The sequence below is a fragment of the Schistocerca serialis genome, chromosome 4 (assembly GCF_023864345.2).
Source record: "Schistocerca serialis cubense isolate TAMUIC-IGC-003099 chromosome 4, iqSchSeri2.2, whole genome shotgun sequence".
In the NCBI taxonomy this organism is placed as follows: Eukaryota; Metazoa; Arthropoda; class Insecta; order Orthoptera; family Acrididae; genus Schistocerca; species Schistocerca serialis.
Window position 1 is genome coordinate 5,360,966 of NC_064641.1, and position 72,089 is coordinate 5,433,054.

The 72,089-nt window shown below is 39.4% G+C and overlaps 1 protein-coding gene across 10 annotated transcripts; it reads right to left on the bottom strand.

Moving 5' to 3' along the window:
• Positions 1–3,691: 3,691 nt before the first annotated feature.
• LOC126475305 (zinc finger X-chromosomal protein-like) lies at positions 3,692–26,027 on the bottom strand. Of its 10 annotated transcripts, none has more exons than XR_007586694.1 (3): positions 17,927–18,927; positions 6,328–9,465; positions 3,692–4,222 (listed from the first exon to the last, which is right to left on the bottom strand). XR_007586694.1 is itself a non-coding variant. In XM_050103075.1 (2 exons), the coding sequence occupies exons 1-2, from the start codon at positions 25,401–25,403 to the stop codon at positions 3,801–3,803; spliced, it is 450 nt and encodes a 149-aa protein (XP_049959032.1). In that variant the 5' UTR covers positions 25,404–26,027; the 3' UTR covers positions 3,692–3,800. The 10 variants fall into 10 exon arrangements, 3 of the variants coding, with proteins under 3 accessions (XP_049959032.1, XP_049959035.1, XP_049959034.1); XR_007586698.1 differs by lacking the exon at positions 17,927–18,927 and adding an exon at positions 9,889–12,926; XR_007586693.1 differs by lacking the exon at positions 17,927–18,927 and having other exon boundaries at positions 6,328–6,481; positions 6,596–12,926.
• Between the last annotated feature and the right edge of the window lie 46,062 nt (positions 26,028–72,089).

Below are 72,089 nucleotides of genomic sequence, written 5' to 3' on the forward strand. Positions count from 1 at the left end.
CAAACTCAAGAAGAATTGCACGATTAATGGGAGTGACACAGCAAGCCATTTCAAAATGTCTCGAGGCTATGAGCATGACTCAGAAAGAAGGAACTTGGGTCCCGTGTGAGCTGAAACCAAGAGACATTGAATGGCGTTTGTGTGTTTGTGAATAGTTGCTTCAGAGGCAAAAAGAAGGGATTTCTGCATCACATTGTGACTGGGGACGAAAAATGGGTTCATTAAGATAATCCTAAACGCAAAAAATCATGAGGATATCCCGGTCTTGCTTCCATGTCAACGGCCAAACTGAATATTCACGGCTCCAAGATCATACTCTGCATTTGGTGGGACCATCTCGACGACGTGTACTATGAGGTGTTAAAACCAAGTGAAACATTCACAGGTGCTCGTTATCGAACACAATTAATGCATCTGAGCAGAGCATTAAAAGACGAATGGCTGCAATACAGCGAGAGGCATGATAAAGTGATTTTGCAGCACGACAATGCTCAACCCCACGTTGCAAAAGAGGTCAAAACGTACTTGGAAACGTTAAAATTGGAAGTCCTACCCCACCCGCCATATTCTCCAGACATTGCTCCCTCTGATTATTACCTGTTAAGATCAATGGCGCATGGCCTGGCTGACCAACACTTCCGATCTCATGAAGAAGTCACAAATTGGATCAATTCGTGGATCGCTTTGAAAGATGAACAATTTTTTCAACGCGGGATTCGTACACTGCCCGAAAGATGGGAGGAAATATGGCCAGCAATGAAAAATACTTTGAATGATACATGTGTAACCAATTTGTTTCATTAAAGCCTCAAATGTTGGAGAAAAAATGGTGGAACCAAAGTTGTGCACCTCGTAGTAACCTTTAAGGCTGACAAAGGCATCACAATAGAGGGAAAGGTTTCTGAAACCAAGATACCTGGACAACGATTACTTCTGCAAATGGTTTTCAAGTGCAAGAAGATAAAATAGATGACCCTTGACAACCATAAACTATACACGCAAACAGACAATTACAGATGTACGTCACATAACAATCTTGGTTAAAAGATGGTATCTACTGTTAGTTCTCTCTATCAGTTTCTCTGTTTGTGCAAGAGTGTAGTTGTCTGTTCTCACATTTTCTGAATGGTACCATTAAACCAATGTGGATCTTCATCATCTTTTATTACTTTACTTGGTATGCATTAATGTAAGACTGATTTATCATTTCCGAGCTCTAACCAACTCCCAGTTCCTATCATGACTGCTTCCTAGGAGAAAAATGAGTTCTGAGACTATGCCATGAATCCTCTGGTAGTTAACAACAAATATTATATGATTTTTACTCTTCAAATTAGCCATTAGTTTGTTGAAGTACCTGGTTTACCTGAAGTTACTTTTTCCACTGGAGATCTTAGCTTCTTTCGCCTAACTTTTAAAAAATACGTCTACAGTCCACATGTGCTCTGCCGGCTGACGCAATTTCCAGTGCCTATTGCACACTTGACCTATCCAAGGTGACTTTACAATTCTCCACAGAGTAATTCAAGTTGAGGAGTCTTCTGCTGAGCTCATCACAGAAGCAAGTCTCTGGTTTAGACACTCCACTCGACTCTAGAACATGAACAATCCTGCTGAAAACTGACAGCTGAGCTGAGACCTACGAGTGAGTTAGTTATCTTATTGCTTCCACTAGCCTGCAGAAAATAGTCTCAGATTCCTAATGTCTCCCAGTATCTGCAAAGATAATCCATTTGTAATTGTCAGTATCACCATCTCATCAACTGACATCAACTGTGCCATCATGAGTGATAACCTGCAGCCTACTGCAAATGTACTCTAACCAAATCTCAGGATGGCCTCCTCCATATGGTGGACTATTTCTCCCAGGGTACACACCAAATGCCCATTTCACTTGTTCTCCTCTTATGATGCCATCATGATCCTGATGCATAAACTGATTACAGCCCCCCTCCCTCTTCTCCTCTGTGGTGGATTGAACCTTGACAGAGGAGAGACTACTATTAGAGCTGGGAAGTCAGGTCCACTCACTGTCTCGTTATCTGTGGAAGACACCACCTCAAATCCATCCACGGTAAATAAAACTGCTATCCTATGTCTCTCAGTATCTGCAAAGATAATGTATTTGTAATATGTCAGTATCACCATCTCATCATGCTTTGAGATGAAGATGAATGATGACATTCATGTGATTGCTATTTAATTTGAGCTTACAAATAAAGTTCTAACTTATTTGGATTATTTATTAGTTGGCAAATGTTGAACATTTCCACTTCTCACATTTATGTGGCCAGGTCTTTATGTTAATATGGGACACACAGCTGTCAGATAAGTAGGTATCAGCCATCCTAAGTCCAAGCAAATATTCAACCATTTCTTTATGGCTATCTGTTGCAATACAAAGACGTCTTCTGTTATGTTGTTGAGCAGTGTTTCACAGCTTCTTTCAAACTCCTTTGCCCATTTTGCAATGATTCATAACAGTACAGCTGTTGTGCATTTCATGTAACAACCATGAAAACAAGGTCAGAGAAATTAGGGTTCATACACAGGGATGCAGACGGTCATTTTTCCCTTGCTCCATTTGTGAGTGGAACAGGAAAAGAAATGACTAGCAGTGATGCAAGGTGCACTCTGCAACACACTGTATGGTGGCTCGTGGAGTATGTAACAGATGTAGATGCGTAAACGCCTGCTGAATCCCTAGAAAATTTAACTTGCATATTTTCCAAGTTGGACTTAAAACACTGTGCGTATTCTCTTTTTCTGATTTAAAAGTTTGTGTCTATCATCAACACAAACCTCATTAACCTTATTCTATGTGCTTCTTATACACTGAAATAGTATAAATTGTAACATAAATGCAATCACAGAACTCTTTATAACAAACTAAGTTCGTAATTTGTGATGCATCAATGAGATGAACATTTTCTACAAGTTTTGTCAATCACGATGTATTCCCATTTTCAAATGCAACTATTCATGATGGCAGACACCTCATACAACAACAATGTAACGAGTTTCACTTCAAAATGGGAACAAATTCCTAAAATGTGCCTGCTATGCATGAAAAAACTAACTGGTGTAGTATTATGTACACCATTAATAACACAGTTGCAGGCTTAAAAAAACATTGATTATGATGAATGAAATTATTTTTTTTTGGAAGCTTTAGATTTTCACCTACATACAGTGTCACTATTTGTGACACTGGTAGAAAATGACTGTTTGTTTGATATGCCACAATCTATGAACTGGGTTTGTTATAAAGACTTCCATGATTGCATCTAATTATATTACTCCACTGTAACTGAAACACTTAGAATGAGGTTTATGCTGAGGTCAGTCTCAAAAATTGTTACATCAGGAAAAGAGAGTATACATAATAATTTCTACTTAGAAAATACGCAAGTTAAATTTTCAAGAAATTGCAGGAGGCTTGTGATGTCACAGCTGTATTGTTCTGCATCATTACAAAATGGGTGATGGGAGTTCAAAAATGACTGGGGAACACCTACTCAATAGCACAACATACGATATCTTTGTACTGCAACTGATATGGTCATGCCAATGCTATCACATCATTGAAAATAGTGTTTAGCACTCTAAGGTACTAATTTGAGGAATGGAAATAAATGAGTCATACACAGCCAACATTTCACTGTAAAAACTTCAATACTTTAATGTGATTTCTTTGCACAAGTTGTGTGTATTGAACAATACATCAATTTTCCCACATTTATGGCCTTTCTGCTCTTTCAAATCAATGTGTGTGTGTGAGTGTGTGTGTTACAATTTATTCATTTAAACTTCCTATGGCACATACACATATGTCGCAAAAGATTGCATTCTCGTTTTGCAGCATATGGGCACTCAGGGCAATAGTATGCTGTCTCCACTTTACTGTCTCTGGGAGTTTGAGAATCTTTGGCAGTTCTAGACACTGAACCCTGTGATAACCTTGGCAAATTTGTGGGAAGAACACAAGGCACCTGTGACACTGGAATGAGTGTGTGTGATTCAGTCGAGTGTACATATGGTATGTGAGACATATGAGGTTGGCTAGAAATACCAGTAGTCTCTGTACAAACAGGTTGTGGCTGGTTACTTAATCCAGTGGATGTAGTATACAAAAGTTGTGGCAAAGAGGAGTTGCTTGGCAAGTCAGCAGACTGTCCAAGTGGAGGCTGTAGCACAGTAAAGTACCACAGCTTTCCAGCACCTGAAAAATACAGAAAAGATTAACAGAGCATCATGTATACTGTCTTTCAAAATCAGTAACCTTTTTATAATTACTTTGAAGCAAATTACTGCCTCATGGACTGAGAACATGTCCCTAACAATGCAAGAGTTTGGCGATAATATAACAACTAGTATTATTCTATAAAAGCAATACACGAATTGTGTCAGGAAATCCAAACTATAAACATGTTTTACATATAATTATATATTAATAATACATAGAAACTCACATTACACAATTCAAAATCATGCTTTATAAGCCTTAATCTTATATAATAGTCAAAAAGCACACTTCACACTGTCTTTTTGCTTAGATTTAGGTGCTACCTCATTATGTTCATCACTCACCCGATTTACAGTTGGTTGACAGCTGAACATGCACCTGATACATTTCATTATAGCCATTCTGGCGAAAAGTTACTTTGAGGAGGACTAGATCAGATAACACACTTCCAGGGCCCTGAGATTATGTCAGCCCTATGAACCAAAGTCAAAGCACCCCATCATATTGAGCCAGATGGTGACAAGTACCAGCATGAAGATACAAATCAGCACGAGCTGTCTTCCTATAAATGGCATGTCCCAACATTAAACTTCCTCCTGAACAAAACATCAAGGAAAGGATGGAGATCATCTTTTCCCACCTCTACGCAAATATTCAAATGGATTAAATTCAAATGTTATAGAAAGCTATTGCAAAACATTGCCTTTGTACCAGAAATCCTATAGGATGTAACAACACACACATTTTGGTGCCACTTCCAGCTAATAAGATAGTGTTATTGGGGAATTAGATAGTGTTACTGGGGAATTAAATTAGCAAGTAACTCTATAAAAAGAGGAGGTGGTTTTTGATTTTTTTATGCTTGGAATTCTGTTCTCTCCCCCTAACCAAACAACAAAATGACATTGTTAATGCCATTTGCTCACCCATTGGAGACTAACACTCATATTGATAAATTCTGATGTTTGTCATCTGTGGTTGCGTAGTGTCACTAGTTGTTTAGTGTGTGTGTGTGTGTATGTGTGTGTGTGTGTGTGTGTGTGTGTGTGTGAGAGAGAGAGAGAGAGAGAGAGAGAGAGAGAGAGAGAGAGAGAGTGTTTTGTCTTTCTGCATATGCTGTATTATCATTGTTGGTCAGTAAAGCCCCACCTATCACGGGTTTAAATATACCTGCAGTATGTTCTCCTGCTTTGAAAATGAAGGGATGTTCACCTGTTGGAATACTGGTGGTTGTCAGAGATGTTTCCTGCCTACAGTCCTGTAAAGTATGTATATATAGTCTCCTTTCCTACTGTAAAAATCAAAATTTTAAGGCTCATCAACAAGAATCTTTATCTTAAGTGCTTCAAATATACTGACATAGTATAAGTTATCCAAAAATATAAGAAATGCAATCATGGATCTTTTTATAGTAAAATCAAGTTTGTCATTTGTGACATATCAAACCGCAAGCGTATTTAATAGTGATGCCAGTCACGAAAAGCAATACACTTCATAAGTGCAAGACCAAAATCGCCCAATTACCAGAGAAAGGTGCGGCCAAAAAGTATAAGCTTTTGCAATGATAATACAATATTAATCAGCCCTCTCAGGTACTAAGCTGAAGATGGGAAACACCCCAAATAGCACCACAGTAATAATTCGATCAACCCTTCATTACGTAAACTTCAGAAATTTTAATGTAATTTCTTTGCATGATTTATGCAAACTTAGCAGTATGTAAATTTTATCACATTTCTGACTTTTTTTTTCTTTCTTTCAAAACAATACGAAGAGTGCCGCACGCATATGTGACAGTTTACTCATTTTAACTTCCTATGGCACATACACATGCCAGCTAAAATATCTCTTTTCATTTTGTAGCATGTGGACACTCAGGACAAGGGTACCTGGTCTCTTTGTTACATTGCATTCTAATTTCTCTTCCCCAGGTTCCAGACTGTTTGTATGTTCTGAACAATGAACACTGCGATAACCGTGGCAGCTTTGTGGAAAGAGCACAAGGCATTGTGACTTTGGACTGAGTGTATATGATTCTGTCGACTGAACGTATGATACTTGAAACGCAGGAGATTGCTTACAGTCTCCAGCAGTCTCTATACAAGCAGGCTGTGGCTGCCTACAATGCAGTGGACTTTATGTACAAAGGTTGTGTCAAAGAAGAGTCACTAGGCATTTCAGCAGGCTGTCCGTGGGAAGTCTGCAGCGTGGCAGAGTTGCATAACTTTCCAGCATCTGAAAAACGAGGAAAACATTAACAGGGCATCATGTACACCATCTTTGAAAATCAGTAACCTCTTTTACAGACAGTATGGTATGCAAGTGAAGTCAGAGCTGCAAGAAACTTACATGCCTAGCGCACCACGAAGAGCTGCCGCCGGATGGTGAGTGGCAGCTCTCCAACCTCGGCACACAGACTGTGTATGGGGCTGGTCATGTAAGCATCTGCTCCCCGAGACACGTGGCAAAGGCACTTTATGATATTTCGTGCCTTCTGAGTTCTGGCTTTCAGGTCTCTCAGATGTGGGAACCATGACAGTTTGAAGTAAAAAATGATGTCTAGAAACTTCACTGAGTTTTCCAAATGTAGAATGATGTCCTTCATACGCAAGTCAGGTAAATTAAAAGTATGAAAGGAACTTATCTGCAGAAAACTGAGAATACGTCTTCGCAATCCACTCCTCTAACCTCCGCACTGTAAGTTGCAACTGATGAGTCACCGTTGCAATTCTGGACGAGGAACAGAAAAAAGCAAAATCGCCCACAAATAAAGGGAACTGTACAGGATTCCTTACTGTAGACCTGATGTATGGCCATGGCAAAGAGGGTAACACTTAAAACACTGCCTTGAGGAATATCACTGTCTTACTCAAAACAATCCAACAGCAAGTCTCTAATTCGGGACATAAAAAAAGGACTTAAACAGAAAGGACCATATGAAGATGGGGAGGAAGCCTCCAAAGCCCCATTGACTGAGTTGCATGAGAATACTGTGTCTCCGAGTAGTGTCCTTAATGATAAAAAGAATATACCGAGACAGTGATGTTTACACACGAAAGGCCTCTAGTAGGATCAGTTTGTCAACAATGACCGAAGTCGCCGGAATCCTCACTGAGAGCAGCTAAGGAGTTGCCTGGTCTCTATCGACCAGACCAAACAACAATTAACCACTTGCTCCAAAGACTTTCCTACACAGTTCGTCAAGGTGACACTCCAGTAACTACTGGGACATGTGCAGTTCTTCCCTTGCTTGAGGAGAGATATCAGAATTGCCTCTCTCCACAAGTTGGGGAAGTTGTCCATCTGCCAAATAAGATTAAAACATTTGAGGAGGATTCCCTTTGATGCTGCCGGGAAATGTCTAAGCTTGCAGTACCGCTACTGGTTGTGACCAGGTGCAGTATCAAGAGTCTCAGACAGCGCCAATTCAAGCTCCTACATGGAGAAAGAGTGGTTGCAAGACACAGAACGTGGGATCTGAAGTCCAACTTGCCCCTCTCTGCAGTTGCACGGCAGCAGCGGAACACCAGATCCTTGTTGACATTGGCTTTAGTTGTTGCAAAATGCTCTGCCATCATCTGAGCAACGTCTCTGAGCACTGTTTCGAGACACCCCTATTTCAGCACTGCTGCTATTGGTTAACAACTATGTTCACCGGAAATCTTCTGGATGACTTCAAATACTTTTGTAGAACAAGTAGGTCAATTGATACAGACCAGGCACCCTTGCCATGAACTTTTCTTGCTCTCCTTAACAACACATTGAGCCTTGGCTCTCACGAAAGATCATATCAGAATCTAGGAGTGTAGAGGGATAGTGTCAAATAGCATGGCAAAACTTTTATTTGAGTCTAGATCCTCGCAATTCTAAGTGAAACATTTTCTTACTTCAGGCCATTAAGTCTAAAATCTTTTGTTTCCTCGTTAAAAACAAACAAAATGTCAACCTGATTCAACTAGCTGAGAGAAGAAAAATGTAGTCCCAATCCCACCCCCAACAACACTCATACTGGATTATGAAAGTGCTGAACGTACTAATTCACAGTTCATTTTATGTAAATCCTTCTCAGAGTGAACAAGTTACACTGAAAATAATTTAGACCATAAGTTAATGTGATCAATGTTTATGTAGCATCAAGTATTATTTGAATCAATTTATCAACAAACACATGTTACACAAATAAAATAACATACTTAACACCAGTTATAAGCGTATTTCGTTGCTATCATAAACGCACCACTTAAAAAATTATGCAATGTATGTTTGCTAAATAAACCAGTCCAGTCCGTCTGGCATTTTCTATCCACCAACTCAACCACATGCAAAATGAATGAGTCATTACATCCCAGATTTTAATTTTTAACTTCATGCCATGGAAAGAAGAAAAGAAATCAAACCAAACAGGAATGCTGTTTAACTTCTTGCTCTAAAAAGATGGAATTAAGTGCCTAAATTATTATTAAAAAAACTGAATAAATGTACATAATGTACTTGACTTTAATAACCATCCAAAACAGAACATCAGGCACATTTACTTTTAAGACTCCAACAACAAAAGATAGTTCAAGCATACAAGATTTCAATTATTTTAATTTTTATTTAGTACTATAGAACATACACAATTCTGTGCTTTTCATTCCTAATTATGAAGTCGTTCTACCAAGAAGTAATGGAATATCAATTAACATAATCAAACATTATTTTAGAGTCTATTTCTGATGAACACTTAAGGTTTATCCTTATCATGAATCACACTAAATAATATACAAATAAAATCAGATCTGCCTTTCCAGGAGCTTAATATTAACAGTATTTTTGTAACTGTGACAGAAAAAAGAAACTGAATGTCGTAAACAAAACTAGAAACAGTACGCAATAAAATTTGAAAATGATGTCACATCACAACTTATAATTTAGTGAGTGTTCTAAGGCTAATTTTGTGTATAAGCTGGTTTGAACATGGGCCTACAGTCAAAGGACAGTATGCTTAGCAATTACGTGCTGCTGCAGATTACTTTTTTGTTTAGACCGATGTGGGCAATACGGACAGCTAAACTGCGGCTTTTTATCACACTCTAATTTCACATGTCTATTGAGAGTTTTCTTCTGCATGTAAGATTTTCCACACTTTGTGCATTCAAATCTGCGAGTATATGGAGACTTAGATCCTGCAGTTTGTGTCCATGGATCACGAAAACACATTTGAGACAGCAGGAGGTCTGAAATATACATATACAAAGTAAGTAGATTTTCTGGCACAATTAAGAAATAATTCAGTTCTCTATGCTATAAATATTTTGCCAGCAGTTATGAAAATTTTTACACTTCACAGCTTGTCACCTTTTTATGCATCAACATTGAAAATTAGCTAGCTCAATTACCTCAAATAAGTGTGACAAACAAATCTGTTCTGTAAAATTCTCTCTGGAACAGGAGATACATTGTGTAAAGGGGCATGTTCGTTACATGACTAAATTATAACATCATCTTCTCCATCCAGTTCTCTTTTAAAGTGTTACTACAGATATGTACTCAAAAGCTGGCTTTTTATACTATATAATTTTTAGTTGCAATATGTTTCCTAACCTTGCTGACACACACAATTACTGTACAATCTAGAGCTTACTGTAACCACTTCTCACCTATCCTCACACTGTTATCATCTTCTGATAATATGATATTCTGTCACAATTATCACACTCAACATCGTACGAAATGCATTTTTAATGGAAAAGCACATATTAAAGATTGCTTAATCTTCCTCAAGAAACAAATTTTGCTCTGGGTATGAAATGCTTTATCTTCAACAATCAAGTGAACATTAACTCTGACATGTCTGTAACAAAGTGGACAAATCTTTTCAATAAGCTATGAAAATGCATATAACATTTTAAAATTAGATTTATTAATTATATGACTGCACGCCATTATTTCACCATAAACTTACAGAATCATCACTCACATACTTTATGACAATCTTAACAGGCTTGGGGAGTGGTGAAAGTATCACAAAAGATTTCATACACATTCTAAGAGTAAAATGTCCACACAAATATTTCTTAATAGGACTCAGCAGTTTATGAAAAGGTAAATACTCTCTATGAAACATTCTGAACAATTAAACTTATGTACCAGATCTTGACTGAAATGTGTATCCTTGCCTTTTGTGAGCCACGTTCTCCGAGAATGTTCATACAGACAGAAAATGCATGACCTCTGTACACTGTACAAATCATCTAGGCATCACATTTTCAGAGAAAATTATACCAGTACAAAACAAAGATTGATTCACTAGGATAGTCAGCAAATGTGGGCTGCGGCTCCTGGAATCTCATTAACAAATAGCATAAATCATGTATGAATACAGAAGGGGAAGAAATAAATACAGACATGAAGGTCAACTGACACAAGATCAAAAAACTGTAACATTCTTAACAAGCATTTTGTTTTCCCGAGTGGCACCATAATTCCAGACACAGATCCAACACAATACACTGCAATACAACAGGTAACTGATCTGAATTTGAGGAAGTAAAGGAATGAGATAAGCAAGATAGCTTTATTTCCTCAAAAAATTAAACACTCAAATGGTTGAAACGGCCTTTCCATCTCAGCAGTTAAAAAATGCATTAATGTTGAGGTTAAACTAATTGGATATAGCAATCAACTGTAGCATCAAAAATGCAGCAAATGCACTGAAAAGGAACAGTCAGACAAATTCATAAAAAAGGTCAAAGGAAAAAATATCAAATTACAGACCAATATCACTGAGTCCTACATGCTGGCACTGCTTAGTGCCTTTTTTTTCTTAAATAAAAAAAAAATAGATTTCAAAAAAAGATCACAATACCACAACAGCTGTCACAGAATTTCTGCACAAAGTCTATAGCTATGCATATGAAGAAAAGAATATTGTGGGCATATTTATAGACCTCTCAAAGGCTTTTGGTCTGGACAAGCAAGCACTTCTCCTGCAGAAACTGGAGGTATGCAATAGCACATAAATATCTCTTGAACTTCTGTCTACATACTCAGAATGCCATAAACACAAATATAAATTACCAAGGTGGCAAACCAAAAATTAACATTCAGTGACAACAAACGGCAACGTAAGGCATGCCACAGGGGTCAATATTGGGACTATTTCTTTTTCTTGTATATGTAAACGATTTTTGTACAAGTTTCCTATTGCCATATAATTACTAAACACTGATGACAGCTCTCTGCTGTTTTATGGTGACAATGATCATGAGTGACTAAATATTTTAGTGACCTAGGCCTAAAAGTGAGTACCACAACATCACAGTTCCTGGAGTTCAAAGCAGGTAGATATGTACAAAATATTTGTGGAATTTCATGTACTGACAATCAAGACTGTAAATTTCTTGGTCTGCACTCAGATGGCAATCTTTGATAGAAAAACCATATTAACTTTGTATGCATAAAAATAAGTGTACTGTAACTGCTTAGCCAAAAGTCTGACATTGTATGTAATAAAAACCTGAAAACGGTGTACTAAAGGACAATTTTCTGATTTGTTAAGTTCACTAATCTAGTTACAGAATAGAGATGTGGGGTTAGGCTGATACATGGTCTGGGATACAGGGACACCTGTTGCATTGTTCTTATCAAAAATAAATATCTCACTGTATACTCGAGTGTGTGGGTGTGTCTGTGTGTTTTGACAGGGTGATAGATCCAAATGTTATGATGTACATAATCGTAACACAAGAAATGAGCATAGTTAATACAGACAAGGAATAAAGTTTAAAGCAACAGAACACAGTGTACATATCTGTGGTTTCAATGTGGTACAACAAACTGCCAGAATCCATAAGAGCACATACTGAGGATCCATTTAAAACAAAATTAAAATCTTTTCTTGCATATAAATGTCTGTAGTCACTGAAAGAACTCTAAGCTGCAGTGTGTATTAACAATCGTAACTAGTTATGTCGTGTATTAACATTTATACACAAATGTGATACATACTATTTCTTTGTAAACAACATGATATTTGCAAAAGTCATCATTACACACAAAAATAAAAATAAGCACCAAGTTCAGAAGGCACAGCACACAGTTTCAGTTTGTTAGGAAAGAACCACTGGCAGACAGAAGATGTGAGGCACTGCAAGACTCATCTCTGGATATTACTATACTGTGTAGACCCTGTGAAAGACAGGTGTCCAGGTCCGGTCTCAGACCAGCACATAGTTTCAATCTGTTGGGAAGCTTTGAAATTCTACTTGTTTACTCACCCATTCAGTTCACCAGCATTTTGCAAATTACCTTCAAAGTGTATTATATATAAGACACATCTTATCAACTAACTCAGTACTATTATGATGAGAAACTTATGAGCTGACCTGCCACATCATGATGGATGACATTACAATCTGAGTATAGAATAAAAGTGTCAAATGTCACTCGGGACACCTAAACTCCAAATTAAGAAACACTGATGAAGAAACAACAAATGCACCAAACTGATGCAGAAAACATGAGATTACAAATAATTTAATAATTTTCTTCTGCCAAAATCAGCTCTCTAACTTCACAAATGGTGTACAAGTTGTATAAATGAAAATGTATTGGGGGGAGGGACTATGAGTGACTTTTGTTTGCTAAGTATTCAGTGATGACTTTTGTTTGCTAAATATTCAGTGATGACTCTCAAATTTAAGGTGTTGATAACATTTGTATTAAAAGATAGAGAGAGAGAGAGAGAGAGAGAGAGAGAGAGAGAGAGAGAGAGAGAGAGAACCCACACATAGCTTGACCAAGCAAGTCCCATTTCCCTTAAACAGCACCATAATACAGCACAATACTGCCCTCACATACTAATGCTTTCCGTGACCACATTATAGCCACTTTACTTTTGAAACTACATCTTTTATATCTCTTGAAAATAAAGACGGATACAGCAACTTATTCCAAATATTATTCTGAAATGAGTTACAGGCCATTTAAACAGTTTCATCACTGCCACATATACATATAACTGACTTTTTATTTCAAATGATTCCACAGTTTGACAATATATGGCACGTAAGCACTTGTTTTTTTCCCCAATTATCATGAACGGGTATTAGGTTACATGTGACATTAGAAGTATAACCTGTTTATACTAACAGGGCTTAATTGTACCTCAATCAAGTGAAACTGAAATATGTGACTGTTGCGCATTGCTATACCAGTTTACTTAGATGGAAAGGAATGTTGGAGTTTACAGTTTTGTCAACATGATCACTGGTCAACTGGATTACTTGAGCCTGAACATAGCGAGAGGTGGCTTGGGAAAGAAATCAAACGTGGAGGGAAAAAAACATATCATACAAAACTTAAATATTGATTACTGGATACTTTTAATTCCTCTTATGTGAAATTTGAGATGCACTAGATATTCATGTGCTTGCAAACAAATCTTCAGGCAGAAAGCTGGTTATGACATGGACCTTGGAACAGGGTTTCGCTCACTCTCTCTAGAAACTGATTCCCATGTACTCAATTGATTTAGAGATTTCAGATGGGATGGAGAGAGCAAGCCTGTTGCCACAGTCAATGGAATAGCTTGGCACATTATATGACTGGTGCATTGTCAGACCTGCTATTGGAAATCCGCATATGTGAAGACAGGACGGACATGACGCATGATATCATATTTTATTGCACCACTATCAGGTTGAGGAAGCACTGTGTTTTTACACTACACAATGTCAAGGACGTACCACAAATAGCTCAACACACAGAAAAATGTAATGGCTCAAGTCAAATACAAGGGGCAACAATGTGTTGTTGGTAGGGGTTGCCACTGAATACTATAGATTGTCATAGCCGATAACATGGGCCACAGTGCAGTTATTCGCTCAGCAATTCAATACCAGACAACAGTAATTGGTGAGAAACCGTACCATCCAGAACCACATAGCTGTGGGTGTTCCAACAGATGCTTAACATTTACAAACCTTGGCACAACAACTAAGTAAGTTTCAGAAATTCTACAGGGCACATAGATTGGAATGGGCAAAGGAAAACAGCCACTGGAGGCATGAAGCATAGAAAAGACCATGTAGACAGTGGAATTGTGGTACAGGTTCATAAATGTCAAGTACAAAGTGCTTAGAAACCACACGAGCTGATGCACCTTGACTGCCAGGCAGGTTCACCTTTCAGGCAGATGACGAGGGAATTTTTGTGAGAGTAGTGATTACACAGGAGTAAAAGTGGGCTTGATACATCTGCTAATGTATTTCACTGACAAATGACACAGCACTTTGCTATCTGATCTGCAAAAACATTTGTCTACTTACAGAACCATTTTGGTGACTTACACTTTTAGCAAGCGAGTGCTCCGTTCTAACATTCCACAATTGTGAGAGATTAGTTTTAGAAACCCTCCATGGATATGAGGGTGCTTGTGTGTCCCCTCACTTTAACAGACCTTACTTCTGTTGAGAATATTCTAGAATGCCATCATGTGATATGTCTGTGACTTGTAGACGGCAGTTGAATGGTTTTGGAATCAAGATGGCTACCCATGGCTGTCAGTCTTTCACAGAGTCCGCAACATAATATGTCGTGGATCCATTAAGACAAAAGGTAGGGGTAGTTAACAGCTATGTCTAATTTAATTGCTCGTGAGTGTTTATGTTCCACAGATCTGATAGCATCCGCTATAGAGTATTTCATCAAAACAGATGAAAATTTGTGCCAGACTGGGACTAAAAACCGTTATTTCCCAGATGTCAAGAGCAGTCCCCTTAACCATTTCGGCTATCCAAGCACACTTTCAGGAACAGCCCAAATCTCCATTTGTCTCGGGTCTACTCTCCCTTGTGCTCACACTATGTTACCACGATTCCCGCTCAGGGTGAGACACTGTTTTCTCTCGTCATTGTCTTGCCACTGCAAAATAGTGCAGCCAGCAACAGACCTGGCACATTCATCTGTTCTTAAATATTCTACAGCTTATTTGGAAATATAACTACAATTTGCAAGTTCAATCTTATCAAATCCAACTGTCAATCAGCAATGCAGTGTCTCAGACACTGCGCTGCGGTACCGTGTTTTTGCCTGCAACCATCAGAGCTTAACAACTGACAGCCTGCAAGAGCTCCATTAGCTGTCAGGGATCTTCTGTTGCTGCCTCTGCTATACCAGAATAACAAAGTAATTGACAGTTAGTTGTTTACTGCCAGCTACCACAGCAACAACAAATCGGAGCACAAGTTTGGTTGCAGCATCTGTTCTGTGCACAGTTGTCATATTGTTCTGCTAACTGCCACCTAGCAGTAAGTCGCAGACAATGATCACCGTACATAATTGTTGTGATTTATTCTTACAACATTTGTTTCTCGTGCGGTATGTTTATTTTCCAGAATGCAGTGCGCAAGCTGTGAAATGGCTTAGGAAAGTGATAAGGCTGCTGTGATCCTGCAAAGTGAACTCAATAGTGGACATTTAGAGGGAATGTATGAACCTACTCAATGCATATTCACACAGCCGCTGCTACCAAAACCACACTGCAACTGTGTGTAACGGAAAATCAACATCTCCCCCTTCCTTGCTCAACTGCCAATCTCTTTGTTATTCTGATTCAGGTATATTGGTAAAAGTGCAGCGGTGCATCATGCCTCTTTGTGTCTGGAGGACATTCTACGAAAGGAATGGGATGTTCTGGAGAACATAATATGCTGCTACATCCACAATGTTTAGGACAATGATAGGTTCCAGCAGACGATCAACAACTGGAAGCCCTGTTGCAAGAGCAAAAATGCAAAAACAAACTTGTACTCTAGTTACAGGGATCACTTGTTTGAAATCTTTAAAACAAATTGTGTTCATTAATATGGCATGTTTTGACTGACTTGTTAGAAAAGGACATATTGCACTGATTAATTTCGGATTAAAATCACAAAGGGATGGAATGGCTGGTCAGTCTGGCATCAGAAGCTGCAATTCCTATTTCTGCCAATAGCACATTTAGAATAGAAAGCAGAGGAGATGCTGAATTGCACACAGGCACAACAAAAAGACTGGTATAAATATGAGCTTTTGGCCAAAAGACCACCTACTAATGTAGAAAACATACATACACTCATCAAGCCACAACTCACACACATATGACCACCGTCTCTGGTCACCAAGGCTGGATAGCAAAACACTATAAGTTGTCAGAAGTAGGGGTTTATAGTTAGTCCACTGATATATATTGTGTCAGTTTCAGTTTAGAGATGATGGAAGGTACAGAATGATTAAATGCAGGTCTGCAACTGAAAAAAATAATGAAATTAAGAAACGGAAACAGAGAGAGAATGGTGGGGGGACACTTGAAAAGTCTGAATGCTATGCCTACGGACCAGGAAAAAGGAGATGTAAGACAATAGATGAGAAAGTAAGTTCCCATTTCCATGGTTCACTAATTAGTACTGGGTAAGAAGACACAAATGGTTCTCATTGTATAATAAAGTCTCACAGGTATTTTGAATCATACTGAAGAGTATGCTCGCCAAACTGATTCTTGGTGGTCCCAAGATAAACCCTTCTTCTGCATTCATTGATGCATTGGTCCAATTCAGTGAAGTTGTTGCTCTGTAAATAGCCATGCAGTGAACACAGTTTGTTGCTCTGTAAATAACCATGCAGTGAACACATTCAACTGGTGAACAACATGGATGGTTTCACATGTGTTTAAATATTCCAGTATTTATCAGCTTTGGGGTTGGAGTAAGAGGCAGTTTTCCCAGTTGTAATGATTCTGGGATAGGAACTGTGGAGTAGGGATAATGGTGTGGGAATGTTGAGATAAACAAAGTTTATTGTGAAGGATCAGAAAATGAAGAAAGAGGATAGTGGGGGATGTGGAAAGGATACTGAGGAGAGAGGATCACATCTGAGAGTTTAACTTGAAAAAAGTTATATCCCGTGTGCAGTATACGAGGTATTCAAGGCCTGGGCTGTGCTGCGTGACATAGCAGGCCCTACAAGGGTTAGAGGGTCAAAGGAGGAGACTGCCCAGGAGATTTATTTGTGGTTAAGATCTGTATGGTATCTGCGCAAGAAGGAAGGTGAGAGATATAGACATTCACAATTTTGGTGTTGGAGTGAATAGGTTTACCACAGATGACTAGACTGTAGAGTAGGGAGTAGTTGACACGTCTTGAATGTCATACTAACAAAGACCATATAAAATGTACATTATTTTTTGTATTAAAGCCACATGATGTTAATAGTAGCCCTTTGTATAGCACGAACAAAAACAAACTCATGTTGCCACATAGCTCTCATTTTATTAAATAAATAGTCAATCATTTCAAAATATATTTTAATCAAATACTCTGTAAGATATATAACAGTCAAATGTTATAAAGATACAAATTACCATAAATTAAAGTTATAAGTGGTTTCATCTCATTGTTTTAACTTACTGTTTTACTCTGATTTTCCTGAACTAACTTCATTTTTTGAGATGTTGTTTTTCATAGAAATCTGTCTCTCCTATCGCAATATACTTCATCATATCTTCATATTTAGCTTACTTGACAAGTAAAAGCATAGTACAGTATACAGTAATTCCTCCCAAAATCCGAGATGCACTATTTTTCTTGCTCTTGCAGTATATATTTCTTTCAAGGGTACAAGCACAGATAAAACAGTTGTTTGTTGACCATTTCTTACCTTAAAAATGTATTTCCCATCACAAGTGCACTGCTCAACTTTATACCGTGAAATTTTAATAGCATTTGGATTAGTCTTCATAGGTGTGAAATAGTCTTTATAGTTCTTGAACATGTTCACATCACTAGAACAACCGTAAAAAATTTAGATGATTTCATGACTACAGAATACCATTTCTCGCGAATATAAAATCTGCTGTGAACTGTTTGTCACTTCAACAATATCAGAATTATGATCACAAGGTAGAATTAAGTGACCTCATTCAGGAAAATAAAGTATTAATTTTTTAAAACAATCAATCTATGGAGGCACAGCCAGTTTAAGACCCAACTGACACCAACCATTGTTTGGGATGCTTGGGGGAGCCAAGCAGAGATGGGTGCTAGAGGAATTGCAACTGAAAGATTTCTATACAGTTTGTATTACAATTATTAGTGGCCGTTTGGGGCATCGACCAAGAGTAAGATTTGTGTACAGCTTGAATCACAATTAGTAGTGAAAACTGACTTAGCTGAAAGTGTATGAGGGAGAAACAAGTGGGGGGGAAGGGGGACAAATGATAAGTTTCTTGTGCGGAAAAACATTTTCAAAGAGGTCCTGTATGCAAGGGTATACGGTTAATGTACAGTAACTCTGTTTTTATTTGGTGAAGCAAAAAATAACAAAAAAATCAGATTCTAAAAAGCACAAAAAGAGTGAAAGGAGGACACAAAATTTATCTGACATCTGGTAGTTCATCCTCCATTATGAATCCCCTCCGCCACCAAATTGTTCAACTGTGTATGTGAAAAAATTATGCAGATTTCATTTAATGATTATGTTACAAGTTATGAAAGTGCACATCATAACCATAATTTCTTAAGAAGTCGTCGTTTTTTAAGATACAACTGCACAAGCAAAAAGATCTTACACATTCTTTCCAATTACAATCACTTTTCCAGAACACCTGTATCAAAATATTGCAGCAATACAAGAAATGGCAGAGGATACCACAATTTTAATGTTTCATATGTTTTTTAAGAAAGTGTCTCTTCACATCATGTTTCTGTTTTGATTTGTACGAACATAAGGAACAACTGAATAGTGGTTCTTTTCCACATTCTAATCTAAGATGTCGACTGAGAGAACCTTTATGCTGATACCAATTTCCACACTGACAACACTGGAAATGGAGAAAAGCTTGACGAGACTTCAAAATGTTTAATTCTGTAGAACGGAATGGTAGTTGTTCCAAATGATGTATGGTATCTGGAAAGAATAAAAACCAAATATTTGTTTTAACTGAAAACACAGTTAATACACTTTTATTTATTTAATTTGGTCCATCATCTGAATACATAAGGTTTCAATCTATAATAGCCTTATAATTGAATGCCGAAACTTTTCAGTTGGACAGCTATGCTTGAAGTAACATATATTCAGGACCACAATGGAGTGTAATTTACACATTCAAAAAAACTACACATTTAACTTTTGTCACACTAAATGTAAGCAAAATTACAACAAACATCAATACATACTGCTAAATACTTTTCTGTCATTCGTACAATAAACCATTTTTATCATCACATTACTACACCCTGAGAAATTTAGCATGTCTTTACTGTCGTAGATGTAATAAAAAGATCTTAAAAAATTGTGATCTGTTTAAAAAATAATGAATATTTGAGCCAATCTGTCTTTTACTTCATTCTCTCTTGTCGAAGAATTTCAAGATGTATTTTTTAAAATTTGGTTTTACACATGATATTCACAAGTGAGGACACAAACATGTTCACAGGGACGATAAATGTAGGGTGAATTCTAAATCTTTCTTGGGTAGTGGTAGGGCGAACAGAACAAAATTTGCGTGCTGTAAATTAGCATGAAAAATTACTGTAGATAAGACACATCAAAAACACATATTTATTATAAATGTTAGCAACACAACAATGACAGTAATACTAAACAGCTCTAGTGACTGTTAACTGTTATCAACAAATAATGGGAGTTGTTAAATTTTCACCAAAAATTTGAAGACTTTTTCTCACATATTATTTATTAAATATGCAACATGAGATATAAAAAACATTAATCACCTAAATTCCTCATATACAAGTAGTTAACTATGAAACATTCTCTATAACAATCAATTACAATTTATAATGAAATGACGAGAAGCAATCACTCACCTTGTAGAAAGTGCATCAATTAGCCTATATGTACATACACAAGAATTTGAAAATTATGGTTCAGGTTTCAAGCTTTTACTCTTTTGCAGTCACAGGATTGGGAGAATGTGTGCATGCATTTTTTTCTGTTTAGGACCAGAAATTTCAAGATGGGTCAAGATTCATCAATGCTTTTTTATATATTTACCTACTTGCCTGGACTTCCTTTGTGATGCGAATAGCTGTCTGTCTCCAAGCCATTATTTTATCTTCTGTTCACGATATTTTAATGACAATGAACAAGTAGATTGTACAGCATTCTTTGTACAGCTATGAGTTCTCACTGAAGCTGTGTAGACTGTCTGTGCAACACTAAGTTATCTGATGATGGAAAAAGAAGCCGAAAGCCAGTTCATAATGAACTAGTAAATATTATTGTGGAACATCAATATGTTGCATTCAAGTTATTAACTTGTGATAAATGTTGATTGCCCACTTGTCAGATGACTGTGGAAAATGTAAACACTAACCTCCAAAAATGTCGCCTCTCTCAAAAACAAAAGATTTCAACCCAATGGTAAATGAAGTATTTAGTTTTTCCATTTCATGCATAGCACCTGAAAATGGTTACTAAGTCCAACATAACCATCAACAAATGAATTTAAAATGTATTAAGCAACATATGAAACCTTGTACATTCAACATAACAAAAATTTTAAACAATGAAAACTGTAAATGAAATGTATCAATTTAAGAAAAAAATAGTAACATGTAATAACGAAAACAATAATGAGATTCTCCTATGCTGAATAAAATGATAATTACTTGTTAGTCTTAGATACAGTAGAGATAGAAATTGAAACACACAGTTTTGATAATGCTTAATGAAAAAAAAAAAAAAAAAAAAGACAGAGATAATAAATTACAAAACATCAGTACTCACATATCCACCAATGTTATATGAGACTGTATATTGTTGTAGCAACTACAAAAAATGTAAGTATGGTAAATGAGCGTATCTTAAGTTATCTACACAGAGTTTACAACCGAAAGTTACATTTTCTGACGACAGTGAGAGAGAGAGAGAGAGAGAGAGAGAGAGAGAGAGAGAGAGACAAATTTACGTACTCTTCTGGAAGCATATGCAGATTTTCAGCTCATACATTAAGTAATCACCTTTTCACCTAACGAAGGAAGTTGTTTTCCACATAATGCTTACTGAATGTATAAACCAATTAGTTGATCTTTTTATTATTTACTGATAACATTCACAGCACAAACATTGTTAAATTTCATGATTAACTTCTTACTAATTTAACTGTTAAAAATCCAAGTGCTGTATTTACGTCCTTACAGGAGACTGTCCACATACAAAACATTTACCTGATTAAACCTGCAATACTAAATATCAATGTAGCTTAATTATACTAACAATTATGGCATTCTTTACTAAATAAGACCCTTCAGAAAATAAACAGTCCTAATACATTTTAGCAAGATTTTCCTACTTACAGATGTCAGAACCACAAATAAAATATTTTTTCCGTGTTTGACCTGAACACAATTTGAAGCCAGGTATTAGAAAATACTTAATATGTGGAATATCCACTTTATTACTTAATTCATACCAATGTTAGGTCCTTTATATCAGGGGACCAGTAGGGGATATTTCCACACACATCCAGCAGCACTGGAAGTGATGCTACTGCTTTATCTCTGTACCTGCTTTACTGATGATGCTTCATGGAGAGCAATAAATTACAGGTGAAACAGACCTGATGAACCACAGATTTCATGAATAGAGAACAGATGCTGCACACGAAGTGGAGTAACTTGTTTTAAACAATTTCATTAGTGAAAGTGCGTCTGTGCTAACAACAGGCTACCACATAATTACAGCACCCCTTTTTAATATAGATCAACATTTTGTAACATATTTTCAATAACTGACCAGTATAAAAGAGATGATGATGATGATGATGATGATGATGATATTTAATTCTATTTACAGCCCACAGAACCAAGAACAGGACAATAATTCTTGAAAACGAAAACTTCAACAATAAAACAACAAATCTGAGTAGTCAAACCACATTAAAAAATAATCGCTACACAACATATACATGACGTGTATGACATATTTACCACATTAGTGTTTTTCATATCTTAGTAATTTTCACTGTTTTACTCTTGTTAAATAAGACTCAAAACAAGCAAACAAAAAACTTAAGGAAGTTCGCTGACGATAACAGGACTGCACTTAGCATCAGTACACAAATATCATGAAACAAGTGTGATATATGAGTAAATTACAAAAACTTCAAAGAAAATAAAATAAAAGTATTTGTCTAAAATGTACAAAAACTTAAACACACATGCAACACTAGAAGCACCATAAACTGGAGTACCATTCTCTAGTGTATGACACTACCCAGTTAAACATGAACATAACTAATCTGGTACACAGTGTTAATCTGCAGGAAGTACCACATTAGTTTTAAGTGAACTGCGTAATGGGTATATATCACTAGTTTCTTTTAACTAGTTGAGCTACTGTAAAACAGAACTGAACAGTTCGTTTCACCAACTAAGATATTAAGAATATCAAAACTAATATATATGTATAAAAATGTTTTTAGTATAAATATGCAGGCATTATGGTGGTTCTCAATTTGAATAACTGGGGCATCAGACCAAACTTTTTTTTAAACTAAATATGAGTTACGAACAAAAAGCAAGCATTTTCAGAATGGATTGCCCAGTTGCCTGAGACAAGTGGGTTCTGTGAACACACAGTCAGTCATAGCTTGTGCTACTCTAGAGGGTAATTGGAAGGCAGCAACAAATCAACAACTTGCTTCCAGCAGCTAGATATCTGTGCCACACAATCAAACAGTTTGCTTTTTGTCAAAAGTTTTCATTTAGTTATATAGAATAATGTAGCATAATTCCCAAAATGATTTTATTCAAAATGTTCTACAGTAGTTCAACTGCTTAAGAAAACTGATGATATATGCCAGTACACAACAGGGAGAATGGCTTATGAAGTATTTCCTAAGAGATTAACACACTGTACCACATCAGACTTGAAGTCAGAATCTTGCTTTTTATTGGCATGCCCTTACTGAGTCATTTCATGGAACTGGGTGTACTGCCGGTTGTCTGCATCTTCCCAAATCAGGCATTTCCAGCAGCTGTAAACGAATGCAAAGAAGCCAAGTTACGACGTCGAAATATTGTGTTGGGAAGAGGCAGATCACCAGCAGTACACCTGATTCCATGAGATGACACTGAATCATTGGAAAGTCTAAGAAATTAGAATGCTCTTACTAACTGAGCTATGAAGGTATGAATCATGACCCACGCTCACAGCTTCAGTTCTTCCATTACCTCTCTCTTCCTTTTCAAGTTTCTAACAAGCTCTAACACTTTGCGGGACATTCACTTCTGGAAGGAAGGACCTCTTTTACCAGGAGTGCTAATCTTGAAAGGCATGCAGGAGACCTGCGAAGTTCAGAATGATGGAGAGAAGTCCTGGCAAAGTTGAAGGATGGGTTTTGAGTGATACCTGGATAGTTGTGCTCAGATCTACATCTGCTTATATACTCTGCAAGCCACCATATGGTGATTGGCGGAGGGTACCTTGTACCACTAATAGTCATTTCCTTACCTGTTCCACTCGCATACAGAGCACGGGAAAAACTGAATGTCTATATGTCTCTGTAAGAGCCTTAATTTCTCTTATCTTATATTTGTGGCCCTTACATGAAATGTATGTAGGTGGCAGTACAACTGTTCTGCAGTGAGCTTCAAATTCTGGTTCTCTAAATTTTCCCAATAATGTTTCATGAAAAGATCTTCGTCTTCCCTCCAGGAATTCCCTTTGAGTTCACAAAGTATCTCCATACTACTTGTGTGCTGATCAAATTTACTGGTAACAATTGTAGTGGCTCGCTTCAGAATTCCATTGGTATGCCCAGAAACCACAAAAAGAAACTTCCCAGTTTCAAGTAACTGTCTGTCACACAGTTTTAATCTCCTGGGAAGAGCCAAAACAATGCACATGCCACTGCCGTAACAAAGATTCATTCTGTAACTGAAGGGGTATTTTTGCAAACATGAGACCTACAAATTAATGACCATTAGTGATGCTACACAACAAAATTCAAAGAACTGCAGAAATTCATTAATTAAACCAAACAATAAACTGACAGTCTATTCCAATTGCATTCACAGGTAAGAGATATGTAGTGGCCCTCCTTACGTCTATAGTTTATGTACGATATGTGTACATAATATGCAATAAAATACTTACTATCTTGTCCACAAAAAATTAAAGATTATTCCAAGTGCATTACATATGGATCAAATGTAGATTTCAGATCAATTATCTTACATAAACATTTGCTAGTTTCATCAACTAACAGTCAAACCGTCACCTTTGAATAAAACCAAGACCTAGAGCTGTACCACTGACCAGTATCCCCACGACCAATATCTACAACTGAAACATACAAACAAAAATATTCCAGATGCAATCTACATAATATATGTAATAACACTTCAAACAATAAACCAATGGCTCAGTTTTTTCACTAGACCCAATCAACTCGGAATCATGACAGCTTTCCCGCAAAACTGGGTTCACAATTTGGCTGGTGCCATAACGTTAAGCAATGAAAATGTTTGTACAACACATCTACTGAAACAAGTTAGAGAGCACAGTTTTATATCCTTGCTAAAGGTACCATCCTTAAGCAACAAACTCAGAAACCTGGATAACAATTGTACAATGAAAAGTTTCAACAATCACAAGCTGATTTAAGCTTCGCATGAACTCATTTAGATTTGGAGTAATTTTAAGGACGTGTACTTGAGTAAATGTTTCATTCAATGTAATTATCGCCGCCCACTCTCGGTGGTCATCATTTGGAATAAATGCAGCAAGTTTCATTCATTTTCCTCGTTAAATTTCGATACGATAATCACATGTCCCAAAACATTGTGCTTGTTACAAGTTAAAATTTCGATACGATACTCACATGTTCCAAAACAAATTGTGCAGTTGTGTGTACAACTGTAGCTGCTTCTATTAAATTTCTACTTACATCACACATTTTTATTGGCATTTACCATCAAAACACTCTTATCTCGTATTATTATTCCATAACTGCTAGCATCCCTACTGAACACTCTTACACCGGGATTTTTTTCTTTCATCATGCTTCCAAACTACACAATTGTTTCAAACAATTCACTCTAAACAATCATAAAAACATCAACAACAAATACCACTTACCATGTGATGTTAGGTTCTCACAGTACATGTCAGATTGTAGACAATGGATATCGAGTGGTACATCAAGACTTAGCAAAAAGAGTTTTCATTTTATTTATCGGCTACTCACTATGACACTAAAAGACTCACTCTTGTCCACCGCTTTATTTAGATGTTACACAAGTGTAAGCAAATTCAAATACACATTACTATACAAGATGAAACAACCAACACTTCGTTTCTGAAAGAAAATGGTCTCATCAAGTCTTTTACGTTCATCACGCAATAATAAAAAAATCATTTAATTGAGACGGCCGTAAGAACTCTAACGAAAATTTCGAAAAGAGAATGAACACATTAGTAGACTCTGAACTTACTATAAAAACTGTCAAACCAGCAACAAACAAAATAAAGTAAATAAATGGGTTCACTACAAAGACGTTGTAACAAATTACAATGACTATTCTTAATATAATGCATCAACAACACTATAAATAATTTTGTGCAAAACTGCAGCAAATAAAATTTATGTATGTTTCGCCGGTTAGTCCTTCAAAGATAAACATGAGCAGCTTTGGAGTTCTATATATTTTATTCATTCAAACAAAAACAAAACTCCTTGATTCAAAACTACATAACAGTATAAACAAACGGCTACAAACAAACAAAGTTAAGAAACATCTGACAGTATACACGCTGCCAACCTATCAATACAAAAATACGCAGCTTACGAGTAGTACCAATCTACCTCCTTGATAGTACCGGATGAAGAGAAATTTATTAACAGTAACGTAGCAAAACTGATAATCGTGGGGTGAGATAGCTTGTGGGAAGGTGAACAACATGTGTCAGATTGCTTGATTGTAGCCTAATTTAAATTTACAAAAAATAAATACGGATTAGTAACTCTTAAAATGCTCTCTTCGGAAATACTTATAAGGGCCCGTCCACACGCAACGATGTCTGCGCACATCACATCTGCGCAGACAGATCGTTGCGTGTGGACAGAAGATCTGCACCAACCTGAGGTGTGTGCAAAACTGGAAGTTGGAGTTGGAGGTTTGAGCGAAACCTCTCAAATCTGTGGGTTCAAACCACATGTGCGCAGACAAGTTGGAGCGTGTGGACAGGAGATCGCCGCAAATCTGGCGCTAAACCAGTCTAGTGTTTGTATTTGTGCGCACAGGGCATTAAAATGGCTGATAGTCTTCAGTGTTCTCGAGAGTTTGTAAGTGAATTCATTGAAATATATAGAAACCACCCATGTTTGTGGAAGATTAAAGTAAAGAATATAGTGACAGAGACCAAAAGACAGCAGCATACAATGCTCTAATTGAAAAATTGCGGGTATTATTTCACTCAACTCTTGTTTCGATATTGCAGTTGAAAATTCCAAATCCCTGTAGCTTCTTCCTGTTGCTAGGAATCTTAATGTTACCGCCAGCCGTTCATGAGGAGAAATTGCCCTTCTCTATACAAGTATTTTTTCTCATAATATGATGGGTTACAAGCTTTAAGAGAGAATTATGAATTCCGACATCCATCCGCAAATAATTTCGCCAGTCGTTAGGTTTGCCCTGCAACTCTCGCAGTAAATTTACGTGAGAAAACTGCTTTCGCTTTAGCAGCCACTGTCTACACCATTCTGACCGCTTTCTCTGTTTCCTGCGGTTGGTCTGGATGTTTTTTGCAACACAAGTTGCGAACACAGACCACAACAGAACTTCCTCCATTTCTATGTTTCAAAATAACTGAATTAAGTTTTTGACGTTTACGGGGAGCGTAGTCGCTTGCCACTGATATTTCTTTTCTATACCGACAGATGGCGGGCGAGTAGTAGATTGGGGTTTGTGTCGTGTGAACACACAACATTTGCAGCGATCTTTTGCATGTACAGACATCTGCGCCGATGTCTGCGCAGACAGATCGTTGCGTCTGGACCGGGCTTAACAGCAAGCGAAAACACACCTGACAACTCTGTATAACAGACGGCACAACATGACATACAGGTAGTCACTATATTAGAGGGGACGTTGTGCTGATAAACAATAAGTGTCAAGAAAAAAAATTGGCTATGTTGCTCCGTTTCTGAGTTATTTAAGATTGAAGTTAGCCAATCGGATTTCTGCGCCCCGACAAATTCAAGCACTTGCACGCTCTAAAATGTGATTAGATTAGATTAGATTAGATTAATACTAGTTCCATGGATCATGAATACGATATTTCGTAATGATGTGGAACGAGTCGAATTTTCCAATACATGACATAATTAGGTTAATTTAACAACATACTTAACTTAATATAACAACTTTATTTTTTGTGTTTTTTGTTTTTCTTTATTTTTTATTTTTTTTTTATATTTTTTTTCCTTAATTTATATCTAAAAATTCCTCTATGGAATAGAAGGAGTTGTCATTCAGAAATTCTTTTAATTTCTTCTTAAATACTTGTTGGTTATCTGTCAGACTTTTGATACTATTTGGTAAGTGACCAAAGACTTTAGTGCCAGTATAATTCACCCCTTTCTGTGCCAAAGTTAGATTTAATCTTGAATAGTGAAGATCGTCCTTTCTCCTGGTATTGTAGTTATGCGCACTGCTATTACTTTTGAATTGGGTTTGGATGTTAATAACAAATTTCATAATAGAGTATATATACTGAGAAGCTACTGTGAATATCCCTAGATCCTTAAATAAATGTCTGCAGGATGATCTTGGGTGGACTCCAGCTATTATTCTGATTACACACTTTTGTGCAATAAATACTTTATTCCTCAGTGATGAATTACCCCAAAATATGATGCCATATGAAAGCAATGAGTGAAAATAGGCGTAGTAAGCTAATTTACTAAGATGTTTGTCACCAAAATTTGCAATGACCCTTATTGCATAAGTAGCTGAACTCAAACGTTTCAGCAGATCATCAATGTGTTTCTTCCAATTTAATCTCTCGTCAGTGGACATACCTAAAAATTTGGAATATTCTACCTTAGCTATATGCTTCTGATTAAGGTCTATATTTATTATTGGCATCATACCATTCACTGTACGGAACTGTATGTACTGTGTCTTATCAAAATTCAGTGAGAGTCCGTTTACAAGGAACCACTTAGTAATTTTCTGAAACACAGTATTGACAATTTCATCAGTTAATTCTTGTTTGTCAGGTGTGATTACTATACTTGTATCATCAGCAAAGAGAACTAACTTTGCCTCTTCATGAATATAGAATGGCAAGTCATTAATATATAATAACACACAGGCCGTGAGTTACCACTTGTTTAAATGCTTGTAACCTCCCCCCTCACTTATCGACCTTAATGACAGTGAAAAATTAAACCGCGTGTACCTAATGGAAATTTGGGAAAAGCAATCGTCATCGAAGTTAACCTGTCGGTAAAGAGGGAGGAAAGGGTTACATCTTAATGAAAGGAAAAATGCAAATGAAACTGGTGGAAAAGGGATAAAGTTAATAAAGAAAGTAAATGTGCGGCCGTTACGTTAACAATTAACTAGCGGTAATTAGATATTTGAGATTTGGGGGAAATCACGGTCGCCAGTCCTAAGGACAATTACTATAGTAACTGAAAAAGAAAGGTTATTGCCCATATAATTAACACTAGAAGCGTGGCAACTGAAGGTTGACACGTGTAGTGTGAAAACTGAAAGTTTGTCAGAAGTAATAAATTTCGCTACACTCTGACTTAATTTAGCAAAAGAATTAATAAAACCGGAAAATCGAAAGTTAATTTAGTGACTGAAGTTAATAGTGAGCTTTCTTTCTGAAGCACATCGAAATCCAGTAAAATACGGTTAGTCTTGGACTACCTCAACAATCATTTCAAAAGCAACTTGACTCTACGCAATTTAGAAACAAGAGATTTAACTTTGAACTTGAATTAAATGATTCTGAACTATTAACAATAGTAAAATTTAGTACGTACCAAGCTGAGCTGCAGTCACAGGTAAGCTAAAATATGCTAACAAAACTCGCACTCTAAATTTGTGCTCGTGTAACCTAAATATTGTAGCCAGCTACTGAACTTTGAAATTAAAGCAGTGAAATCTAATTATATTATTTTAATGCTGGCGTTTGAATTTCAACGACACTCGGGTTCATTTCGGAAAAGGAAGGGACCCTGCTTGGCAATGCAATTGGGACAATGAGCAACAAAGGTTCATGCTAAGTTGCTGTAATTTTGCGAGGCAAATGGAACAATTTGAAAAGCTGAGGTCTGCCATACAGTTCTGAAACTTTACGTGCTTTTAGTCTTCCTTGTTGGTTGATTGAAGGTTTGAAGCCGTCGATCGAGGAGGTGGCGACAGTCACTCATTGTCGGCCGTCGCTGTTGCAGAAGCTGGATGTTGGCGCGCCTTCTTCTCGACACGGTCACCAGACGAAACGGGCTCTTGATGTGCGCCAGCTAATGCTTCCCGTCCGCGACACCATGTCAGAAAGTATCATCGCGAGTCGAGCGCAATTACATGCTGCCAAACCCCGAAAGCGCGGCAACTCGCGGGAGCGTCACACAACACCTGCTCCACTCGCTACTCCCGCCAGACTCTCCCTGCCCGCGCCCCACGCGGCAGAGTTAACACTACCAAAGATCCTACACACTTTGATTCTTCACACGACCTATCGATGTAATCGTTCGATAGCAGTTTTCCCTAGGCAAGACCCAGCGTAAAAATACAAATAATATTTACGAAACAAACCAATTATACATCGACATAAGTGCATAAATATATATATACAAACAGTAAAACAATTACAATATATAAAGAGACAGAAATGTCATATCTTGAGGTAGCAAAACAAGGAAAAAAATAATAGTACAATAGATGAAAATAGGAGGATATGCATTTCCGGCGTTACATGCTCATTACCAGCTGAGAAGTGCCTCTTTGGGAAGTGACAAATTTAAGATACGTGAGCAAAAGCCACGTTTCTCCGGATTGATGAGACTAAACGAAGAACAAGTTGGGCGACAATGTCTCTGGCAAGTTGCTTGAATTTGCGGTCGTGGCGACCTGATTGGCTAACGTCAATGCTAAAGGACTATGAAACGGCGGAACGTATCGCATTTTTCTTAACAATTACTGCACACCACAACTTCCCCTGCAACACACTTACAAGCTTTTCAGACTGTTTCTGCCCACCCTCACCCTGCATGTTGCGATGTGTCGTCTATTGTATAGGGTTGTTAGGTGTGGTGTGTTTGCTTGCTGTATTATGTATCTCTGAAGAGAACATTAACAGTTACTAATCCATATTTAACTTTTATAAATTTAAATTAGGCTACAATCATACAGTCTCACTCACGAAGTTCACCCTACCCACTTTTTCCCAGAAAAACAGGTGATAGTGGCAGCGAACTGTCGAGTTGTTATCGGTGTACCAAGCTGAGGACTGCTTGCGGAATGTACGAAGCAATCGGAACGCACACACAAAAAAAAGAAAACCAGAAGCTATGCAGAGAGTTGATGCTAAGTTTGGTAGAGTACTGACAAAGATGCATAGAAAGGAGAAAAGGTTGGTGGTCTTAGCTTGCTTCTTAATTATGAGCATCCTTTTAACATGGCAGCAGCTAGTTATAATTTCAGTGAGGCTAGCGATTAGATTAGATTAGATTTACTTTCATTCCAATTGATCCGTAGTCAGGAGGTCCTCCAGGATGTGGAACATGTCAGAAAAACAACAATACATGACAAATATTTACAACTAAAACAAATAAGCTAATGTACCATTCCAGAGGTCCCAACGTAATTTGAATCGCGCGCCAAAAACAAGACAACCAATCAGAGACTGTGCTCGACATCTATTGAGCTGCCCAGAGAGCATCCCAGAGTGCCCCAGAGAGCATCCCAGAGTGCCCCAGAGAGCTAAAACACCAAGAAGAATCGCTTCTCGGCTTTTGGCAAGATCAATGTGTAGTATTTTTGGCCCTTAAAATGGCCGTTTATTGAGAACTGCTTTCAATGATTATATAAAGTACAATCACCCACAATGCGACAATCTTCCAAAGAAGAAGGACCACTAGCCTTCACCCATAAGTGAATACTGGAATCAGAATTTATCTTACAACGTCTACAACAAGACAAAGACAAACTCCCGTGCGGTAAAAAGTAGGAACCCTCACTAGCAATAATAATCTCAGAAACAGGTATAGCACGGTAAGCTAAGATTTCCCGGGTTTCAAAGGATTCCAAACCGGCTCTTCCTGCATTGTTACAAGCAACGAACGCTACAGTTAGCCATCCGTTACCCAAACTGGAAGAAGAAGAAACTTTCATTAAAGAAAAATTTAACCTCGCACCACAAAATAAAGTAGGTCCATGAATAAGAACAAATTGAGTAGTTTTACCAACTCCTCTTATTTCGTTCTTTTTGCCCTTCGCAGAAGATATCGAAGCACCAAGTGTGCCGTCCACATTGACAAGTGATTTGTAAACCGGCATTCGCCGGCGACGACGAAAACAACGTTTACGCATCATTGTAAGAAGCAGTGCCTCAGTGGCTATTCACTCAAACCGAGTGAATGCGCTAGACAGAACAGTGTGCTATTTATAGCATCAGTCCTGGCACACGCAGCGGATGTGGACTCTTATCAGCTTACGCAATCGCACCGGAAGTGAATTTTCAAGCAACACGCTCCTAGTAATACTAGGTAGCGTGTTGCTCCAACGTAATTTGAATCGCGCGCCAAACACAAGACAACCAATCATTTTTTAATGAACACTGTATGAAAGTAATTTTACAAATACTAATGCACTGAATTTAAAATAAAAAAGTTTTTTATTTATTTATAAGGTAATAAACATGTAATACAACTACTATAATACTTATTTACAATGAACACATTACTGCACTGAAATTGCGCAGAAGTTATATTCAGTTGGTTTTACTGAGAAATTCATCAATGGAGTAGGAGGAGTTGGCCACCAATAAATCCTTTAGGCTTCTCAAAACTGAATTTTAATTGATTGTTAAGCTTTTTATGACTGCTGGCAAGTTATTGAAAATGTGTATTCCTGAATAATGCACACCTTTTTGTACAAGACTAAGTGACTTTAAATCCTTGTGAAGATTATTCTTATTTCTAACATTGATTCCATGAATTGAGCTGTTGGTTTGAAAAAGTGATATATTTTTAATGACAAATTTTATTAAAGAATAAATATATTGGGAAGCAGTAGTTAGTATCCCTAGTTCCCTAAACAGGCTTCTGCAGAATGTTCTTGAGTTCACACCACATATAACTCTTACTGCACGTTTTTGTGCCCGGAAAACTTTAGCTTGGCTTGATGAATTACCCCAAAACATAATCCCATATGACATTATGGAATGAAAGTAAGCATAGTATGCCAGCTTTTTCATTTTTATATCCCCTATGTCTGACGAAATTCGCATTGCAAACAGAGATTTGTTAAGACGCTTCAGCAGTTCTGTGGTGTGCTCCTCCCAGTTGAATTTATTATCAAGCTGTAATCCCAAGAATTTAACACTGTCCACTTCTTCTATCTTCTTGTCATCGTATGTTAGGCATATACTCGTGGGACACCCCTTACAAGTTCTGAACTGCATGTTGTGTGTTTTTTCAAAGTTTAGTGACAAAGAACTGGCTAGGAACCAGTGATTAATGTCCACAAATATTTTATTGGCTGATCTTTCTAAGACTAAGCTTGATTTGCTATTTATTGCAATGTTTGTATCATCGGCAAACAAAACAGACTTGGCATCTGGCAATGTTACTGATGAAAGGTCATTGATATACACAAAAAAAGTAAGGGCCCCAAAATGGAACCTTGTGGAACCCCACATGTAATTAGTTCCCAGTTGGATGATGCCTGATAGCTTGATACATGTCTCTTTCCTAATAACACCCTTTGTTTCCTGCCAGAGATATAAGATTTGAACCGTTTTGCAGCATTTCCTGTTACACTATAATACTCTAATTTACTTAAAAGGGTATTGTGATTTACACAGTCAAATGCATTTGACAGATCACAAAATATACCAGTTGCCTGCAATTTTTTGTCTAATGAATTAAGCACATTTTCACTGTAAGTGTAGATAGCCTTCTCAATATCAGAACCTTTTAGAAATCCAAACTGTGACTTTGACAGTATGTTATTTGAGATAAGATGGTTATAAAGACGACTGTACATTACTTTTTCGAAAATTTTTGAGAATGCTGGCAACAGTGAAATTGGACGGAAATTTGATGCTATTTCTTTATCTCCCTTCTTAAACAGTGGCTTAACTTCAGCATATTTCAGCCATTCAGGAAATATTCCACTGATAAATGACTGGTTACACAGATAGCTTAATATGTTACTTAGCTCAGAATCACATTCTTTAATTAACTTTGTTGATATTTCATCATACCCACTAGATGTTTTTGATTTTAAAGATTTTATGGTGGACATTATTTCTGTTGGGGTAGTGAGGGTCAAATTCATACTATGGAAGTTGCTTGAAATTTCTGGTCTGAGGTATTCCATAGCAGCATCTACCGAACCTGACAACCCAATCTTTTCAGTAACAGTTATAAAATGTTTATTAAAAAGTTCTGCAACACTATACACATCTGTCACCAATGTATCATTTACTCTTAATGCTATTTGTTCCTCTTCATGTCTGATTCTACCGGTCTCCTCCTTCACTATATCCCATATTGTCTTTATTTTGTTATCTGATATGACTATCTTTTCCTTATAATATATTTGCTTTGACATCCATATTACAGTCTTTAATATTTTGTAGTATTTTTTGTAACGTGCTATAGCAACAGCATCGGAACTGTTTCGGATTGACAGATACAGTTTTCTTTTTGTTTTACAAGATACCCCTATTCCTCGAGTAATCCATGGCTTCTTTTGTAGACTTTGCTCTAACCTTGGTAAGTTTTGGGGGAAAACAGTGTTCGAATAAGGTAAGCACTTTATTAGCAAAAGTGTTATATTTTTCATTCATGCCATGAGCACTGTAAACATCAGTCCAGAGAATGTCTCTGAAGAGTGTCCTAAAATAATCAATTTTTGGTTTATTGATTACCCTCTTGAGCTCAGATTTAACAGATTTTATATCCTGTTCAGTATTAACATTTAACAGAAGCAACTGAATGTCATGGTCTGAGAGGCCATTTACTATTGGTTTTGTAATATAATTTTGTTCATTGGACTTTTCTATAAAGATATTATCAATGGCTGTTTGTGAGCAAGTGACTACCCCAGTGGGGAACTTTACAGTGGGAATTAAGTTGAATGATAGTGTTACTAACTCAAATAAGTTCTTATTGGGAGAGTCTTTAAGGAAATCTACATTGAAATCACCAGCAACCACTATTTCTTTGTTTTTGGTTGTTAAATGGGCCAGTCCAGCTTCAAGGTGGTTTACAAACAGATTGGGGTTACCTGCAGGTGCTCGATATACACTTAATTCTAATTCTGTTGCACATGCTTCCATATGCTGTTCTAGGCAAAATTTATGAATGTCTGTGTTCTTAAATTTATGACAGTTCCTAATGAATGTGGCAACTCCTCCTTTCTCCATTTCTGATCTACAAAAGTGAGATGCTAACCTAAACCCTGTAATACTTAAAAGTTCTATACCAGTGGTCACATGATGTTCAGAGAGGCAGATTATGTCAGCTGGGTTTGAAGACTCTAATTCATCTATGCAGATAGTTAATTCATTAATTTTATTTCTCAGTCCTCGAACATTTTGATGCAATAAAGATAGCTGACATTTCACATTGACTGAGTTAAAATTTGCTAGAGTTATAATATCTGCGGACTGCTGAAAATTCTTAACCAACAGCTGTTTATGCTGATGTAATAAGCTGGAATTACGTTTCTTGATTTCTTTCTCAAACTGAAGGTTTGTCTCAGTTCTAACCTCTCTTAAAATTAGCTTTCATTCTGTCCTCCCTACCCTAAAAAAGGGTCTTTTCTGAACCCTATAACCACTGGTATTTTACCACTCATGACAGTGCCTCCCCCCCCTTTAACTTTCCTGCTATTTCCTCAGCCAATTTACCCTTCCCCTTCCTGTGGAGGTGAAGGCCATACCTAGTATAATCCCACCTACTGAGAGAATCAACAGGAACCACACCAATGTGTGACCCTGCACCCGACATAAGCAGCCATTCCAGCTCCAAATTAACTCTCTTGACAGAAGAGCTCAAATGAGGTCGGTCATGGCGCCCAAGAACAGATACAAACTCAACACTAGTATGCTGATGCAATCTTCGACAGGTCACACTCTATACTGTACCTAGGATCTGTGTCAATACTATTACCTGCCCCACCCACTATAACCACGGTGTCTTCCTTAGTGAAATCTTTGCAAAGTGATCCTAAATCCTCTGTCACCTGCTCCAGACCAGCACTAGGTTTAAAAAAATTGGTGACCTGGTATTCTGATCCTAGTTCATCCTGTAAAAGTTGGCCAACACCTCTTTCAGCGAAACAACGCTGTTAAACAGTAAAAAATGGAAAAAGCGCAAGAAAACAGTGAAGAATGGCGTATTGTGCGTAATATGTAACAGAACGTATCACTTTAGTTGTGGCGGTTTTGACCTTTCCGTGAAAGATAACTGCTTCGTAATGAGTAACTGGAAATGTAAAAAGTATTACTTCGTAACAATAGCGAAAAATGTGAACACTAAAACTTGTGAATGTAAATGTAAACTACCTTCTTTAGCTCAATATTTAATCAGTGAAAATGAATATCTCAAGAGAGAAGAAGGCCTAAGTGATGTACAGATCAGAGTAGACGACTTGGAACAGTCAAGTGCCGACAAAGTGACCAAATAAAATAAAAACACATTAATTATGGCACGTAGCGAAACCTTTTGTTAAACTGACACGTACCAAATTATTACGAAATATCGTACTCATGATTTGTGGGCCAAGTATTAATCTAACCTAACCGACTAAACAACCAGGAAAACAAAGTAAATTAGAACAATGCAATCTGTTGCAAGTGTATTCAGACAACAAACAAGTGAATATTGTGATTCAAACATAAAAACAGCGACAAATAGAGAACATTTTAATCCAAGTGTTAAAACAGAAACTAATAGTGTGAAGTAAACAATCACCAGTACAATGCATCATTCTCGCCGAATCGCTTGGGCTAACGTATTGGAGAAGCTGTAGAAAGCTCCACTAAGTGGACTGTTGTAAGTACATATACCACTAAGGCTGATGTATACGAGAATCCAAATGTTATTGATAATCCTTATAAATGTGCTTACCCCTCGAAAGAAAATTGGCAACAAGAAAAAGTGAAGACTTAGCCTACCAGAACGTCTCAAACGAACATAATACCAAAATGACAGTAAGTGTCTGGTAAGTTTTCACAGTCAAGGCGATACGATAGTGAATTATTACCAACCGCGTTACATTCTGTACACACCATTTTGTTTCCACTTAGTACAGTACATTGCGTCCGTTTGATACAACAGCAGAGAGCGTACTAACTATGGCTCCAGAAGACAGCATATGCATTGTACGCCAGCAATAGTATTGTTCAGCGTCCCCACAGAGACCCCCCCCTCCCCCCCACTTGATGTGTGAAGCAAGTGTGGAGCCACCGCTATCACTGTAATGAATGACTGCTGATAGTTATGTGGGTTCGTAATCACTGAGGGTCGTGGGAGGTGTCGTGGTCAACCAAACACCGAGGTGGGAGCTGGCGCCTCGTCATCCACTGTCGTCGGCCATTGAGTGGATGACGCCAGTCTTTCAGAAAACATGGGCGGCGACGACGTAACTGGTGTGGAGTCGGTGGAGAAATCTCCCACGGTCCACACCGACTTCAAAGGGTTGATGGCCGCTGTTGTCACTTTGCTGTTGACCTCGATTCGGAAGGTGTTGTCGTTGCAGCTGATGACTCGATATGGGTGTGTGAGTGCAGGTCAGATCGTGTCGTCACACAGCTTGACGTCGTCGCAAGCACGTTGTGCATGCAGGTAGGCGGTGCTTTGTGGGGCCGTGGTGGTGGAATGGCCATGTACCCTTTCTTCTCGATTTAGTAGTTCCGGTAATAGTTGCTAGTCGTCCTCCGTGGGTGCTGTGAAAACGTCAGCTGGTAGTTGCAGTGTCTCTCCACATAGCAACGCGGCAAGTAACGCCTGTAAATTGTCTTTTGCAGTGATGTGCAACCCTAGCAAGACTCAAGGGAGCACATCTGCTCATTCACCGCCATGTCACATGAGTGCTGCTTTCATTTTTCTGTGCCACCTCTCGATCAGACCATTATTCTGCAGGTAGCACACTGCCATATGCCAGCGGTCGATGCTCCACGTGTTGCATAATGCTTCAAACAGGAAGGCCTCAAACTGTTGTCCTTGGTCCGTCGTTATCGTGAGTTGGTAGTCGAACCAGGTGATTTGTGTACGCACAAACGCTGTGGCTGTGGCTTCCGCCATCATATCAGTCACTGGTGTCGCCTCAACCCATTGTGTCACACAGTCAGTTATGGAGAGGATGCATTTTCCTCCCGGCGATTCCAGTGAAAGGCCAACGAGGTCCATATGAATGTGACAGAATCTTCCTCACAGAACTGTGAAGAGTCCTAGTGGCGATTTGTTGACAGCCATTGCATGTGCATGTTCATACATTGTAGTTGCTTTTAACGTTTGACCATATGAAGCAGTCAGTGACATGGTTCGTTGTGGGCTGAATCCCTTGTGATATTCGCTATATTTGGCTTCATTAAAACAGCAAATAGTTAATACTTTCAGCCAGAAGGCAAATACTTGTTTATAAAGAATGATTAATTTATAATAAGGCGTCGCATTGCAACGGTGGAATTTCCTAAATAATGTAATTCGCCGTCTTTGGGCGCCAACATAAACAGTAGAATATGGATGGATATGCGATCCTTCACTATTTTGTTCGCTGGAGAACAAATGAAGCCTTAAGTGCTAAACACTTGTACTGCTTCTCTTAAGTAAGACGGACACAGATTTGGGCGGTCTGATCTAATTTTTTATTAAATAAATAAAAACGTGTTCCGTCTAAGTTTAAGTGAAGTGTAAAAAAAGAAGAACTGTTATAATTTATCGTGACGACGCACGGGCGACTCAAAAGGACAATGGCTATATAAAAGAGCGGTCAATGGACATGAAACGGACATAAAAATCTACCGTCTTTGTAGTACTAAAATTAATGTAGATATATGTTTTAGTTATAATAAATATTTGTTCTGGAAATACTGAATCATTTAGCAGTGCTCATTCCTATCATCTCCTCGGTATTATTTTCATTTTAATTATGCATTTTGCTAATATTACAGACGCCAAGATCAGCAGTCCAATGTGCGTGTTACATTGACAAAAAGAAAACTGTTTTATCGTCTTCTTGCATCAGCTTTAATATTGAATTTCCCTTTTGTGTGATGTTACAGTTGTTTTTGCGCCCTTAAGAACTTTCTGGTCCCTTAGGAAATTGTTTTGTCATAACAATAACTTCACGACCGGGTACGATCGTATTTACAACCATGAAGTAATTAGAAAGACGACAATGCAATTTCTTAATCACACATAACTGCAAGTAAAGACTATTCACATTTCATAATGCAATATTTTAAGACAATGGTCAATCCACAATTCTTACGCCAATTGTGACTGATAAAACAGTAAGCGAAATCTCAAATTCCAACTTTTCCATTGAATAACAACATCACTTTTATTTTGTTACATCACACCTTGTATGGGAGAGATTGTGCAATGACTGAAAAGTGGCTTCGCAAAAGGATGCTGGAACCAGTGGCTGTAGTTTTCCAAGTGAAGTATCACAGAGCAGAGCTGCATCTATCTCTGGTACCTAACATTGTTCAGTATTCAAACTGGTCGACACATCAGAAGCGACCACGGTAGTCGACGGGTCCAGTGTCTGTTCCCGTGCCATTGGAGACAGTCTAGCTGAAGTGATATGGCACTAACCCGTGAAAGGTTCTTGTTGTTGTTGTCTTCAGTCCTGAGACTGGTTTGATGCAGCTCACCATGCTACTCTATCCTGTACAAGCTTCTTCATCTCCCAATACTTACTGCAACCTACATCCTTCTGAATCTGCTTAGTGTATTCATCTCTTGGTCTCCCTCTACGATTTTTACCCTCCACGCTGCCCTCCAATGCTAAATTTGTGATCCCCTCATGCTTCAGAACATGTCCTACCAACCGGTCCCTTCTTCTTGTCAAGATGTGCCACAAACTCCTCTTCTCCCCAATTCTATTCAATACCTCCTCATTAGTTATGTCATCTACCCATCTAATCTTCAGCATTCTTCCGTAGCACCACATTTCGAATGCTTCTATTCTCTTCTTGTCTAAACTATTTATTGTCCATGTTTCACTTCCATACATGGCTACACTCCATACAAATACTTTCAGAAACGACTTCCTGGCACTTAAATCCATACTCCTCCTTTCAAGACGCTATCCATTCCGTTCAACTACTCTTCCAAGTCCTTTGCTGTCTCTGGCAGAATACAATATCATCGGCGAACCTCAACATTTTTATTTCTCCTCCATGAATTTTAATACCTACTCCGAATTTTTCTTTTGTTTCCTTTACTGCTTGCTCAATATATAGATTGAATAACATCAGGGAGAGGCTACAACCCTGTCTCACTCCCTTCCCAACTACTGCTTCCCTTTCATGCCCCTCGACTCTTATAACTGCCATCTGGTTTCTGTACAAATTGTAAATAGCCTTTCGCTCCCTGTATTTTACTCCTGCCATCTTTAGAATTTGAAAGAGAGTATTCCAGTCAACATTATCGAAAGCTTTCTCTAAGTCTACAAATGCTAGAAACGTAGGTTTGCCTTTCCTTAACTTATTTTCTAAGATAAGTCGTAGGGTCAGTATTGCCTCACGTGTTCCAACATTTCTGCGGAATCCAAACTGATCTCCCCCGAGGACGGCCTCTACCAGATTTTCCATTCGTCTCTAAAGAATTCGCGTTAGTATTTTGCAGCAGTGACTTATTAAACTGATAGTTCGGTAATTTTCACATCTGTCAACACCTGCTTTCTTTGGGATTGGGATTATTATATTCTTCTTGAAGTCTGAGGGTATTTCACCTGTCTCATACATCTTGCTCACCAGATGGTAGAGTTTTCTCAGGACTGGCTCTCCCAAGGCTATCAGTAGTTCTAATGGAACGTTGTCTACTCCCGGGGCCTTGTTTCGACTCAGGTCTTTCAGTGCTCTGTCTAACTCTTCACGCAGCATCATATCTCCCGTTTCATCTTCATCTACATCCTCTTCAATTTCCATAATATTGTCCTCAAGTACATCGCCCTTGTATAGACCCTCTATATACTCCTTCCACCTTTCTGCTTTCCCTTCTTTGCTTAGAACTGGGTTTCCATCTGAGCTCTTGATATTCATACAAGTGGCTCTCTTTTCTCCAAAGGTCTCTTTAATTTTCCTGTAGGCAGTATCTATCTTACCCCTAGTGAGATAAACCTCTACCTCCTTACATTTGTCCTCTAGCCATCCCTCTTTAGCCATTTTGCACTTCCTGTCAATCTCATTTTTGAGACGTTTGTATTCCTTTTTGCCTGCTTCATTTACTGCGATTTTATATTTTCTCCTTTCATCAACTAAATTCAATATTTCTTCTGTTACCCAAGGATTTCTACTAGCCCTTGTGTTTTTACCTACTTGATCCTCTGCCGCCTTCACTACTTCATCCCTCAGAGCTACCCATTCTTCTTCTACTGTATTTCTTTCCCACATTCCTGTCAATTGTTGCCTTATGCTCTTCCTGAAATTCTGTACAACCTCTCGTTTAGTCAGTTTATCCAGGTCCCACCTTTTTGCAGTTTCTTCAGTTTTAATCTACAGTTCATAACCAATATATCGTGGTCAGAGTCCACATCTACCCCTGGAAATATCTTACAATTTAAAACCTGGTTCCTAAATCTCTGTCTAACCACTATATAATCTATCTGATACCTTCTAGTATCTCCAGGCTATGATTAAGTTATGCTCTGTGCAAAATTCTACCAGACGACTTCCTCTTTCATTTCTCTCATCCAATCCATATTCACCCACTATATTTCCTTCTCTCCCTTCTCCTACTCTCGAATTCCAGTCACCAACGACTATTAAATTTTCGTCTCTTTTATCTCATCATACATTTCTTCAATTTCTTCATCATCTGCAGAGCCAGTTGGCATGTAAACTTGTACTACAGTAGTAGGCATGGGCTTCGTGTCTATCTTAGCCACAATAATGCGTTCACTATGCTGTTTGTAGTAGTTTATCCGCACTCGTATTTTTTATTCATTATTAAAGCTACTCCTGCATTACCCCTATTTGATTTTGTATTTATAACCCTGTATTCACCTGACCAACGGTCTTGTACCTCCTGCCACCGAACTTCACTAATTCCCTCAATATCTAACTTTAACCTATCCATTTCCCTTTTTAAATTTTCTAACCTACCTGCCCGATTAAGGGATCTGACATTCCACGCTCTGATCCGTAGAACGCCAGTTTTCTTTCTCCTGATAACGACGTCCTCCTGAGTAGTCCCCGCCCGGAGATCCGAATGGGGGACTATTTTACCTCCGGAATATTTTACCCAAGAGGACGCCATCATCATTTAACCATACAGTAAAGCTGCATGCCCTCGGGAAAAATTACAGCTGTTGTTTCCCCTTGCTTTCAGCCGTTCACAGTACCAGCACAGCAAGGCCGTTTTGGTTAGTGTTACAAGGCCAGATCAGTCAATCATCTAGACTGTTGCCCCTGCAACTACTGAAAAGGCTGCTGCCCCTCTTCAGGAACCACACGTTTGTCTGGCCTCTCGACAGATACCCCTCCGTTGTGATTGCACCTACGGTACGGCCATCTGTATCGCTGAGGCACGCAAGCCTCCCCACCAACGGCAAGGTCCATGGTTCATGGGGGTAGGTAGTCTGCCAGAATGTTATCCGTTCCCCTTAAGTAGCAGATGTCCATAGTAAATTGAGACATATATAGTCCAAGTATCTAAACTGTCTTGCAGTAGTTCATGTTGATGGATGTCGAATTGCATCCATGACTGGTTTATGGTCTGTGAAAATCACAATTGCTCGCCTGTCAATATCTTCATTGAAATTGTGGATGGCTTTGTAGAGTGTTAAAAGTTCTCGGTCAAATCTGGAATACTACATATGGGCTTTTGAGAGATTTTTGAAAAAAAAAAAACAAGAGAATTTGCACCTGCTCGTCGATGGTTTGTTGGAGTACTGCCGCCAGCTGCAGTGACTCGGTTCTAGGAGCTTCAGTCCAGAACCGCGCGAATTCTAAGGTCGCAGGTTCGATTCCTGCCTCGGGCATGGATGTGTGTGATGTCCTTAGGTTGGTTAGGTTTAAGTAGTTCTAAGTTCTAGGGGACTGATGACCTCAGATCTTAAGTCACATAGTGCTCAGAGCCATTTGAACCATTTGTTACCTTGCTGGCATCGGTAGTGACTGTAAGAAGAGCGCATGACACTGGATGGGCTAAAGCCACTGCTAAAAACTGAAAATGTAAAAGCCACTTGCTTGTCTTCAGTCCACGTGATCTGGCGATGTCGATGTTTGTTTAGTCCATTTAATGCATCAGTGAGGGGAGCCTGTATGTCCACTGCATGTGGGATGCTTCTTCAATAAAGGTTTAAGATGCCAAGGTATTGCCAAATGTTTGTGATCCTGAAAGATTTTATGCAATGGCCAACAAGATGACCGTTGGACATATTCCTGAAGTGGAGAAGGTGTATCCTAGAAATGTGACTTGTTTCTGTCGAACCTGTAGTTTGTTCTTGGTGATTTTGATCCCTGCTTCATGTAGGGAGCCGAGAACTTGTTTGAGATGTCTACCATGCGCTTCATTGTCTTTGGAGAACACTAATATATCGCCTATGTAGGTATAGCACACTGCTGATAAAATGTTTACAGGTCTCTGCGGCGTTTTTGAGCCCATATGGCATTACCAAGAACTCGAACAAACTGAAAGGCGTGATGATGGCAGTTTTTTGAATATTATCCAGGTGCATGGGAATCTGGTAATATGCTTTCTTGCATACAGTGATGGAAAACACAGTAGCCCCTGCTAGTTTGTGGGTAAGGTCTTGAATCGTCGGCAGAGGGTAGAAATCGTGCACAGTTAGTGCATTCAATGTATGATAATCACTGCATGCGTGGACCGATCCGTCTTTCTCTGGAACCACTTTTATTTGCGAGGCCCGTAGGTTGTCAGATTGTCAAAGCACACCACATGAAATCATTTGATCAACTGCTTCTATTGAAGAGTTGAGTTTTTGAGGTTCTATGCGCCTTGTGTCATACCACAGGTCCCAGTGTAATGACAACCCTATGGACCAATCCATTCCTTTCCATATAGCACACGAATACTCTACTGAGGGACACCGGTGCAGGCTGTGGTTGCATGCGGGGCATAGTGCAAAGTACGTACCTGTGTCGACTTGTCTGCCCAGGTTGGCTATGGGAGTGGTTCTGGTGTGGCCGACGAGGAAGCTGTGGATCCGACAGATTGACGTGTGCATTACTGTTTTAATGCCCGATTGTGGTGCAGGTCATGTTGAGCTCCTGTGTAAGTTGCTGAAATTGTTGGCGCAATGAGCGGTTTTCTTCATGTGAATACAGGAGCTGTAAATTGTTTGTAGTCAGCTAGCATCAGTGGTACATTCTGAAGTTGTAGTATCAGTATCTGAGGTCCTGAAGATGGTGTGTGTGTTGTTGCGATACAATGCAGATCTTTGCAAGTCGGGGGAAAGTCTGAAGTGTTGCAAGAAGTCCTCCCTGAGAACTGGTTGCATGACATCAGCTATGTAGAAAGTTCACGCACGTTGTACTCCATCAGCGAAAGTCGCTGTTCCGGTTGCATTGCCACATACCCATATAGGAACGCCACTGGTGTCCAGGCAGTGCAGAAGTTATGAGGTGGATCACACTGAGGCAAGGTGCTGGAGGAGTAAACTGACATCAGACCCTGTGCAAGTCAGGAAGCAGAGTCGTCTGTGATGTCTGTGACGAAACTGCGTCCACTTCCTGTCGGGGTGATAGTGGCCAGAAGGCGATTTATTGTGGCGTGGCGAGCTGGTGCACTTAGTCCTGCCGGCCAGCAGCATTTGGCTGCTGGAGCAGAGATAAGTATTTTTGTGCCTTATCACCAAATGTATGGTGATACCGGCAAGCAGCGTTGGCGTTGTCCGATTTGGCCACGATTGTGACGGATGAATGTCGATAGTGCTGTTGTGGTTCAGACGTCATGTTGTAGTGAGATGTGGTGCACCAATGTTGCAGTGTGGCGTGTTGTTGTGGGGTGGTCCATCGTCGTGGCGGTTGTCCTGACACATGAGGGCACATATTCTGTCGGCCAGTGGCAGACTGTCTTCCGTCAGTTGCTGCTCATGGACTGTCAGTGTTGTCTGGACTGCAGTCAACATCTTTGCATGCCAGATAGTCCACAACATGCGATCGTTGATGACCACTACGTCTGCCAAGTGCCGGATGCGTCGCCACAGCTCTGACGGAATGTCGTCATCAAGGCACTCCTCCTATAGCTTTAGATGTGGTTGTTGTTCCAGTGGGCGTGAAAGTCTTCTCAGAATCGCTCGTTTCTCCATCTCACATTTGTTGGAGGGTGGTGGTCACAGGATGACATCACTAGCTAGTTTGGCATGCTCGTCCAAGTGACATAGCACAGCAATGAATTTTTCTGAATCGTCTGTAATGTCTCGATGTGCGAAAAAACATTCAGCTGAAGTAAACCATAATATCGTGTCATCCATGTGGAACAGCGGGAGCTTAATGATCAACCTGGTGATGGGCATGGCGTGCTGACAGCTTGTGTGCACATTGCATGTTGTGGTGTGTGCAGTTGCTATGCTTTCTGCCGAATGGCAACTGTGGTGGTAATGACAACACGGCACTGTGATTGTTTGCCTGTTGCTGTTGGTCTGTCTCGAAACCGAATGCCTCTGAGGCGAGTCCATGGAAGCTTGGTGTTGGGTCCTGCCCAGTTGCCGCTTATAGGGTGTCTAAAAGATGCTGCGTTCTTGGAATGCTATACTACAATTCAAGCAAATACCATTAATAGTTTTTTTTTCAATAAAGAAGATAGATAATACTTAACTTTGAATTTACAATGGTGTCCAAAGTGATGGGCAACATGCAAACAAGTAATGTTCTTTGCCACAGACAGTGCCCATCTAAACAATTGACACGGACTACTAGTAACTGCAATCGTAGCACTCTCTACTACGCCAGGTCATGTGCTGGGCTAATACTGTCCAGTTGAGTCTGGCAGGGGTGGTGCTTATGTTCTCTTCTTGCAGAGGACGCTCCTGTCGTGGCGCAGTCCATGTGAGTGGGCTATTGGCTGATGTCACCCTCATCGTCTCCGTGCTGGCACTTGTAGATACGGTGGAACACTTGGGATGCAGGACAATCCGCACGGTTGACTGGTGAAATTATGCCGTTGAAGTCGGCACTAGTGGTAGTATCCGTCAGAAGGAGGCCAGTTGACTATGTGGGGGTAGAAGACCATTGCTGTTGTTGTGTGGTCCGCATTGGCGACATGGTGGTCGGTCGAGGTGCGGTTTCTCACATGAAATTTTCAATACAGTGAGGGAACTGATTTGGGGCATACATGTAGCACTGATGTAGTGTTCCTATTGTCGGACCTATAGAGTAACTATTGTTGCAAGTCGTCAGTATCGAAATACAGGATACACTCGTAATTTGAAGTTAATCAAAATTTTCACTCTTTTCATTTTGTCAGTTGTCACTGTAGCTTCTCACATCCATGGAGATCGCAAAGGTGTACGACGAATATTCGGAGCGGACGTGGATGCTTATGATGACAGATGCATTTCACGATTCAAGGTCACCAATGTGATAAGTTATCACAGTTCCTACGATACGATAGTGAATTATTACCAATCTCTTAGTACAATACGTAGCATCCGTTTCGTACGAAAGCACAGAGCATACTAACTATGAAACTTCCTGGCCGGACCGAGACTCGAACTAGCAACTTTTGTGACTCCAGAAGAGAGCATATACATCGTCCATCAAGGATATTATTGTTCAGAGTCCCCACGAGTGTTATAGGCACTGGTAAAGAACGATATGTTTTGTGGAGAGAAGAAGGCCTGGCTCCATTTGAGCAGAGTAAAAACTCGCACAAAACAGCCGAAAATGTAACTACTTTCTTGGAAAAGCGTTTCCCAGACCACAAGAACTTTGTAGTTGAGAAAGTAAGCACGAGGTGTTGACTATGAACTAAAGGATAAATTAATGAATCCTTCTGCGTGGCCTAAAAACGTAGTAATAAGGCTGTTTTTATTCTAGGGGAAGCACAGCTCTCCAATTAAATAATTATTCCAGAAGAAAATGCAAACATCCAGAACAAAACTGAACATTCCAACCTTGTATGTGGATCAAGTGAAACAAGATATTTTGTGCATCGCTGAACACTGGCTAGCTGAGCAGGAAGAGGATTATTATAGACAAGTGGAGTAGCTTGAAATAATAAGTGCTTGGTATGGCAAAACAGCTACTTCTGGTGGGATATCTGTCTATGCTGACAAAAGTCTTTGTGTCTGGGAAGTTGACCTAAACAAGTTTTGTAATGATCTGGATTTTAGTTGGTTTCATTAAAACTGTGTGATGTACTCGTAAATATTGCTGTCTTGTCCATGTGCCACGCACCTATGGCGACTTTGATAATGTTCTCACCTGAATAGACAGCTGTTTGTGCTACCTAATGCGTTTGAATTCAAAAATTAGTTCTATGATGACTTTAACATCCATTTCGGAGAAGGCAGCACTAACGAGAAAACGTTCGAGTACTTGAAGAGTAGCTATGGATTGTAGTATGTGGATAACCATGAACCAACTACACACATAAAAAAAAGTTTTGCATCACCACAGTTCCGAGAATTCCAGAACCTGTACAGAAAATTGGATTATAGATCGATATAAACATCATTTCCGCCCGTTTTATTGCTCATGAAAACCACACATTGCATGTTGTACCACCATACAGCGAGACCTTCAGAGGTGGTGCTCCAGATTGTTGTACACACCAGTAACTCTAATACCCAGTAGCACATCCTCTTGCATTGATGCATGCTTGCATTCGTCGTGATATACTACCCACAAGTTTCTCAGGGCACTGTTGGTCCAGATTGTCCCAGTCAACGGAGATTCGGCATAGATCCCTCACAGTGGTTGATGCGTCGCGTTGTCCATAAACAGCACTTTTCAATCTATCCCAGGCATATTCGATAGGGTTCATGTCTGGAGAACACGCTGGCCACTCTAGTCGAGCGATGTCGTTATCCTGAAGGAAGTCATTCACAAGATGTCCACGATGTGGACGTGAATTGTCGTCCATGAAGACGAGAGCCGCGCCAATATGCGACAGATATGGTTGCAGTATCGGTCGGAGGATGGCATTCACGTATCGTACAGCCGTTATAGGGCCTTCCATGACCACCAGCGGCGTACGTCGGCCCCACATAATGCCACCCCAAAACAGCAGGGAACCTCCACCTTGCTGCATTCGCTGGACAGTGTGTGTAAGGCGTTAAGATGACCGGGTTGCCTCCAAACACGTCTCCGACGATTGTCTGGTTGAAGGCATACGTGACACTCATCAGTGAAGAGAACATGATGGCAATCCTGAGCGGTCCATTCGACATGTTGTTGGTTCCATCTGTACCGTGCAGCATAGTGTCGGGGTTTCAAAGATGGACCTCGCCACGGACGTCGCGAGCGAAGTTGCGCATTATGCAGCACATTGCGCACAGTTTGAGTCGTAACACGACGTCCTGTGGCTGCACGAAAAGCGTTATTCGACATGGCTCCTCCGAGTCATAATCCGTAGGCAGCGGTCATCCACTGCGGTAGTAGCCCTTGGGCGGCCTGGGCGAGGTATGTCATCGACAGTTCCTGTCTCTCTGTATCTTCTCCACGTCCGAACAGCATCGCTTTGGTTCACTCTGAGACACCTGGACACTTCCCTTGTTGAGAGCGCTTCCTGGCGCAAAATAATAATGCGGACGCGATCGTACAGAGATATTGACCGTCTAGGCATGGTTAAACCACAGACAACACGAGCTGTGTACCTCCTTCCTGGTGGAATGACTGGAACTGATCGGTTGTCGGACCCCCTGTGTAATAGACGCTGGTTGCTTAGATCTTTGGGCAGGCTTAGTAACATCTCCGAACAGTCAGACTGACTGTGCCAGTTGATGCGTCGCGTTGTCCATAAACAGCCCTTTTCAATCTACCCCAGGCATATTCGATAGGGTTCATGTCTGGAGAACACGCTGGCCACTCTAGTCGAGCGATGTCGTTATCCTGAAGGAAGTCATTCGTAAGATGTCCACATCCACAATCAACGTCTATTTTCAGGAGTTCTGGGAATTGGGGTGATGCAAACCTTTTTTGATATGTGTATTAATAGTAAAAGAAATGAGAAATAACTACGTAAGGCTTTGGAATGAATCTCCTGCTGCCAAAACGAAGAATAACAGCATGGTTGGTTGGCTGTAATTGCTTTCCTGATGTTCGTTCTTTTTTTTAAACAAAGTGTGTTACCATATTTGCCAGAAATTCAAAGTCGATAGAGGATATCAGAGTGAAATTATAGAAACTGACAAGGGGAGGCCGCCAATTGTGAAATTCAGATTCGATTCATACTGCGCATAAGAAAAGCTCATGGCCAGAGGTGTAATGTGGCAAAGCACCAAGATGCACTTCTCAACCGTTGTTAAAAGAAACCGTTGTGGTGAAACACTCTCTACGGTTAATAACTTGCTTCAGTGTCGTGGCGCAGCGGTAAGCGCTCGGGTTCGTAATGCGAAGGTCGCCGGATTGAATCCCGCGGCATGCAACTATTTTTATTATTAGTTTTTTGTAATTCATATATATATATATATATAAACTATTAATGAATTGCTTTTGCATGTTGGTGAAGGCGGATCGCTCTCCAATTGTACCGCCTCCATTTTTCCGTTTGTTTAACAGGGTGTACCAAAGCTCTCACGCCCGCACCGATTTTCGACGATGTTATAAGTTGCGCTAGGGACCGCAGCTACCTCCTTTCGAAGTTAGCAGGCAACTACGCTGTTATGTGGCTGCTCGTTTCGGCCCATTCAACAGATGTCGATCAAGTGAAACGAGCGAGTAACGGAGTTTATATTTCATACCTGCCACAGCAAATTTGTGTTCGTGGGGTCTCTATTCTAATTCGAACGTTTGACTTAAGCTATACGTATTCGTTTCGGAATATCGTTTCTACGTCTTCCGTTAACTATACGTGGTTAACATTATGAAGACAATTAATAACATTTGTGAAATACAACTTTGTTTGCGGAAAACATAATTATGTTCGAAGTCGCCAGTTTTTCCACGACAAACGACTTTCAACAACTTATTATATGCATAATTGTTGCAACTGATTGCCGGGAATTATATATATGTGTGTGTATATGTATATACACATTTGAATTACAAAAAACAAATACAAAAAAAAAAAGTTGCATGGCGCGAGATTCGATCCGGCGACTTCCGGATTACAAACCCGAGCGTTTACCGCTGCGCCACAACGCTGTAGAAAATCGTAAATCGTAGAGAGTATTTCACCGCAACGGTTTCTTTTAACTGTCGGTTTTCTCGACAACGGCTGAGAAGTGCATCTTGGTGCTTTGCCACATTACACCTCTGGCCATGAGCTTTTCTTATGCGCAGTATGAATCGAATCTGAATTTCACAATTGGCGGCCTCCCCTTGTGAGCCGCCTTCAATATTGATCTCCTGTGGTAAGTTATTCTCTCCAGTTCTTCTATAGATTGTTTTCGTCCACCAACGATGGTGACTGCTATCATTTTGTTCATGTGAACACACACACACACACACACACACACACAGATATATATATATATATATATATATATATATATATATATATATATATATATATATATATATATATATATAAAATAAAGCAGTACCCACCACATACCGTTACAATTTCCTCATCTCTAGGCATAACATAGTAGACGAAGCGCAAACAATATGACAAACAACTTGGAGATAATGTGAACACACTACAACAATGTTTTTTTACCATTTTGGACAGAAACAGAGACAAGAAACAAAGTCAGAAACATATTGCAAAATATTACATGAGACCTGTTTTCAACAGGAACATTTTTTCTGTGCCACTGTGTACGCAAGTTCCATTTGAGGCTTCACATAAAAAAATCGTAAGTGTAAGGCCATTGTTCCCCCAATGAGCCATGCATCTTGCCCTTGGTGGGGTGCCTTACATGCCACAACGATGCAGGTAGCCGAATCGTAGGTACATCCACAATGCAGGGGTATCTGTTGAGAGGCGAGAAAAACATGTGATTCCTGAAAAGCAGAAGCAGCCTTTTCAGTGTACAATTGGCTGGTCTGGCCTTATAACATCAAACCTAGCTGTACAGGTACTGCGAATGGCTGAAAAGTAGGGGAATGTACAGCCATAATTCTTTCAGAGGACGAGCAGCTCTACCATATGGCTAAATGATGATTGCATCATCCTGGGTAAAATATTCTGTAGGTAAAAATGTCCCCCATTCGGATCTACGGCAGGAGACTACTTAGGAGGCTACTGTCAGTAAGAGAAACAGAACTGGCATTCTACAGACCAGAGTGTTGAATATTAGATCCGTAATCAGGCAAGTGGGTTAGAAAAATTAGAAAGGGAGATGGATAGGCTGAAGTTAGATATAATGGGAATTAGTGAATTTCAGTGGCGAAAGGAATGGGCCAGGTGAATACCAGGTTGTAAATACAAAGGCAAATATGGATAATGCAGGAGTTGGTTTAATAATGTAGAAGGATAAAGGAATATAGTTAAGCTACTATGAACAGCATTGTGAACGCATTATCATATCCAAGAAAGACACGAAGCTCATACCTACAACAGTAATATAAGTTTATTTGTCACTAGCTCTGCAGAGGATGAAGATATTGAAGAAATGTATGACGAGATAAAAGAAATTATTCAGATAGTTAAGAGAGAAGAAGATTTAATTGTGATGGGAGACTGGAATTCGGTAGTAGGAGAATGAAGAGAAGGAAAAATAGTATGTAAATGTGGACTGGGGGAAAGAAATGAAGGAGGAAGTAGCCTGGAGGAATTTTGCGGAGAGCATAATTTAATCATCCTTAACACTTGGTTTAAGAATCATTAGAAAAGGCAGTACATGTGAAAGAGACCTGGAGACAATGGAAGGTTTCAGACTGATTATATAATGGTTAGACAGATACTATAACTACGAAGCTGCTTGCCAGAGGGAGTGTCGCCTGTGGATGCCAGTGCTGGGCTGGTGTGCAGGCAGTGGTGGTGACTTGTGATGCGGCGAACTAGTGGCGCCCTTGCTGGCGAAGTATGCTGCACTGGACTCCACCAAGATGTTACAGGCTTCTCCGCTCCAGTATTCGAGCCACGCCGTGTTGCGGAAATTGTTCCCTTGAGGTAGTCGCTGTAGAAGAGAGAAAGAATAACGAACGCAATTAAATGCTACCTTCTAGGCATCGCCTGCTGCTGCTGGTGCAAGGCAAGAAAGGTCACTGATTATTTCTAATCATAAGAGGTGCGACAATAAAGTAATGAGACTGATTTTCTTTGCAAGATGTGGCGACCGTGCAGGCTTGCGTAGGCACAATACCGTTGACCTTGGTCTATAAGCAGCTTCTAGTCCACGCGGCACCTAGATGCAAGTGCTCAGTCGTGAGTTGTGCTGTAATAAGTTAACACGTGTTTCTATCTCTCATCATGGAAGTGGAACGGTATGCCACTTCTTTTTGCGTTAATTGGGTGGAAACGCCATGACAACTGACGGTAGGCTTCAGATGGATTTTGGGGAGTAGGTTATGTCAAGAGCTCAAGTTTTTCGTTGGCATAAAATGTTTAGTGAAGGCAGAACGAATGTTGAAGATGAAGACCGCAGTGGACGACCATCAATCTCACGGACAGATTTCAACTTGGCCAGGGTGTGTGAATTCGTACGATCTCAGCAAAGATTATCCGTGAAAATGATTGCAGAAGAATTGAACATCAAACGAGAAACGGTTCGTCTAATAATAACTGATGAATTTGGTATGAGAAAGATTTGTGCAGAAATGGTCCTCAAAAATCTCACACCACAACAGCTAGAAACTCGGAAAAATGTGGCAGTCAATCTGTTAGAGCAATCGCAAATCAATCCAGAATTGTAGACCCATAGACCCATGTCATCACTGGTGATGAAAGTTGTTTTTTCTTCAGTATGATCCAGAAACAAAACGCCAAAGTTCGCAATGGTGCTCAAAGGGATCACCCAGACCAAAAAAAGCTCACATGTCAAAGTCAAAAGTGAAATGCATGCTTGTGTGCGTCTATGATTCCAAGGGAATTTTTCATAAAGAGTGGGTTCCTCTTGGACAAACAGTTAACCAATATTACTACAAAGAAATTTTAGAAAGACTTTGTAAAAGAGTTCTTCGTGTCCCTGTCAACATAGCTGATAATTGGATTCTGCATCACGATAATGCGCTATGCCATACTGCTCTGTCAGTACACCAATATTTAACCTCAAAACAAATTTCAGTACTACCACAGCCACCTTATTCACCAGATATCGCTCCGGGCGACTTTTTTCTGTTTGCAAGAGTCAAAACGGCGGTCAACGGACATCATTTTCGAACAACACAAGATGTCCAAAAAGCTGTGACGAGGGTCTTGGAGGATATTACAGAAGATGAGTTCCAGAAATGTTACCATCAATGGCAGAAGCGTTGGAAAAAGTGTGTGCAATCAGAAGCGAACTAATTTGAAGGAGACAACACTAAACTTGACTAAAACGGTAAGCAACATTTTTTTTTCACATGTCTCATTACTTTATTGTCGCACCTCGTATTTCTCTCTAGCTCCTTGGCATCTCCTCATGACGACAAACGTCTCTCTCCATCTCTTCCGCCCATTGGAGCATTTCATCCTCACCTGAACCACTGTGGATTCTTCGATCCAGTCTCCCCTACATTGCCTACAACATAGTGATCTAATAATAAAAACATGCACACACAAAAACTTCGGAAAATAAAAATATTTTTTTAGAATATCCACTTACATGAGACCTGCAATGGCACGTACCTCTGCCTGTTCCCCTTCGTTGTCTGCCAGGAAATCATCTACAACAAAGAATATGGACCAGATTATGAATATGATGAAATTTAATTATGTATATACAGTACTATGGAGATGAAAAAAATTAATGGATATATACACTGAAAAAATACCAAATTCCTAGTGAAAAGAAAAAGAGCATTGTTTTATCGATTTTGATCCTCGAAATCAACTTCAACAACAACAAGAACAACATAATACCTAAACGATGGAATATTTATGAAGAAACTACGTGTATACGACATATATTGCAACAATACGAAACTCTTAGTGAAAAAGTAACATTTATTGATTTGGGTCCCTCGAAATCATCTACAATAACCTGAGACTCGTTTTGTCACAACATATTATGTATTCGATGTAAAATATGTATCCTATTTACGATGAGACTGCAGATCATTCCGTTCCTGCTACTGCTGCTGCTGGTGCAGCTTCTGCCACTGCTGTTGCTGCTGCTGTTGTTGCTGTTGCTGCAGCTGTTGTCTCTACGACTCCTCTATTACTCGCTGTATATATGCTGAAACAATAATACATGTATTCAATACGAATTTTTACGTTACCGCTGTTGGTGAATGACGCTTCGTCGCTAAATAAACTGCGTGCAAAAAATCTGTCATCGTCCCTTAATTTCTATTGTGCCCAGTGGCAGAACTGTACACGACGTTCAAAGTCGTCGCCATGCAATTCCTGGTGCATAGAAATATGGTACGGGTGCAATCGATGTTCATGTAGCTTTCTCAACACCGACGTTTTTGAGATTCCCGATTCTCGCGCAATTTGTCTGCTACTCACGTGCGGATTAGCCACGACAGCAGCTAAAACACCTACTTGGGCATCATCATTTATTGCAGGTCGTGGTTGACGTTTCACATGTGGCTGAACACTTCCTGTTCCCTTAAATAACGTAACTATCTGGCGAACGGTCCGGACACTTGGATGATGTCGTCCAGGATACCGAGCAGCATACATAGCACACGCCCGTTGGGCATTTTGATCACAATAGCCTTACATCAATATGATATCGACCTTTTCCGCAATTGGTAAACAGTCCATTTTAACACCGGTAATGTATTACGAAGCAAATACCTCCGCACTGGCGGAATGTTACGTGATACCACGTACTTATACGTTTGTGACCATTACAGCGCCATCTATCACAAAGCGAAAAAAGTGGTCCAACTAAAACGTTTATATTTCTTTACGTACTACACGAATATGTAATAAAAAATGGGGGTTCCTATTTTAAAAAAACGCAGTTGATATCCGTTTGACCTATGGCAGCGCCATCTACCGGGCCAACCATAGCGCCATCTGGTTTTCCCCTTCAATCTAGACGAGTTTTGTCTTTATAGTTTTTTCGTTTGACGCTTATTTCGTGGGATATTTGGTCCGGTCACTATCAGTGGGCCACCCTGTATGCACCTGAAAACTAACTTTGTCATTCAGTTTGACCATTACTGGTGAGGAGGTATGCTGCTGTATGGTTACAGATGCAGCATTGAAAATAATGATATTAATAGGTGTAATTCTGGACTCTTGAACTATAATGAGAGAGGTATGAAATAAGACACAAAAACAGTTTGAGATTATGCACACACCTTACTTATTTAAGTATCATACATTGGATGTGGTATTTCAAAAAAAATCATCAGACTCTTTTTTTATCTTCTTTGCTGCTGTACAATAATTCCCAAATGAAGCTTTTTGATATGCAGTAAATTTCGCACACATCCTCTTCAGACCAATGGGTACCTCACAATACTCTGGATTTTCCCACACACATTTAACCTGTTTCTCTTTCAGCTCTTCGTTCATGCAGAAACAAAGGTACTGTACTAGATCACCAGCATGTACACTATGCATACTTAGAAAGTTTACATCACTGCATGTGGAATATATGCTTGGCATCCATTGACTCAGCCTCTCCAATGCAAAGTGTAGTGCAGTACCCGCATGGTATAAGTTCCTAACTGAAGTGTGCTATAGGTAAACACGCCTGTCATCCAATTTCACAAATAGTTCAGAGTCATCATACACTGTTGTAATACACATGCCACACCAGTAAGACAAATATCCGATGGGGTATGAGTTGGATAATATTCTGTGGTCATCTGCTGATTGATGTAACGCTTTACACGACATATTTACTCCCATTTGAACTTAGAAATAAGCACTGTAACACCCTTCAATGCATTTTATATTTCTATTCCAACATGCAAGCCCCAGTCACGATGTACTTCTATACCCACATTATGTGTTTCCACTAGGAGTTAAATTGTATGTAGAGCTGAAAAGTGGGGGCACATTTGATATCTTCTTATCCACTCACTGGCGCACTGTCCCTGTGCTACCACAGGGATGTTTTGCTGTGACAGGTCGTATGTTAGCGACCAATACCGTCCTCCATTTTGTTGTTTCGGACCATCACCAGCACTTGAGTCATTGGGAACAGACCGCTCGTCCTCCCTCACCCAAATCGATGAGTGGGACAGACAGTATGTGATGATACCATTAAATTCAAATTGCAATGTCTAAAATTTTTCGTTTGTTTAAAACAGTGTCAAGAAAAATAAACAGAGTACAATGAACGATCTTGTACAAAAGATTAGTATTAAGGAAACCTCCATAACTATGTCAATAAGCACAAGTGTAATGTCTGTGATAAATGTTTATTGGAAGGAGAGAGTATCTTGTGAAAAATCTATAATTTTATCGAAAATAAAATATGAAAATGAATGTAAATTATAAATGATGTAGCTGGACCATTCTAAGGGTATTAGAATATGTAATTCAATTAAACCAAATGAAATCATAAAGGCAAGGAATCGACTATGGCTTTATGACAGCTAGTCTTTTGGATAACCTTGATGTGAGCACTGCAAAGGAAGAAAGAATGGAAAACCAGGGAGTTCCAATCGAGCCTTGGCAACTTATGTATCATAACGTGCCATGTCTGCCGATGTGATCCTCAAGCAATAACAATTAGGAGTGAAAGTACTTAATATTTGGTGTGGCAATACTCTATATCCCCCTTGCAAATGTCCTCCGCAGGAAAAACTTCAGGTTTTATAATGAAATCCCTTCGAGCACGACATAATAGCCTGGAATATTTTATTATTTGTGACAATTCTCGCCATGAAAGTTTACATTTTAAAAGTGGTTTATAGTTTCTGAAGCCGTCTCCAGTTTATTTTGTGGGGAAAGCAAGAATATCCGACTGATTTTTATATGACAAAATATGGATCTGATGATACAGCAAGTTAATATGGCTGCTGCAGGCGAGTAGTATTTATTAATTAATTCCATCACTGGAGACGTGAAGAGCCTATCCAAATTTTGATACAGTAAGCACCAACTTGAACTCCAGTATGACTGCAATGAACCACACAAGAATTTTCCTATTAACAGTCTGTAGCAGTGTATCAGAATGTTATAGTCAACACCATGGTTTTCTAAAGTTCTAATATAGTTTTTTTAAGTATTTGTTAGCATCATTGTTCAAATATCATATACTGATCCAAAGTTGCCTGTCCATTTTGTTAAATGTAAATTTTGTGTCACTCTGTATGGCCAAATCATAACGACTGGGAGAGCGGTCTGCTGACCACATGCCCCTACTATCCGCATCCTCATCTGAGGATGACACGGCGGTCGGATGTATGGCCAAAAGATCGTAGTGATCGGTGTTATGACATTCTAGCATTGTTATATGAAAGTAACTTCCAATAATAATTGTTTACTTCTAAATTGAAGAGACAAGAAGTATAGTTGCTTTGATATATCATAGTAAAGTTCATTTTACTGAGGTTTCTTAGCTTTAAATTTGGTTGATCAGAATATTAATGTTATTTAGTCAATCAAAGTAAAGATCACACCTATTAAGTCACGTAAGAATATCTGAGTCTGCTTCTATCTTGTTTCCAAGTAAAGCTAAGGCCTCAAAAGTCGTTAAAGTAAATTTACTTCTGGCACTTTTAAAGATAAACTGAAATAAAGTATTGAAATTGCTCCTTCATAGCTGGCCACCAAAACAATGTTCATAGATCTAATTTTCTTTCAGTGGGTATGTCGTAAGGTAAGGCTACATAGCTGCAAGGTGTTTGCTACAGGGGTGTGGATAAAATCAAATCTAGGTAGGCCATATAAAGTTTTGGGTGCGTAATAATTTGTGTGGCGTACCAGTCCTGAAAGTTGAACCCCATTATCCACGTCTGACTTTGGTGAGAAGTTTAAAACATGCCTTGCTAATAATAGTACTATGTTAGGTAACACATGTCAAAATTTGTGTTAGAGATTGTTGTTAATGTTGATACTAACAGTGTTATGTTGTGCAGTTTTAATGAAAATGCTCTACTGTGCAAACTGAAAGCTGAATTTTTCTGAGGAGTGACACATAGTCAGAGCAGGAGGAATGAAGATTCCTCTGATTTGTAGGGCAGTCCCAGCACGTAGCAGTACATGAGTAGGGATCCTATAAATCCGAGGGCTAAAAGATTCCCTTTCTGTAGTGTGGCCAACGCTACTGAACGATTCACATTATTACTTTCATATTAAGCAATATTAGTGAGTCATGCAGCTAAATATTGTCACGTTCAAAGTTAACAAGCATTCATTTCCCTGCTATGTAACATTAAAATGTCTCGATTAAACGCGATTCGGACATTTGAAATACAAAGGCGAATCAGTCACACATGGCATTGGCGGATTTGGTTGCAAGTAACAGCTTCTTGTCTTGCTCCAGCACGAGGACAACAGCCGGCCGGAGTGGCCGTGCAGTTCTGGGCGCTACAATCTGGAGCCGAGCGACCGCTACGGTCGCAGGTTCGAATCCTGCCTCGGGCATGGATGTGTGTGATGTCCTCAGGTTAGTTAGATTTAATTAGTTCTAAGTTCTAGGCGACTAATGACCTCAGAAGTTGAGTCGCATAGTGCTCAGAACCATTTGAACCATTTTGAACGAGGACAACATGTGCTACAGGATCCCAAGTGGTCACTACAGGTTTGAACATGCTACAGGTTGTTGCTGCTGCTGCAGGTCCAATGGTCAGTGTACCACTCGACAAGATAGTGGCTGAAGTTTCTGCTGGTCTGGATGCGGCAGAGGTCAACATGTATGTCCTCGCACTCACAGGCTTCAATCTGTTGGAGGCTACTGCTGAAAAAGATGAAAGAAGCGTGACATACAGACCAAGACACGAAAAATCAATAATAATGCTAACTGTGGACAAGGATGTATTTAAATAAACAATATTACACACTTCATACAAAATAAAGACTTACATCCATCCTATCCTGCATTCCAACAGACTGAGTCCTTTTCATGCCAATTTCCACACGGGAAGGGAAGGGGGGAGAGGAGGGGAGCGGTGTCGAGTTAGTTTAGTGGAAAATTTTAATTTCCCGCCATGGCGCCAGTGTGACAGTGCCACATCTATGGCTACAATCTTGGATACGCCACACTGAATAAATTTGGCAACAATACAGTGTGGGGTGTTGCCCTCTTTGTCCCACTACTCTTACATTCTTCTCAAAGGCATAATTTGTCAGTAATATCTTAACACACAGATGAAGCTAGAACTAGTTCATTGCATCTTTAAAACGTTATAAATGTCAAAGTGTCTGATGTCATTCTTTGGCTCATAAATCATAGTAATCAAAGTAATTCAGCCAATAAGATAACTCCCATTTGAATTTCCCAGTATCATTGTACTGTCAAAGTAGTTGATGTCATCTTTTTGGGTCATAAGTCAGAATAAATCAGACTGATATCCATCTACACATCACCCAAATGACGTAGTGGAGATTGGGAAGGAGGGAGGAGATTGGAGGAGGGAGGTGGTGGCTTGAAAGAACACAGTTTGTTTGCATTATGGTCATAAATTACACTTGCATAAACAAAACTTTAGAGTAACTGTGCATGGTTTCTTTAAATGAGGATCAAAGAATGAGATCGCCATTTTGCTTAAAGAAATGGCCATTTTGTTGACATTTATGATGATGTTATTTACATTAGGTGCTCAGCCAAGTAAGCAGCTTATTTACATAACGGCAAGGCTAAATGACGTCACTGTTTACATAAGCAGAACGATGGGTTCTTTGTGCCAGGTCGTCCCCCACTTACCTGTCTTGTTCTCTTTTGCACTGACACCTTCGATATATGCATTACTGTCGGCTCCACTTCATACTAATGTAAGTTACTGCTTAATATTAACTAGAATCTTTCTCATATCCACAAAGTATTCACCAAACACCTAGAGAGGTACTGTGCACTAAAAAGCTTGTACATGTCTGCTGATGGCGGTTTCTCCATAAACCAACCTTCTTTATCTAAACTATTCAAGTCCGATTTTGATATGTATTTGACATGTATTTTATGTTGATGTGTTACCTGCGTTCCTCGTGCTGTCAGTCTGAACACAGTGAAGTTCATACCTTAGTTCGTGAAACAGGAAAGTAAATGTGTTTCGTGTAAGATGAAATGTAGCTGTAGGAGTTCAATCCTTCTTCAAGAATTTCTCCTCCAAGCATAAGAAACTACTTCTTGGAATGGTCAAAGCATCATGCTACTGGATCACTATGCGGACCTCATCACTGTTCTCGAAAGTCGCTGAAGCAAAAGGTTTGTGCCATAGTATTTCTGGCAAATGGTTCATTCATCTTTTTCGACTGAAGCGTTTCTGGTGTGTAGTCATATAATGATTTCTTCACTGTGAAAGTGGACGAGACGATCGCTATGGTCCACATTTCTCAACTTGAGATGATCCAATATCTGACCGTCACTGGAAGATCAATGACGTTGCTTGACGTTTAACACTTGGGCTGACTGGAGGGAATGTTCAATAGATTGCATGAATAAGTTTTTCATTGGGAATAAATTCATCACAATATTGCACTCCATGTGAATTCTTCTAACTGGTGAGTATAACTACTGCATGAAATGAATCAAAATTTATGTGGATCAGTATCTAGAATTTGATCCTTCGAGAATCCTGGTAGTGATCCCACTGAATTTTCTTTTATAAAATGTGTTAGTTGCTCGGTCATTCTTGTTTAAGTTCATTTGGATTTCGAAATCTGGTATTACCTGTTTTAAATATTCATTTAAATCATCAGTGTCGTTTGTGTTGCAGAATACTTGCACAACTTTACCAGTTACCAGATGTAGATTGCAGTTTGGTGTTGTGATATAAGGAATAATGTACTATGTTTCTAAACTGATCAATGCAATACTCCAACCTGCTTCACTTAATACAATTGGTGAACAGTAAGTCACACTTATTACTGATGATCTATATTTTAAAGTGAAAGTGTGCGACATCACTCCTCAAGGTCAACGGATGAAGAGCTATGGGTGACTATTGTTTTTATATCTTTTTTTTAGCTGACAGAATAAGCCTGAGACATACAGTAGGTTTCCATAGGGACATGTATTGAACTTTTGGTAGCCTAGATCATTGGTGAAAATGTGGTTACTGGTAAAGTTGTGGTCTAATTCTTCCATCAGCTGTAAGTCACTGAATGACTCAAAGTAGAAACGTCATTTCAGACTCTTTTTCTGACATCTGCCACCCATCGACTTCCAGATTGATTCTCTTTTAACGTGAAATGTACAAGTCCACATTCATTAGATAGTATTGCTAGATAGATCATAAGATAATACTGGATAGTGTACTCTGTAAACACTCCTTGAAGTTTTAGTAAGGGGAGCTTTTTGACGAATTTAAGAAGATCGATATTTGTAAGGTATATTTCAGGTGTATAGGCGGTATCTTTTTTTTTAATGGACAGTCTGAGCCACTTCCTGTCGAATTTTCATACAGTCCTTTCCCAGTAGCCCCAGATTCTATGAATCTGTCATGTCCCTGCACTTCTTCGAGCTAAAAAACCAATGGCTGAAATTCTTGTGAAGGCTGGAATTACGAAAAAAAATTCCATCTGATGTGCTAGGCGCTTGTAAGACTCTAGACGTTTTAATCAGTGTTCCTTCTGAAGGTCTTTTAGCTGCCACCAATGGTAACTAAATGCATTTTTTTGCATCCTGATGTGCTCATTCTCCTCTTCTTATTCTTCAGCAGACGATGAGTGTCATTCATGAGTCGACTGAAATTCAGTCCATACCTAATTTAAGTTTTTTGCCCATTGCTTTATCAACTAAAAGTGTGATAATGTGCTGGCCAAGACCGAAAACTCTTCTTGTACCTCCAGTGTGACATTCTCTGAGGTTCATATTTACTGCATACATAATATCATGCTGTCAGCAGGCCTCATATAAAAGATTCACATGAGTCGTTTCTGAAGCTAGGTTTCTGGTCCACAGTAGGAATATGTAAGGATGTGAAGTTTTATATGTAACTTGTCGTGAATACCACTGCCTCTGCAGTTGCACTTCTTATTGTGTAGATTATACTACAATGCTGTTTGAAGTTTGTGTGTCTTGTTATATAGAAAACCATCGGCACCAACAAAAGTGTTGCATGATAAAGCTAAACCATGCCATTTAACAAGAGTTTTCCTCCCATCTCCTTATGAGACGTTCTACAAGATAGACGTCTGGTTAACTGAAACTTCCTGGCAGATTAAAACTGTGTGCCCGACCGAGACTCGAACTCGGGACCTTTGCCTTTCGCGGGCAAGTGCTCTACCAACTGAGCTACCGAAGCACGACTCACGCCCGGTACTCACAGCTTTACTTCTGCCAGTACCTCGTCTCCTACCTTCCAAACTTTACAGAAGCTGTGAGTACCGGGCGTGAGTCGTGCTTCGGTAGCTCAGTTGGTAGAGCACTTGCCCGCGAAAGGCAAAGGTCCCGAGTTCGAGTCTCGGTCGGGCACACAGTTTTAATCTGCCAGGAAGTTTCATATCAGCGCACACTCCGCTGCAGAGTGAAAATCTCATTCTGGAAACATCCCCCAGGCTGTGGCTAAGCCATGTCTCCGCAATATCCTTTCTTTCAGGAGTGCTAGTTCTGCAAGGTTCGCAGGAGAGCTTCTGTAAAGTTTGGAAGGTAGGAGACGAGGTACTGGCAGAAGTAAAGCTGTGAGTACCGGGCGTGAGTCGTGCTTCGGTAGCTCAGTTGGTAGAGCACTTGCCCGCGAAAGGCAAAGGTCCCGAGTTCGAGTCTCGGTCGGGCACACAGTTTTAATCTGCCAGGAAGTTTCATATCAGCGCACACTCCGCTGCAGAGTGAAAATTTCATTCTGGAAACATCCCCCAGGCTGTGGCTAAGCCATGTCTCCGCAATATCCTTTCTTTCAGGAGTGCTAGTTCTGCAAGGTTCGCAGGAGAGCTTCTGTAAAGTTTGGAAGGTAGGAGACGAGGTACTGGCAGAAGTAAAGCTGTGAGTACCGGGCGTGAGTCGTGCTTCAGTAGCTCAGTTGGTAGAGCACTTGCCCGCGAAAGGCAAAGGTCCCGAGTTCGAGTCTCGGTCGGGCACACAGTTTTAATCTGCCAGGAAGTTTCATATCAGCGCACACTCCGCTGCAGAGTGAAAATCTCATTCTGTCTGGTTAACTGTCTGCCTGTAATTCTTCCATGTTAAAAATAACGAGAATTTCTCTACCGCTGCTGTCCTATGAGAAGTATGTTCTGGGGTTTGTTTGTTGCACTTTGGAGACTGTCAATGTCTCCATTGATCAGTTTGGTAGGTATCATTTCTCAAATGCTGTCTTGTGTTTTGAAATATGTACTAAATTGTACACATTAAATTCCTGTTTACATTGGTGTAACATTATAATACGACTGTAAATGGCATTAACAAGATCATTATCAAGAACATCAATTGGCTTCATTTTTATTGTCAAGAGAGCAGTCTAATTATGAATGTCAACTATTTGTGTGGAAGGTTAAAACACATCCATGTACATGCCTTTATCATTTGTTATGTACGCTCCAAAATACTTAAAATTTAATCTGAGAGAATATCTAATAGTGGTGTGTTCCATATTGCTTCATTATCATCTTGAAATATTTGTTATAGACCTCGCCACCGCGATCTATTTGAAGATTGTCTGGGACGTGATTTGTTCCTGTCTGCAGCAACTGATCAAACACCTGTGTAACTGCCTTCTCCATCTTTGTTTTCACAAGTATGTATGAATAACTGTTAAAATATATTCGAAACCCTTATCCTCCCATGAATATTGTCTCATATCTACAAGATCCATCTGTCATTAGTTCTCCAAACCTCGAAATATAACTTGCCTGTGTGGGAACGTCATGCATTCTGGTTTATGGAGCTATTGAACAACTGTCTCCATAGTTTTTCGATGAAACCTCTTTCTCTAACTATTGAAATTATACGAATGATTTCATTGAATGTGCTGTATTCCCAGCTGCAGACGATTCTGTGAGCACCAGTAATCATTCAACTACTTCGTTAGGTTGCTCATAATAGATGAGCTGGGGCAACTGGTTGTTAATTTGCTCATTCTGAATGTCAACAACGCTACTGCCAGATATGTCTGGTAATGCATTTTTAATTATGTTTTAGTATTTCAAACGGTTGCAACATTTTGCTCCCGCTGCATTGGCTTTCTTATATACTTGTGCCATACATAATAGTTGACCGAATATTTCTACATCAGTGAAATCTGAGTTTGTTCTGACATGTACAATGCCTGAATAACTTATGGGAATGCAGCTGGGTGACGCCTTCGAAAATTGCCTATATTTCAGCAAGTGAACACCCTGTCATTTTCAAAGCACAAATGCAGTAAGAAAGCTCTGACCGAGTGATTTGATATCTTTTTATGCAGAGAATTTGTCATAGACATCAGGCTGCTGCATTCCCGTAACTTATGTGAACAATTTTATACGTTTTAGTGACAATCTGTAGAGTTTCTCGGTTTTATAAGAATATTAGTTTCAGAAAACGAGGCACTCTTTGAAATTCTCTATCACTGATCTGTGCAGGATTCTTGGTTAAACTTATAGATTGAGCAGCCAGCATATATTGTTCTTTTGTCTTCTTTCTTTGTGCATCCTATATGACTACTGCTGTAATGTTTAATGAAATCACTAACAGCATCTTTTTCTTTAGCCTTCAAGAGTGATTCAGGAGATTGCTTGACAAGCCTGAATCTGTCTCTCAGTGACTGGTCTCTTTTCAAATGCTCTAACCTCAGCTTTCACGGTTTCTCTTGAATAGCCTTACACGCTTCCACAATTTTATGTTTTACTGATCGTTGTTAGAGTGTTCAGGGAAGGAGGAAGACTCAGTGAAGCAGAGAACGTCAGATCCAATGTAAAACCACTGAAAAGGATTAACAATTTCAAATATCTAGGTATCACAATCCGAACAACAGGAAAAAGTTTCAGACTAAACAGCTATGGACCTGTTTAGGCTAAAGACTCTACCTGTTCTGACTTATGGCTTAGGATCAGTGGGAGAATACGTCACATACAGACAGCTGGAAGAATTGGAGTGAGTAAAGGCTAGATGCCTGAAGTGAATTTTAGGAGTCCTGCAGAACTCAAGATTGAGGCTAGTGTATGAGCTTACCAGGGAGACATTCCTGATACAGGATCTAAGATGCGAGCTCATACACCCAGCTAGTGCCAACTTCAAACAGCTCCTGCAAGATCTGCATGAGAAGAAAAACAACACACCGGAGGACTTCTATGCGATGTCTGCTATGCAAGACAGGACCTGGATGGAAGCTTACCATGAAATGCGACGTGTGACGACGAGACTGGTAACCCATGGTTTTCACCACAAAGTATGTTGCAACAAATTATTTCACGAAGCAAATGACAAGCGTGTGTGTGAGTTGTGCTTGGAATTTTGTGACCGATACCATATTATGAAATGCAGGAATAGGCAGAAATTCATCGTAGCTTATAGCAAAGACAAGTAATGTGAATGTAATGTGCTGTGAATATAATCCTTTGCACGGGATGTGTGCGTTTCCAACAAATAAAATAAAATTTACTAAGTAGACTTTGGTACAATATACATCTTATGTACACTCCAGTTTACCTACATCAACTCTTGTAGTTAACTCGTTTACCTTCCTTTCATTTAAATCAACCCTAGAGTTAACTCATTGATTAACCTCAAAATGTTGAGAATAATTATTTAATTACCTAATACTTATGCTGAGTCTTCAAGTATAGTGGTATGGCGCCTGAAATTTCATGTCAATGTAAAGTCGAATGTTCTGTCTTCCCTTCTCAGACTGATTGTGGATGGATGTACCCACAAACTTGTTCTTTGGGTAAACTATGGTGACGTGGTTACCCTGTTGTTTCACTACATATACGCCCATCGTCTTTTAAAAAACTACCTGAAAGTTCCACTGGCATCGATAATCATTCAAGTGCCTCATTTTATCGGTAACATAGATGCTGTAGTACTGTGAACGATTAAAGTAATCTCTGCATAAAGTTTTCAATTCACTGAATGTCATGTCAGTTCCTTCATGCACCTGGTAAGTGTGTTTTAAATTCATATTATCTGGTTTGAAGGCAATAATAAGGTTCGAATTATCTCTTGATGGTTGCTTTGGGATCCTAGAATTTGTGTGACTCAGAAGACATCAACAAATACCTTTATCAAAGCTAAAATAGAAGTGTTTCGGTATTTGATACTGGTTTTCCAACGCAACATTGTCGAATAGGAATACTGTATTAGGGTTTACTTCTTCAGGCAGCGTGAAATCGTCACTTTGAGTGAAAGTATTACAAATAATAGCACAATGCCTAAAAGTATTTCCTCAAGGAGATGTTATTTGGATTGGAATAGTGTTACTGAAAATATGTACACATTCCCTGAGCGAATACTGCCTGGATGCAATAGCAGGAACAAGAAAACATTCCTCTACCCTCCATCAGATGGACTAGTGAGACTGTCCAGCAGTAGTGATATGTTTTTCTGAACTATTCACAGATCAATCAGTTACAATGAAATGCACGTGATGAAGATGTTTCATCCATCAGCTCTTGTTGAATACTATATAACTACAACAGCGGGGAAAAAATACAAATGTTCTTCACATTTCATTTATTTTTACAGATAACTGGGGATGTACAGATACTCAATGCAGTTCTACACCTGTATGAAGTGTTATAATCATATACATAGTTCTGGGTACATTCTTCAATGAGATTGGAAGTTTGCTGTGGTATTTCCTATAAACTTGCTTGCAGTATTTCGTAAAGGGTTTAAACGGAACTTTGCCAGCTCAATATATGGTTGAGTGTGTGCTTTATGTCGGTTCTGCCATACATTGAATTCTCGAAGGTATGTTCTTTCCTGTGAGTCGATTCCGTTTTGTTAAAAAGTTTGATTGCTAGTGAGAAGTCGCCCACATTGATCTTATGATCTCCCAGTAACACTATAGGTGTCGTTTGAATATTTCGAGTAAACATGCCGGCAATTGCGATTCCTTTATCACACAGTCAACGCAACTCTACAGGGGATCACATGACAGTAACACGAGTTTCAAGAGTCGCTGCTGGCTTCAATTCATGGCCTGGGAACATTCAGACACTGACATATTTACACGCACTAAACTTCGGGATGAGAGACGTATTGAAAATGGGTATGTACGCCCGCCGAGATATATTCGTCAGGGGATAATCTACACTATCATCTGGAAATAATAAAATAAAATGAGTTAAATCATTCAGCACACTAATATACTTAAAAACATTGATGATACCTACAGCATGCCAATTGTTTAAGTTGATCCTGGCATTACATGGCAGTGATGTTAACTCGTCGATCGCATATTGCTAACTGAAATCATTGCGTATTGGCGGTATATGTATATTACTTTCGCAATATAACGTAGATACCTTCACGAAAAAAAACGTTTGATCGATGTATTGCAGTTATCTGTGGGGGAACCCAATGTTTCAATCTCTGCTTGGATAGAAGATATGCTGCATGAATTTATGTGGAACAAACCTACTACCACAACTCTGTGTGGGACCCACTAAAACTGTTGCAACTACGTCTAAATCAATTATTATTCGACGAATCGTCTTGCCCTGATTGCACTCAAATTTATCCATTGTGTAGAGTAACTTGAAGGTAGCTCTTCAGATTCCTGATGAGTAGATTTTAGTGGGTCCGCTATAAACCACTCTGCAGGCTCCTACAGGACTGAGTGCTTTCTATCTCAGGGGAAAAATACGTTTATCCCTTCTAAATGGTTTATCATGTCACTGAAAGGAAGAAAGCTGTATATAGTAGGTTGGTTACTACCTGTAGTATGAAGAAAAATGTTTACATATCCTAAGTCGATTGTTGGAAATAGCCGGCAAATTTCCTAGAGGCAGTAGGAAAAACGTCTGCTGTCTTGGCTATAAATGGCAAACCTTCAAAGTGTGTTTTCGAGTTGGAATGCGCTTCAGCTATCATTTGGCTGGGAGAAAATACCACTGTCTAACAGTACGAACAATACGTCAGTTTGCACCTGTGGCAGGAAACATCTTTTGTCTTCGCTATGAATAGCAATCCTTGCAGGTTTTTGTCTCAACCATGAACAGAATAAAATTGGTTTGATCACACGCAATCAGCTGGCTGTACAGTGTTCGTGGCTCTGGACTGGGTATAGCTGGGCATGGGGAAGGAGTGTTAGCATACCAGAAGTAGGTTGGGAGAGCGACAAAGTGGCTTATAGTGTGACATCAAGTGTGCTTCGGTACTGTTGGGTCAGTCCACAAAGGTGACAGCACTAGTTCTGTGGCAGTGGGTGCCTGTACTGCTTAGTAACGTCCAAGCCAGATGACTGTGGATAGCAGTAGGGCAGCTGGTGACTTGTGGCGTGTGACACTGTGGTGCGCTGCCTGACATACCAGAGAACTATGATGCAGCAGTTGTTGGGCACAGATTGTTGTCCCAGCTCTGTCCTGCTGCTAGTGGACATTGCCATTGACATATCTGGAGACTGAGGAATAGGCCCTCCACAGCATGGTTTCTGTTTAAATACAGACGCGACTGTTACTGTCCTATACCAGTAGTTGTTTAAACATAGTGCAAGTCAAGTTAAACTTAGGGAAAGTGAACCATAATGACAACAAATGAGGACAACTAATTATTTTTCAGATGTTCCAATACTTTACACTTAAGACCAGATTAAATACTTGACACAAGTAACCTAGCAGTCATGTAAGCTGTGTTTGCATCCTCAGGTGCACCATCTTATTTTTTTTTGTTTAATTTCACAACAGCAGGACAATGCCCTGTCTTGAATATTTTGAATTTCCCATCACATTACACTTAGAACAAGTGCCATACTTCCACAGTGACATCATGTAGTATGGGTGGAAATGTCTTTAGTGCAGTTTGGCTATTTTTTGAATTTCCCAACAGTTTTTTGTATTTCCAGGCAATTTTTTGAACTTCTCGCCATTTAATACATAGAGCAATTATCATATGTCAGAGCAATGGGTACGTGGTGACCTTGGGAGACAATACCTCTCATTCCAGAACTGCAATACTGAGGGGGGAGAGGGGCAATGCCCTTTGTCCCAAAACTGGGGAATGCATCTCAAACTTTGCTGCTGTTTCCTAATATAATTTCATAAATAAATATAAATTTGAGGATATGGCTCCATGAAACACACATGACTCTTTTAGCTGCTACACCCACATACATTCCTATATAGTTTTGTTATAGAAAGGCCACAAATTTTTAATCATTACTATGTACTAAAAATATTTGACCAGGGAGGACTTTTTTGCATTTTGTATAACCAACAAATTAAACTCTAACTTCATATATATATATATATATATATATATATATATATATATATATATATGTGATTCTTTTCAAATAGTCTTTGCCTATCACAGATACATTATGACAAATTTTATATGCAAAATTTTTTTATAAGTTTAGATGGCTGAATAACAGTGTTATAAATTCTCTTCAAATTTGGCTTTTGCTATGCTTACCTGGACTGTATCCTGATATTTTCTGTCACCTCTTACGATTATGAACGGAATTTTGAGCTACATGAAATGTATTTGCAGTTGCAAATATGGACTACCATCAGCTTTATAACGGAATGATAAAAATGAAAATTTGTGCCTGACCAGGCCTCGAACCCATATCTCCAGCTTATCGCAAGTTGTCGCCTTACCATTTGGTTATCCAAGCACGACTTACAGCCAGATTCAAACTTCCATGCGTCGTCAACCACGTGTCTACAACTTGTACTCATATATCCATTATGTATATTCCTATACAGCAACGACATTTTACTTGAAAGTCGCTTCCCCAGTGTCAGCAGGTAATACGATATATCCATATTATGATGTAAAGTTCCAAAGGAACAGGCATTGTGACCACTACAGCCACCATGAAATGTATTTGTAGTTGGGAATACGGACTGCCACCAGCTGTGTAATTGAATGATGACAAAGAATATCTGTGCCAGATTGCTGTTCCACCTGGATTTTCTGTTTATCACGAGCAATTCCTTAACAACTTCGGTTATCCAAGCAAGCTTCCTGTCTATGGCAAATTCACACATTTTGCTCACTACAGACGTAGACTTCCCTGTCCACTATCCTCATTGCTCCCACGCACACTTGATTCCCACAAGGGATCGACCAAACAGTGCATCCGCTCTGAATGTATCATTGTTTTGCCGTCAAGGCACATAAATTTATATTGTGTGATTATAATTAATGTGCAGATACTTGTGGATGTCCAATGTGGGCTGTAATTATCGTATGGCAGCATGCTCAAAGAAACAATGCATTGTAATCCGGAATGAAACAGGCACAGCAATATCGTATTACCCCACGACACCGGGCAAGCAACTTTCGAATAAAATATCTCCCATGTACAGAAATATACATAATGGATGTACGAATACAGGTTGCAGACACATGGTTCAAGACGAAGTTTGGGTCTGGCTGTGAGTTGTGTTCTTATACCCAAATGGTAAGGCAACTGTTCGCGAAAAGCGGGATATCCGAGTTCCAGTCCAACTTCGAAACAAATTTTCAGTGTCGTGATTCAGCTATATAGCTGATGGTAATTATATGTTTCACGATGGTTGGAGCCGCTGCAGTACCTTTGCATCGTAAAAGAATAATACAGGCTCTGCACTAATTCTCACTGCACTGCAGGATGTGGGCATGATCATAAAGGAAGGTAAATCGCCATTGTGGAAAGCCAAAGTGACTTTCCTCAGACATATCTTAAATGTCACAGGGAAAACTAACCTCAGAACGAACTCATTAAGTTTAGCATCTCTGCAGGATTACCATCACCTATGATGCTGTCTAGGCATTGTAAATTTTTATCGGTGTCTTCTATCACAGGCGGCAGCAATATATGCCCTCCTCACTGACACTCCTGATGTGCCACATACACTAAGGGGAAGAATGTTACAGTGGACTGACAAAATGCAAGAATGCCTAACAAAATCGACCACTTTGGCTCATCCATTACTGAATATACAGCTCACTGTCCCAACCGATGCTAGCGATTCAGCCATCGGAGCAGTTTAACAAGTCATGGTGGGTGAGCACTTTGCTTCTTCTAAAAATGTTCTTGAGACCTCACAGTCAAAATGATTCATTTACGACCATGAATTACTCGCTATCTGTGAGGCAGTCAAATATTTTAGAGATGATATTGAAGGAAGACATGTCCTTAACTATGAGGATCACAAGACACTTACAGACACCATTTGGGACCCCTCAAAAGACATTACTCCTCGTTGCTAAAGTCATCTGGATCTTACTCTGCAATATACAGCACACATCCATCATCTACGTTGACACCAAGAACATAGTCGCAGACTATCTGTCACAGATAAACTTGTTTCTTTACAACTAGGTCATGACAAACTAATAGAAGGGCAGAACCATTACATGACCACTGTGGACTTACTTAACAGTGATTCCACCAATCTCCACCTAGAATGGCGGACAATCGCTGGAATTAATGAAAAAATTTGGAAATTTGTGGTAAGATCTTATGGGACCAAACTGCTGAAGTCATTGGTTCCCAAGCTTACACACTACTTATTCTAACTTAAACTAACTTACGCTAAGGACAACACACACACCCATGCTCAAGGGAGGACTCAGACTTCCGATGGAGGTAGCCACACGAACCGTGACAAGACGCCTATGACTGCATGGCTACCCCACACGGCTGGAATAAATGTCCAAATACTATGTGATGTATGCCAGAACAAAATTCGGCCTGTAGTCCCCACATCCAAGCACTGCACAATTTCGAACAATTACAATGCCTCATGCACCTAGGGGTTACCCCAACAGTATGGCTGAGCATTGAACATTTCACTTGGCCGAACATTAAAAGCGACTGTTGAGCCTGAGCAAAAACTTGTTTGGCATGAAAGCACAGCAAAGTTAATCGTCATTCACAACCTCAACTAGGACACTTTGATGTACCATATGCACGTTTTCGATACCTGCTTAGACCTAATCGATACCCTCCCAGAATTGAAAGGTTACAGATACTTACTATAATTGCTGATGGAATTTCTCCTTGG

Excerpts from the sequence above, each read along its gene's own strand:
- LOC126475305 (XM_050103075.1), bottom strand. The coding sequence starts at position 25,403 with ATGTACTGTGAGAACCTAACATCACATG. Across the intron at positions 4,223-25,375 it reads TGAGAACCTAACATCACATG|GTGCTGGAAAGCTGTGGTAC; the intron begins GTAAGTGGTATT and ends TGTATTTTTCAG.